The sequence below is a fragment of the Furipterus horrens genome, unplaced genomic scaffold, assembly GCF_987537825.1.
Source record: "Furipterus horrens unplaced genomic scaffold, mFurHor1.1.pri manual_scaffold_17, whole genome shotgun sequence".
Taxonomy (NCBI): Eukaryota; Metazoa; Chordata; class Mammalia; order Chiroptera; family Furipteridae; genus Furipterus; species Furipterus horrens.
In genome coordinates, this window is record NW_028327187.1 from 116,743,094 (window position 1) to 116,814,997 (window position 71,904).

A 71,904-nucleotide genomic window follows, 5' to 3' on the forward strand; every position below is an offset into this window, starting at 1 on the left:
ACGTCCTCCTAGCCACTGTCCGAGTCCAGTTAATTGTCATCTTCTTGCATGGACGATATACTCTGTTTTATCAGCTTTTCCTTGATTACACCGAAGGCTAATAACGTAGTCATATCTCATCGTGATCCATTTTCTCATCCTTAAGGAACTGTTTTTGCAAAATGTCTAGCATGGAGCAGCAAATACATTAAGTTTATCTTCAAAGAGACAACTATAACAAAGACACGTGGTTCTGTACGCAATGTGTCCGGGACCCCAACTTAGGGTTTGCTCTTTATTTGGCAACTTCACATCCAGAAAGGCATCCTTTGGATATTGAACATAAAAAGCTATCGTAATGTCAAATATTAAGATGCACAAATATAAAACACTTCTCAGTCTTAGTCACAGCACTAAATGTTAGCCAAAAATAGAAAAGCCTCTAGCAGGAGAAAATGTGTCAGGAAGAAGATAAGATGCAATATCATACAATTATTCAAAGGTTTGGCATGCATACAACAATATAAATATGAAAACTGGATTAACAGATTTTGACACACACACGGAGCAATAAGATTAGTAAATTTGGAAAGGCCAAGTACAAGAAAATTGTCAACAGCTAGCAGACTACATATTTTTAAGTTACTTAGAAGTAATATGTATTCATTTTATAACACGGCATCATTGAATTCATTTTACTTAATAACACACGTGGCCAAACCGCGTTTGTCTTTGCAACATTCATTTACATTTTTAGGGTGGGCAGGAAGTGGTCTGAACTCTGCTCTCAAAGCTCTCACCTCTAGCTTTCTGTGAAATTCATTCTGATCACTTCCTTTTTAAAGGAGACATGTGAACTGGGCTTGACAAGCCCACACAAGGACGCAAACGCCACCACGAATATGACGTTAAAAACCACCTAACGGGTTTTGGCAAGCTACCTGAAAACCCCCACAAGCCAGGTGGCCTTAGTTGGCTTCACTCGGCGACTCGATCCATCGCAGGACGTTACAAAAGGGTCTGCTTGCAGCGCGGGGTCAAGGCAGGTGCAGCGTATAAATGGCTCCCCTGGGGCCTGCTGATGGAATTGTGGTTGAGCTTGTGGCTGCCACACGAGTGATGGATTCCCACGCCACAATCCGTCCACGTGAGTAATCCCAGAGAAACGAGCGCTGCCTAAGGCCTCTGCGTAGACCACACAGGGGAAGCACGCCGTCCACTCTTTCCTGTAGCAAAAAATAAATAATAATAATAAAATAAAACAAGCCAGAAAACCAACCCCCAGAAAACAGATCAAGGTCAAATATGTCACATCTACCAAACAGGCTCAGTCTTTTTTTTTTTTTTTTTAAATAATTTATTTGTTTATTTATTTTATATTTAGAGAGAGGGGAAAGGAGAGAGAGGGAGAGAAACATCCCTGTGTGGTTGCCTCACACTTGCACCCTGAACTGGGGACCTGACGTGCAACCTAGTCATGTGCCCTGACTGGGAATCGAACCAGCGACACTTGGCTCGCAGGCCGACGCTCAATGCACTGAGCCACAGCAGCCGGGCGAACAGGCTCAGTCGTATGCTAACATGGGTATATTCATGAGTCCTTTGCTTCTGGTTTTCAAAATCGTGGGCTTAAGATGTTTCTTCAAAATATTTTGAGGGGTAACAAGTTTTACATAATTAAGTTGAAGTTGAAGGAATAGTAATGAGGATGAATACTGAAAATCGTATAGGGTGATGTTTGTGTGGCAGTTGATTAAGTCACAAAATGACTGCCGGATCACGCTGTTTGCTTCCCTCGCTCCTTCAGTGCCATGGGCTGTTGTTTTCACGCGTTTACAGAGGAGAGAACGTGAGCCAGAGAGTTACAGGAAACGTGTGTACAATTCTGTGCTCTTCATAAAACCACGGAAGACAACATGTTGTTGATATGTTTCACGAGTCCACAAGTTCGGTTAATAAGAACGACACAGAGCGCAGAAAACGCTGGCCTTAGAGCTTTTCCGTCCCCAGTTCTCTGTCTCCCTCAAAATAAATAACACGTGTTATTTTGGTGTGCTTTGTGCGCAGTTTAAAATATACAGGATTGCATTAAATACATATACTTTCTGTAGTACCTGCTTTTTAAATTGGAAAATGTACAGCTTTCTGTAAGCAGTGAAGATAGGTCACCTCCTTAGCAGCTTTTCTTAGCACCTCCTCGCGCTGATATATGACTCCTTTAACCGGTTTATAATCTCTGTCTCTTAGGAAATTTATTACTATATTCTTACAAAACAGTGCTGACAAGAATTTCTTTTATATTGATTGTGGCGAAAGCTACGGAAAATAGTAATCAAATTGTTTCATTCCAAGTATGCAGATTTAAATTTTATATCCTCCCTCACGGCCCCCCACTAATGCCGTTTTATTCTGCGCTCCCGCGCACAGTATATAAAACCATCAGCGCCCTCACTGTTCCTGACATTGCATATCACCTTCTTTTCAGCACTTTGAGCTGTTCTTCCTTCCCCTCCCGAGGAATTTCAGAAGCCAGCAAAGGGAACGTGGCTGCCGCTGGCGGGCATGTCCGTCCATTAACGCGGGGAGAGCCAGCAGGTCCCCTGCGGGGAGCCGTCCGCGCGCCAGTGAGCGCCCCGGCCTGCGGGCACCTGGGCCCTCCGAGCGTCACGGCTGTCGCCGCCCTTTCCGTTCACGGTCCCCGCTGAGTCTAACCCTGGCCGTGCAATTACTTTGCTGGCTCAAGTGCAGGCGGTACGTCACCGGTGATTTTTGAGGGCTATTTGGGTATAGAAACTTTAAAAGAAAAAATGAGTGCCTTTCCTAGGTGAATTCTTGTGTGTTTTCCTGGCCCTTTTCCAAGTCACTTTTCGGCGAGTAGTAGTCTCATGGGGCCGCTGGCCACTTTGCTGCAACGGGACACGTGTCCCCGCCGCCTGCGCTCAGAAAAACCTTCCGTGTCGCACGGCCCGGCGACAGGCTGACACGAGGCGGGTGTCGCCCGCAGGACTAAGCACGCAGCAAGCCCCTTCGGCTTTCAGCGAGTTTTACTGCCAGGAAGGCGAACCCTTCCCAGTGCGCGCCTGTGTGCAGGAGCGCAGGGGACGCCTCACGACACTGCGCCATCATGAGCCGTGTCGTCGACGTGCTGAGCGATGGGACCCACCGCGGACCGTTCTTAGGAGCCTGCGACGGAGCGTGTCATGGTCGGCTCTTCCACAAAGCGCAGACGGGGCGTCCCTGCGCCCGTGCGTCCCGGCATGTGTTCTCCGGGACGGTGCCAGCCCAGTCCCCGCCATGCGACGTGACGTCACGGGGCGTCATGCAACCTAAGCATGTAACGGAATCTCATGAACACGATATAATGTAACCGTAACCTTCACGTGAAGTGATGGGACGTCACATAACGTAAGGAAACCTCATTCACGTAACCTCAGGGAACCTACCTGATGTAACGTAACCTGGTTAACGTGATATAAAGTAACAACGTAGTGGAACGTAACCTAATGAATATAAATGTCACATAATGTAACCTAATGTCACATGATGTAACCTCATTAACGTAACGTGACCTAACGGATGTAACGGAAGCTAATGAACATATAATGGAAAGCACCGTAATATAACGTCACCTTAATTAACGTAAGGCCAGGTGATGTAACGGAACCCAAGGAACGTAAGGTAACGTAGCGGAAGGTAACGACACACCTAACGTACCCTAATTACTGGTAATGCAAAGTGAGGCGAGGTAACATCACGTAAAGGGACGTCATTGTCGTAGGTGACGTCATACCCCCCCCCCCCGGCTCCCGGGGGCGGAGCGCAGGGACCCCCTGGAGCGGGCCGCGTGCCAGCGCTTCCCAGGCGCGCCCAGGGCCCCCTCGTAGGAAAGGCGACCATCTCAGGGAGCGACGCAGCGATTCCCACAGGCGCCCCCGTCCGGGCCCCCCCGCCCCCCGCGGTGCACAGCCGACGCCAGGGCTCCCTCGGGGGCCGCGCGTCCTGGGGCTGGAGCCAGTGTGACCCGCGCCCGCGCAGCGTGGCGCCCGGCACCGGCGCTGCCCCCGACGGCCCGTGCGCGCCGCCCGCTCAGTGTCCCTGCGCGCGGCTTCCGTGTCAAAGCGGCCGCTGTCGCTGTGGCTCGTGTCCTTCACGGAGAGAAACCGGGGCGGCAGGAAACGCGTCCCCATGAGCTGACCCTTTGTTTCGCTTTGCGCCTGACCTTACAAACATGAAACGCATGTTCATCTCGGTTACCTTTGACAACAAAAAAACACCTTTCAATGTTGGGACGGGAAGCCCTTCCTCCAAAACGAGGCCACCTCCGTGGGAAATCTGGGGAAGCAAGAGACTCTTCTGCCTCTCTTTCCTGCGCAAACAGCAGCGCGCCCAACCTTGGCAAGCCTACAGACTAAATTACCTTCAAACTTTAAAAAATTGCACAATTCTTATTTAAAAAAAGAAAATTCCCCAAACCCAGATCAAACAGATCAAGTTACCACACGCGCGTTCTCGGCCTGAGTTTTGCTCTGCCCCGGGCCCCGGGCGTTGCGTGCGCTGCGCGGGGCACTCTTATGGGCCAGGAGCGCCCTCGGGAGATCGTGTTCCCTGGGGCCCCGCATTTCCACTCCTGCTGTTTCAATCCCCAAAGCCGCCCACCCCGGGGGCGCGTGCAGTAAAGGCCGCGCCCTGTCCCCTCCCGCGCAACAAGCCACGAAGCACCCGTGCGGCGCCCGGCGACACGTCACCCGTCAGCGCTCTGCGGCGCGCACGTGTCCAATTCGGCGCCGAGATGCATATTTCCCCGCAAACTCTCAGTCCTGCGAAGGCTCCCTTGTCCCGCCGGGAATTCTTGGATAGAATAGCCCCCTGGAAGTGGTGCACCTCTGCTTGCTGTGCGTGGGGTCCCCAGGGGGAGACGGGAGCCCCCAAGGTCAGTGAAGACGCGCACGTAAAGGGGCCCGCAGAGAAATGTCCCCCGACCGTCGCTGCCTCTGCAGGAGGTCTGCGGGGCCCATCAGCACATTTTTGAGCGATAGCCCACCCCTCTGAGGAGCTGCAGGGCTGTGTTTAAATGCCTGCGGCTGGATTGTGTAAAACAAAGCAAAGTCAGACCTTAATCCGTGTCAACAGCAACTGGGTGACGTTGTCAACATACTTGGTCGCTGGTCCTGGCAGAGAACTGGGGTAGGGGGTGCGGGAGGGTGCCCACAGTTCGCACGCCGGCCTGCCCAGCGGTCTGCACATCTGCCCGCGCCGCTTCTCTTCGCTGAGGGCACCTGCGCCCTGGCCCGGGCCGCACGTTTGCTGCCACAGACAAGGCGGCTGAAGGCGGCCCATCACCGAGTCCCTCCGGCCTCCTGTCGCCTCCAAACCCACATGAACAGGCAGCTGCAGTTCCAGGCTTGACGCTTCTAGCCACGCGTGGCCATCCATGTCCCTGAGCTCGCTGTTCACAATGAAGGAGGGAAGACAGAGCACGCGTCCTGCTGCCCCTGCGCTGGCCCAAGGACGTTTCATTTCCTCGCTTTCCCTTCTCCCTGGAAATAGAGCAGCTTCCTGGGAGAGGACTCGAGCCAGGTTCTCTAGGACTCAGAATAAACGCCACTTCATCTAGGAGTCTAGAGCTCACACAGTAACAACCCAAGGCAGCTCTGTTTTTAAAACTGTAACACAGTCTTGCTGAGAGTAGATCCTGACGGCCCTGGCTGGTGTGACTCTGGACTGAGCACCAGCCTGGGAACTGAAAGGCTGCCGGTTCGATTCCCAGTCAGGGCACAGGCCTGGGTTTTGGGCCAAGTCCCAAGTTGGGGTCACGTGAGAGGCAACTGATAGGTTGTTTCTCTCCCACATCGATGTTGGCTCTCCCCCTCTTTCTCCCTCCTTTCCACTCTCTCTACAAATAAACTAACAATCTTAAAAATATATATACATACTCATGACATGCTTGACTTCCTGTTTGCAGAATCGGTGTAGTTGGCAAGGGAATTCTAGCAAAGCAAAAAATTCCTCACATACATGGCAAATGTCCATCAGAAACAGGAAAATGAGTCCCGTGCCTACTCTGCATTCTCTAGTTTAACCAGTTCTCTGTGGCTGAAAAGTGTATGAGATTAACAAGCAAATGTTTCTGCTTACACCCCAAATTCCACTATGCTTACCATGTACAGGGCATAAGGATCAAAAGCAGCAGTATGCAATTTGTTCTTAAGAATCCCAGTTTTTTACCATTCAAATTTATTTTCATTTCTAAAGTAGACCTAAAACTCTCGTTGAAGAACGCTAAATCATCTAACGTCTCCCCAGAGGACTGAGTCTCTAGTGTCGGGTGTTATCCATATTATTATTTTTTTTAATGCTGTAACTTGTCAAAGGTTAACTGGACAGTTGTTTTTTTTTTCCCCTTGTTTTGTATTCTATAAATCTCAAAGGTTAGACTCGGGCTCATTTCGTCACAAAAGCATGTTGTGCTAATAAATCTCTAGATAATTCTGTCTGGGTTCTTGTTAGGAGGAAAAATAGCTCAGACAAGTGTCAGCGTTCTACCATGAGTTTCAGCAGGTCACATTCACTCTGAGCTGTGATTTTGCTCGGAGAGGACAACTTGCCCTCTGCTGTTTTAACAGGAGAGATTTAAATGGTATAAAATGCTGCAGAGAGTTATTAAAGGGTTTGGTTAATTGACTTTGATCAAATAATAACTTCTTTCCGTCAAGTGATAAGCGCACAGATGCATGAAATCTACACAGAAGAAAACCAAAGGAAAGGCTCCCAACCTAGGTCAGAGAAATTGCGACTTGGTAAAACATTGTGACCCTTTTTCCTAAATGAAGTGGATTGGAAGAGACGTCATTTGTAAGCTGGACTTGAATGACTCAGGTCTCCGCCCCGGGGTTAACATCTTGTAGCTCAGCCCCATCAGAACCCCATTGTCTTCGCTGTATCTACAGAATTGGCTCCGTGACTGTGTCCTGATATTGAAACTGTCACATAACTTCTGATCTCCGTTCAGACGTTACTCCCATAGCATACGACTTGTTGAGTCCCGAGTGTATGTCACATCAGTTACTCCTTCAAGTCACGGAAAAGACACGTAATTCACATTTTTCTATCATTTGCTTAACACTTGTGTTTACCAAGAGACAATACGTTCCACGAGGGAGGCAATATGAAATTTATTTGGATTTTTGTTTTGTTGGTCGCTTTTTCCCCAGTGCTTAGCCCAACCCTTGGCACAGAGTAGATGCTTAAGAAATACTCCCTGTAAAATGCATATGTGAATTAATGAATAGTAACTGTTTAAAACAGCTGCTACTTTTTCATGTGGAGGAAAGAACGTAAGCAATGTTTTTTTCAGACAGCGGACCGCACATTATTTAAAGTCCCTTTATGTACAGTTGCCTATGCGTCTCCTATTTCAAGGAGCAAAGAGTCATAGCTTCTGAAGTATGCATATTTGTACACTTTTCTTAAAATGAACACCTTCCTGTTGTGATATTTATCATCTGAAATACAAAAGGGAGGGCGCAAGTCTCTTTTGTCTGACACTGTGGATTTTGTACCTGGTGGGGTCATTAATAACTTACAGTAACCCCCTCTCTCAAAGGCGGTCGTAGCTGTGCTGACATGGCCTGTCCATGTTGTCTGTCTTGTAGGATATCCACGCCTGTCAGAATAATAACGGGATGACGTATAGAAACCTTTTTTCCAAGGCACCATACGTCACTGTGACGGAGTAAATATTTGTGTCTCTCCCCACACTCTCAGTCACATGTTGAACCCTAACCCTAATGGGATGGTGCTAGGAGGCGGGTCCATGGGGAGGTGATGAGGTTATGAGGGTGGGGCCCTGGTGAATGGGATTAGTGCCCTTACAAAGAGAGTCCCTCACAGTGGCCAGCTTGTGAGGACACAGCGAGAAGACAGCTGTCTGGGAACCAGGAAGCGGGTTCTGACCAGACACGGATGTGCTGGCACTTTGGTCTGCGACTTCCAGCCTCCAGAATGGTTAGAAACAAATGTCTGTGGTTTGTAAACCACGACTCTATGGCACTCTGTTACAACAGCCTAAGCCGGCTAAGGCAATAACGTATTATTATCATTCCGAATGGCCCTTACATATCTTCTAGGGACTGATGCAAAGTACTGTGAGTAACCTCCTAAAAGATAGATTATGAATGAGGCGCGGAGACAAAATGAAAATATGGACAGAAGATTATTTATTCCTCTCTTGGTCACTAGTCAAACGTTATTCTATCTAGAAAGGTTTTTCTATAATTTCAAAACGAGATGACTTTATAAATGAAAACAAATCCCTAGGCAAGCCCTTACAACCACGTTCCTGAACAATAATTTAAATGTCAAACGCTAATTTAGCCCCAGTCCTTAAAAGAACTGGAATAGTCAGTTCTCGGTGGTCAAGGGCCATTTGTGTCTCTCCAGTGACTGAACTGAGCCAAGTCTTTGAAGCTTTCTTTTAGTTCTTTCGGATATTCACATTCAGAGGTCAGAATGCCAACAGCTACTGTGAGCAGGCTCCCTTCCCTAGCTTTACACCAAGTCTTGGCAGTGCTTTGGAATCGGGACAGCCTGCTTTTTCGTCATCTTCCCGCTTTTCATTCCACGTTACCTCCTGGCGGAAGCGACAGGAGAGGACAGGGTCGACCACACTCTGTAGGGACACGTCCTCATTGTGTTCAGGCCTGTGATGTGGACCAGAATTCGGGAACTAAAACTGAGAAGCAAGGAATCCAGAATGAGAGAAAATCTGACCTTTGCAGGCAGGCTAACGCCAGGTACAGACACTGGGGCTGCTGATGTTTCAGCAGGTGTTCGAGATGGAAACACACTTGACTTTGAAGAATGATTGGCTTTCCGCTCAAAAGGCGTCGGTCTTCCATATTGTCTGTGGATCGTATATCATAGATAGGGTAGATTATAGATGATTTCTTACATATATGATGATATATATGTTACACATAAGTAAAACACATAGTAAATAAAATCATATATATATCTGTAATTTACTTTTTTGTTTTACATGTATTTTTCAATTGCAGCTGACATACAATATTACATGGCGGTTCCAGGTGTACAACATAGTGATTGGACTTTTATTCACCTGAAGAAGTGGTCGCCTGATAAGGCCAGGACCCCGTTGGCACCACATACAGCGATGACGGTATGATTGGCTACGTTCCCGGTGCCGGACTTCCATCCCCGTGGCTGTTCTGTAACTGCCGATGCGCACCTGCGAATCCCCTCCCTCCTCCCCGCACCCCCGTCCTCTCCCAGCCGGCAACCACCGATATGTGCGCTGTAGGAGTATTTGCAGCAGCAGCCCAGGGTCCACAGAGAGACAGAGGAAACATAAGGACGACGCGGTGCCTCTGTACGATGGAATGTCACTCGTCCATAATAAAGAACGAAATCTGGCCCTTTGTGACAACGTGGATGGACGCAGAGGGGATTCTGCTATGGGGAATAAGCTGAGCAGAGGTAAATACCATATGAGTTCACTTACACGTGGAATCTGAAACACAAAATAAATGAACAGACACAACAGAACAACTCTTTAAAACGGAGAACAAATGCATGGTCTACAGTAATCTACTTTTATAGGCATCTTCTGGAGTCTAATCGTATTCACGCAAGAATGCAAACATTGTGCAAATCTGACTTCTTGTATACTTGGATCTGGGTGGCTGTATTTTGGAACCACACACAAAATCACATTCCTGTGAAATCACTGCATACACAGTCCCCTGGAATGTGAACCTTCCCAGCACTATTCGCTTGCCAGAGTCTAACAGAGAGTTTTTCTGTGGCCTAAATACACGTGTTTAGTGTCTGTTTGATAAGTAACGGAAACAATTGGGGGCATTTGATATAGATCTGCAGATTAATAATTGTTTATTATGAATATTTACTTACGCCCATAGCTAATCTTACATGAATCACCTTTCGAGGTGGTAAAATATCCAAGATAAAATACTGTTTGTGAACCTGTGTTGACTTCCATAATAGGACTGCTGATCTGCAAGTGCTTGGGAAACTAATATTTTCAAAAGGAACAGTTAAAGTAATATATCTGTAGGTCTTTGTATGATTGCAGAAATTCAGCATGATTTTTTCCCCCTGAAACCATGGGGTTTGGAAGGAGAAATATACTGTCTGATAAGAACGAATGCTTTCTACTCCAAAGCAGATAAGCTTTCGGATTTCTCACCGTTCCCAGATAAATCATGGCTGATACAGTGGGAGCCATGTTGAAGATAATCCACGTAATCCTTTATAATTTGAAGGATCCGAGACCCCGGGAATGTAACTGAGTCATGAGATGCCAACCAAATGGCTGTGATTATAAACACGGGCGCTTTCCAACCGCCACAGACGCGCGCTGTTAGCAGCTAAGCCTCGGAATGTTCCCTCCCTGGCTACAAGCGCGCAAAGCCCTCCCAGCTCACTGCACTGGGACTGCCCTCTGCTGCATCTCTGGAGTGCGGAGGAATCTCAGGAACCTAAAGCATGTGGCAAATACCGATTCCATGGCAGCGGGTGAAGTATGCAGGCCAGCATCGCTTGAAGAAGTTAAACATTAGCCCCGCTTGACAGAGGGGGCCCCCCACTCAGACCACGGCTGCAGAACAGGAGGAGGATCCCCACATTCCCTCCCTCCCTGGGCCCGCAGGATCCCGGTTTGCCCTGTGGTCCTGTTGAAGGAATTCCAACCACGCTCTGTTGGTGGGACGCGTCCCCAGTTAACGCCACCACCGAAAGCTGCTTAGAGCGGAGATGTCCAGGTCAGCTAATGGAGACCTGCGCAGCCTCAGGCCGCCGTGCTGACTGTGAAATGAACATGCATACAGCAAGTCGCCAGTTTTTCTGATTTCCTCGCATGAGGGCCCATTGCATGGAAGCACTAAGCCTCAATAAAGTAAAAAAAGACGAGTCTGTATCAATAGGTAGTCGAGGAGGGTCTATGTGTATGAAGCGTGTGGACCACAAAGAATGAAGCATAGCTCTGCCGGCCAGGAGGTGCAGAGCCTCGGAGCATCACCCCGTGCACCACATGGCTGTGGGTTCGAGTCCTAGTCAGGCATGTAGCTAGGCCGTGGTTCGCTGCCTGGTCCGGGCGCATGCGGGGTGGACATGGTCGATGTTTCTCTCTCACGTGGATGTTTCTCTCCTTCTCCCTTCCTCTCTCTGTAAAATCAATAAGCGTATCTTCACTGAGGATTAAAACAAACAAACAAACAACCCATGGCCCCGTCCTTGGGAGTCTGCACCCACGCTGGAAGGACGGGCTTCCTGTGACCAGGGGCCTTCACGGAACAAGCAGGAGGCGACACAAAGAGCAGCCACCTGTACGGGGTGGGTCGAGGAGCGGACAGGGTCTGGGCCTCCCTCTCCTTCGGGTCCCACCATTGGCACAGCGGGAGGGGCCCGCTCAGCTCACCACGCGTCCCTGCGCAGCTCGGTGCTGACGGGTTGTCCGCGGCCCCTCCGGGAGCCCCTGGGAACGTGTCTCTGTCCCCAGAACTGAGTCCCATCAAGGCCCAGGGGGGCAGGGGGGCTCCACCCGACTGCTGTGCACTCCCACCTCTGACCCTGTTTCTGCCCTCGGACCTGCCTTTCTCACGCTGGGAGGGACTCGGGGACTCCTCTGTCCCACCGCATGGAACAGTGTGACTTCATCACGATGCCACTTAATCACGCCTGCTCATTCTGCCGAGGCGCGTTCACCGACTATCGGGAGGCGAAGCTCATTTGCGTCGTCGGGCGCTGTGACCACAACGCTCAGCAACGTCGATGCAGCCCCGGGTTCCGCGACCTTGGGTGACATCCGGCGCCCCTCCGAGGTGTCAGGGTGTGGGCCGTTCAGGTGTAACAGCCGCAGCGGGGCTGGCAGACACGTGTGCTCCTGCACGTCCCTCCCTGGTCTGTGCCTCTGGAAGGGACCGCCCACTCTGGAACACACAGCTGCCCTGAGGCAAACACGCGACAACCCCACCTCTGTCATCACCGGGCACTTCCCTGCGGTACAGAGAAAAACATCCTCCTTAAAACAAAGCCCACAATCCGGAGAGACGATCTGAGTCACCCCAGGTGGGGTGGGAGCGGGGTGTCAGCCGGAAATGTGTGCAGAAGGGCTTTGTGGACAAGGTGGCAGGTCAGGGACGGCAGGTTGTCCTGCCCTGACGGCCTGGGGTCCAAAGGGCAGGCTCCTGGCCTGCGCGGGTGGGCCACGAGGGCGCGATGCTCCCGCGGCCACCCTGGGAGGACCTGGCCATGACCTTGGGGGCCCGAGAGGCTGCTGGATAAACTGAGACGGCTGAGCAAGCGTCCGTGCACGGGGACAGCACAGGCGATGGCTGGGGGCAGCAGCTTGGAGCAGCGTGGCTGAGTCCTGGGAGGGACACTCCTCCTCTGTGCCTTGCTCCCCCGCACCCCGAGGAGCCCGCCGCCTCAAAGGCAGGTGTCGCGGTTCTGCCGCAGATCCTGGCAGGCACTGCGGGGGCCTGAGCGGGGGTAAGAGCGTCACCGCGGTGACAGCGTGCCTGGCGGCAGGTCCCCCGTCAATTCCCAGGGGACCGGCCACCGCCAGCTCCTTCCGCCGGCTGGGGTCCCAGGCGCCCCCTCTGCTCCTGCCTGTTTCCTACGGACACTTGGACAATGTGGGCACCCGCCCGAGCTACCCCCGCGCTTCACAAACAGACCCCAGGCCACGGCTTTGAGCCCCGAGCTCGGAGCCCCTGACGCCCGCGCTCCTGGGCGGGCACGTTCTTCTCCCGGTGAAAACGGGGGAAGAGACAACGGCTGCCTGGCATTGGTGCCCAGCCGTTCGCTGTGAAGATGTCACCGGGACACGCTGTGCACGTGCAGGAGAAACCCACCGACCATCTTCCTCGACTCTTTGGCGTTCTGTTACACCCGAATTTTGTAGTATGTTTTTGTCCCACAAATCTGACTTTCATCTTTCTGTCCGAGGAAACTGCTGTTACAACTCCATTCCAAGTGATTTCCAAAAGAGACCCCCTCCCACGCAAGCTGGCCATGTCCCAAAGGGACACTGACGTGAATGGAAGGAGGCCATCGCCTTTCCTAGCTGTCTGGGACCACGGTGACACGCAAGGGATTGTCTCTAAATGTGCGTGTAGAAGAGTGAATGTTCTCTCTCTTTCTCTCTCTCTCTGTCTCTCACACACACACACACACACACACATTTATAAAGATACATAATGAGACAAGATGGCTTTTTAAAATCCTCACCCAAGGTTATGTTTGTTTATTTGACACAGAGAGAGAGAGAGGCAAAAGCATTGATTGGCTGCCTCCTGTACACACCCCAACTGAGGGTCGAACCCACAACCTAAGTACGTGCCCTGACCTGGGATCGAACCCACAACCTTGTAGTGAACAGGATGACACTCCAACCAACTGCGCCACCCAGTCAGGGCAGACCACGCGGCTTTTTTTTTGTTTTTTAAGGCTAAATTTCCATGCAACACGGGTCTCTCTGCTGCCCTAGTTTTCAACATTTGCACAGAAAACCCCACCCCCTCTGGTGGGGGAGGGGAACTAGAATTTGTTTTAAGGAGTCTAGGAAAAGTGGGACTAAGTTGCATGAGCTATACCACCCCCTGCAGAGAGAATGGTCATTTCAAAACCACCGGAGACCCCCGTCCTTGTTCTGCGGGTGCGGTTCTCTGCCGCGGTGGCCGGGAACACGAGAGTCCCCCGGTGCCGCCCAGGGCCGCCTGCCTTCTGTCCCTTTAACATCGCGCCAGCTCTGAGCATGCTCGGGACCTGCTGCTGGGTGGCTACTTGGGGCAGAAGCTGACCTCGCACTAGGTATCTGCTATAAACCACAGCAGGGCTTGGGAATTGCAAATTTGGGGGCGGGATCCTGGCTCCCCGTATGTTAAGCCAAATTCTGTGCGGCCTTGGAAGTAACAAATATGCAGCGAAGTCTAGACCTGCTCTGTTTACTTTCTTCTTTTGCTGCGGCAGACGTTGTTTTCCTTCCCTCTTTCTTCTCTTCCCCGTAAAAAAAAAAAAAGAGACAGACTGGCCTGGCACGTTCATCAAAGCAGTTTCTGAGAAGGCGCTTTGACAGATCACATTAAGAACGCTGACTTGTGAAAACAAAGGGCTGTTTTATAATGCACATAAATTATATGTTTGAAAACATGGAAGGCTCGGACTTCTTTAATGATCTTCTCGCCAGAGCAGAATGGAGTTTTGCCTGGTTTTGGTCTTACCTCTTCAAAAGGTTTTCTCAGGATCCCACGGCTGAAAAAGGCTCAGAGCAGACAGCGCCGTGCATCACGGGTTCCTATTGCATTTTCTGAAGTGAAATTTAAGTCAACGCCGAGTTTTTAAGTGTCAGGCAAAGACGGCACCGGGCGCCGTTGGGGATATAAGGCTGGACTGAATGATGTCAGAAGCTTGGGGGACACCTCTTCAAAGGAGGGGTCCATGGCGTTCACTGGCCCATGTGTCCTGAATGATTGCAGAAGGCGTGATATTACATGATCTCAATGAAGCTCTTGATTGCATGCAGTTGAGAGGTCGTAAAACATCTTCTTTAAAACCAGTTACGATCTATATGTTTCTTCACGATGCACACGGAAAAGACAGGCATGGAGGGAGGTCCAGGGGCACCGCACAGCTGAGCTGGGGTCATATCTAAGGCATGCTGAGGTGGATGGTGTGATCTGGTGTGTGGACTACCCAGGGAGGAGAAAGCAGAGACGAAGCTGGGCAAAAGGAACCCTGACAATGGAAAATTTTCGGACGCCATGAAGGCTGGCTGAGAAAATGCCACGTTCAGATCCAGGCTGAACAGGGACCAGCCTAACAGGGGAGTGCGGTCGGACACGCGTGAGCTTTGTGGGTGACTTACTGGGGGACAGTCCTACAAGGTTACTGAGAAGTAGCTGTGTCTCTGACACCTGGAAAAACGAGTGAGAATAGAAAAGGAGACGGACGCAGAAATGCTGTCTCCTTCTCTTAATAAATGTTCGCGCAGTGAGAGAAGAGTTTAAAAACTACTTCTGTTATTCTTGGCTTCGACAAAGGGTAGGCCAAATAGTTCCTTCCTGATTTAGTAAAAGCTGGAAATGATAAGGCCACCAATGAACTAAAAATGTAAATGTTAGAAAACAAGCAAATACGTATGATAGGCAACAGCATGAAGATACTAAATACCAGGAAAGACTGTACCGATGTGAAATCTTTACATAGGGAACAACACACAGTTCTGTAAGAATTTAAAGAAGACCTACATAGAGACATGTATTCTGTTTATAGATTGAAGGACTAATATTTTTAAGGTACTCATTCTTGCCCACTTGATTTAGAGTCTGAATGAAATCCGTATCAATATTCCGCCAGGTTTTGCTTCTGTGGAATCGAGAAGCTGACGTCGCAAAGTCATATGGAAAGTCCAGGGGCCTGGATTAGCCAAGGCAATCTTGAAGACCAAGGTCAAGGGCTTACGTTACCCGGTAGCAAGACACGCCATGAAGCTACGGGAATCAAGCCAGGAACACAATATTTGTAAAACACATAGAACAAAAATGAAAAATACATAGTACAAGACTAGACAAAAAAATGTGGGAAGCAGACACATAGGGAAGATGAGCCATTTATACAGAGAACTGACTGATGAAAAGGGAACACAGCGATTCATTTGGAAAAGGACTATCCATTAAATAAATCATTTTGGGTCAATTGGGTATCAATATATATTTTTAAAAGAATCTTTTACCTCTACCTCAAATAAATTAATATGAAATAGATCACAGGCTATCTGTAAACTGTAATTAGTACAAGTTGTAAAAAAAGGCAGGAGGATATATTTATGAGCTCACGGTATACAACCGTTTTTAAACAGCCACCAGAATCATTGGGCGTGAAAGAGAGAGCCTGATACTTTTTTTTTCATTAAAATGAAGAACTTCTGTTCATGAGCCTACAGCAGTAGGAGAGTTCAAGGCTGACGCAGCGGACAGGACATCCAGTCCCGAGAACCAGTTTCCAGAATATAGAAAGAAAGAAAGAATTCCTATAAAGCGTCCACAAAAGAAGAGTGAATTACATACTTCCAAGCCCCTGGAACAGACAGTCCCCTACGAGGGTTTCTGAATGGTCCACCTGTTTACAAAAAGTGACTCAACATCATTACTCATCTGGAAAACAGACACGGTAGCCAGCATGGAGAGCACGACCCAGCGACCAGAATCCACGAAATTATTTAAAAACAAAGAAAAAAAAAAAGCAGCCACCTCCTCAAGCTTTTCCACGGCTCTGAAGCCACTGAAACTAACTCCCTGGTGATGGGGTGGGTCAGCTGGCACAGAGGCTCTGAGGCACTGTCCGGCAGGGTCCCCCCAAGCCAGCGGAATACCTACCCCACCAACACGCATGCATTTCATTCCTAGGCAGATGCTGGAGATTCTCCAGCAAAAGTGCAAGGGGCCGGTGTGGCCCAGTCGGCTGGAGCGTTGTCCCGTACACCCAAGGGTCGCGGGTTCCATCCCCGGCCGGGGCGCGGGCCTGGGCTGGGGCGTGCGGGAGGCAACGGGTGGATGTCTCTCTCCCCCTCTCTCCCTCCCTCCCTTCCCCTCTCTCTAAAACCCATAGACGTGTCCTCGGGTGAGGACAAAAATAAATTGCAAAGAGTGGTCCCTGTGGCTTTAGTCACCATAGCCAGACAGGAGAACACCCCAAATATCCACCAACAATACATGGATAAAAAACCATCGAGTGTCGTTTCAGAAAAATCATGACCAGGTCATAATGAAATCAGAATGACCTACTGCAGCGGGGAACCACGGGAAGGAATCTCATCGACGAAACGATGAGTTAAAAAGAAACAAACGAGCGTGAAACACAGAAGTGCGTCCTGCATGACCTCGCTGACCCCGGGCTGGGCAAGGCTAACCTCACCTATGACACAGATGGTGACGTCCAGGCGGGACAAGGCAGCCTTCCGGGATCCTGGAAATGCTTTTGACCAGAGTGCTGATCGCATCGATATATCTGTGTATAAAATATCCTTAAATCTCACACTTAAAGATTCGTACAGTTTATTTCTGTGGCGCTACTAAAAACGCGAATATTTCCTTGTTACCTAGGATGTTCAGCAAAAGTTGATTGTAAAGGCATTTTTAAAGAAAGAAGGCAAAAAGCAATTTCTGCTTCATTTCCCGCCCCCGAGCCCCCGAATCCCATTCACATATACCTTTTCACTTATTATGCATTTCAGCAAAATAGTGAAGAAATTCATTTTCTTCCCTTTACTGAGAGAGAAAAAGGAACCTTGTTGAAAAGAAGAGCCATGATCAGAAACATTAAAATGAAACTCTCTTCTTTAATAGACGTGATCGCCTGGCCACAGCACAGGCTGGATTCTACTGCCCGACCGCTCCTGTTCTCATCTCGCCTCTCACGTACCTGACGCTGGTCGCGGGCAGGAAAACGGCCCTGGGGGATAGGCACGAGTTCAGGGGCTGCATTTGCAAAGAGGGGTAATTCTGACTGGAATGCATTCACACAGCGGGAATAAGCTTGCAGCAGACAGGCTGGCCCTCACGGGGAAATCGGTGTCTCTTCTCCGCTCTTTGGCGACCCATGACGTTTATGAAAAGCTTCAGCGGCCGGTGAAAGGCTCCTGTCCCCAAGTGATTCAAGTTTAACTCATTCAAAGCCTCTAAGTGAGGATGCGCAGACGCGGTCACACCACCGGGGAACTGGCACTGGTGAGTCGTTCTTGGTTCACAATGACTTTGAGGAAGGATGTTCTGCAAAGCTCTTGTCGTAAGAAGCGCGTCTCCTGTTTTCACAAAAGTCACCTGCTGTTCGAAGGAGCCCGTGGTCCCCGAGTGCGCCCCCAGGGCAGGGACGTCGGAGGAGGTCGCCGTAGGTAGGAAGTCAGACATCACGATCCTCATTAACAACATTTCTCCGGTGCTGTCTGGCTCGAGACGGTGGCCCACGGCGTCCCGGGGCAACAGCTGTCATCGCGTCCCGGACGGGCCGGGCGGGAGCGCAAGGGCACTGGCACGGTCCGTTCCTCCCCACGCACCTGCACCCTGGGTCGGCCTGATGCCCCGAGACCCGCTCGCCCCTGCAGGGCTGATGGGAACAGGAAGGACTAAGAGCAAGTCCTGCATTTGTAGGAGAAACGTCCCTTGTTATCCAACCACGATTAAAGGCAGAAAGGAATGTGGTGACCCTGCGTTCTGCATGAATGTTTCCGTGGGACGGCCCTCACCGACAGACAGAATTGGGGATCACCTGTAGGGAGACACCCGGGTGGCAGCAGGGCTTTTCCCTTTTGTGCCCTTGGCGCCTGAGTCCACAGCTGCACCCCGAGGACAGCCGCCCAGCAGCCCCCAGGCCCGGCAGGGAACGCACAGCTCAGGTCCCCCGCGTCTCTGCGCAAGGGGAGAAAGATCGTCCTGGGCTCCCCTCCCGCCGGCAGCCGGGCTAGCCTTTCGCGGGGGTCTCTCACACACGGGAAGCAAAGGCTTCCTGCCGGAGAGAGGGCTGCGCTCGCTCAGGCAGGGGCCTCCCGGGCCGGGACGCAGGTGATTTTATTCCGAAGCTCTAGGCGCAGGGGGATGCGCGCCTCGTCTCCGTCCGGGTCCCCTCCGAGAGCAGAGGTAACCAGCTGGAAGCCCGAAGGCAGGGGCGGAAGGCCAGAGCGCCAACCTGCCGCGCTCCCCCCAAGCGCAGAAGGGCGACTTTCTTCTTTTCGTGGGCGCCTCCCGTGGCGTGGGTAGCTGCTTCACGAAAGCTCACAACGCGGTGGCCCGTAATGTGAGAATGTCAACAGCAGCCAGCGTTTTTGTTCCCGGGAGCTTCCCGCGGCAGCCAGCCACCGGGGACAAGTTTCCACCGGGCGGGGGCTCCGCGGGCACCCTGCGCTCGGCTCCCGGCCCCGCCCGTGGCATCAGGACACCCGAGAAACCCGGACACATCCTTTCCCGTCTCCTTGGCACAGGGGCCTCGGGTGGCCGGGCCCCTTCATCCCGGCTCCCTTTCAGTCCCGCCAACACTGCCGGCGCCCTCAGCAGACATTCCGCTCGATGTGAAGACTTTGCAGATCCCGCCCCGGGCAGACGACAACCACCGGCTGGAGATCAAGTTCAGTCAGGATACACGGCTTGGACACCGGAGGCTCGGCTGAGTGATAACGAGGGCGTCTGAACAAGATCCTGGGTCTCTTTTCTTTCCTTTTTTTCTTCTAACCAAAACAGCATTCGTGCCAGAGGCTACGTGTTTGGGTCCCGTTTAAGGGAAGGATTTCTGAACAGGAAGGTCTCCTCACACAGATTTCCAGAGACACCGGACCACGGATTTGGGATCCTAAGAAGCTCTCCTTGCGGGTGCCGCTCCTCATTTTGGGACTTTTCCAGCAAAATGCCAGCTTCCCACTTTCTCAGAGAATGGGCCCTCTCTTAGGGCAAGAGAAAGAGAGTGGGTAGGAGGTGGTTTTGTTATGAAGCCAGGAAAGAAAAAACGGGGGTGTTTTAAGGATAACTTTAGCTAAGAGTTTCTTTGACAGCTTTCAGGAAAGAAAAGAGGTCTGTTCGCTGAGCCGGAACACAACTGCTCTTACACCGTCAGAAGCCTGGCCGGCGTTCCAGGCCAGGCAGACGGCTCTGCCACACGGAAATGCTCCCTGGTGCGAACAGGGGGCTGTCTGTGTTCAGTGTAGTTAAAGGAAAGGGAAAAAGGCCCACGTGGTTTGGGTAGGCCGTTTTCTGCAAATAAACGCCACGGCTGGCCCAGGGCAGACACTGATCGGAGTGCAGCCTTGTATCGGAACCCTGGGACGTGATCTGTCTGGGAAACCTGTCTCAAGGTTGATGATGAACGTCTCTGTGCGATCCTCCAAGTGGTTCCCAATCGTGAGCAGCCCTGAGCTGGCAGCAAATCCATTACCTGGGGCTATGCCCACGCCTGGCCCGTAACAGGGTGACTGCAAAAGATCCACGTATGCTCTGTGCACGGAAGGGCTGTTCAGTGGGGCACGTAGCCTCTGACTGGAGTATTTCTAATAGCTTCAGTCTGTGATCATTCAAGCCACTGATTTCTCCTTTGCTTTCCCAGACAGCATCCCGAGGGCTGTCTTTGCTTGCATTTGCTCAGCTCAGCTTTTTAGGGTCAGTAGGTTGTGATTTCTGTTTACATCCTGGTGCAGGGGCTCTTCTGCAGAATTCTCCCAGGAAGGGCCACACGGCGAATCGCTGGGCTGTGCAGGGCCTGCAGCCTCTGTTGTCACTGCTGAGCTCTGCCACCGCAGCACAAAAGCGGCACGCGAGCAAATGAGCGAGCGGAGGTGACTGGGTCCCAATAAAACTTTATTTAAAACGAGCCGCGGTGGGCCCCACTTGGCCCCCAGACTGTCCTCGGTTGACCCCTGCTCTAGAAGCCAATGTTGTCCAGGTATCTAGAGTCCAGAGCCCGGAGCACAGCGATCATAGCTTCAAGCTAATGGGGTTGGCAGGCTGCTGCCTCTGGGTCTCACCAGTTCACCGGGTGACATGCAGAATAAACAAACCACAATGACCTTGATGGCAGTATCTGGGGCACTGCATACTCACTGCAAAGGAAAGACAGTCACCAGACACTGCGTATGGAGCAGCATAGTGTGCGCAGCCCAGAGGCGGAGCAACGCCACCTGCCAGGTGGCGCTCTGCGTGAGCCGCCATGTTGCAGAACTGAACGCAGCCGCAGTCCTGTGGGCTGGCTCAGCCGCGATCGGGTCTCTCTTTCTCCCTGGTGCCGATTCAGAGATCCATCCGTATTGCCATGGCAACAATAGTTTCTTCATTTCACTGCGGAGTGGCCACCGCTGTCAGTCCGTTGGCTTCTCTTTCCTCCCGGCGGCAGACACGGTTGCTGCTCACAGTCTGGGTCTGTGGGAAGAAAGCCGCCCGCATGTGTCTTTGTGTGGAGCTGTGCTGTGGATTCCTGGGGAGAGGATGGGGATGCAGTGGCTGCGCCAGTGGCAGCGATGGCTGAATGGCACGTGGCACAGGTAACTTTGTAAGAAAAAGCCAGGTTGTTCTGCAAAGTGGCAGAGACCTCTTCCAGGCCACCAGCCGCATGGGTGAGGTCCAGCTCCTCCGCACTTGCTAGGGTCAGCCTTTCATCCCACTGCTTGGGTCACATGCACGTAACTGTCGGGACAATGTGTGCTGATATCTCATTTTAAGTCGCTGGTTTTAACTTGCATTTTTCAGTGGTGAGAGATAATAAGAATTTCCACTTAACAGTTTCCTGCAGATCAGAGGGCAATTTGCTCCGAAAGGGGAGGGAAGAACATTTTGGGGTGATGGAAACAGGCTTCCTCTCATGGCGGGGGTTGTTACATGGCCATGTACCCATTAGAACGAAGAATAGATGCATTTCATTGGACATGAAATAATCTCAACAACACTCAGACAAATCCATGCAGTTGATCTGAAAACCCTGCAGAACAATATCTGTGCAGGGACAAACACACATGTATGAAAATCCTATGAAAAAGACCAAGATAGTCAACAGCACAGAGATTCAATGTAGTGGCAGTACTGGGAGGAGAAAGATGGGGTGACAGAGGAATTCGCAGATAAATTTAGCTTCTTAGGTGGGTGAAGGGTGCAGAGGGGTTAATTTTATTCCAGTGCTTCAGAGTTTACACATATGTCACCCATCTGTTGTTTAGATGCAAAAAGCCCCTACATAATAATTCTATTTTGGAAAACAAGCTCAGTGTTTGGGTGAAAATCTTATAAGTGACCAAGTGCCCAGTGGTGTGAAAAGTCCTCTGTCTTCGTGGTATGAGACCCACTTTGGTGGCCGTGACATCAGGGTCCAGTCTCAGAGGACAAGATGGACCGGGGCACCCCTGCAGATTCTAGGACACACTCGACAGTTTCCAGTGGCAGGTGACACATATTTCCAGGACTCTCACAGCACGCAGGGAGAGAAGCAGGGCAAGCTGGGAACACTACACACTGCGTGAGTCCAACTCTACGAAATTCTGCTGAAGCTAAAACTGTGGAGAGGGTCCTGAGACCGGTGGTCACCAGGAAGGGGACGCAGAGGGTGTTTAGGGCAGGGAGACCACTCTGCGTGATCTTGTAATGGTGGACACACGTCATCATACATCTGTCTAGACCCCGAAAACGGACACCAACAAGAGGACCCCTAACGTCGACGATGGGCTCTGGGTGAGGATGACGTGTCCCTGTAGTTCATCCACGGTCACCAATGCACCCTCGGGTGGGCCAGGCGTGGGGAGGGCCGGGCATGGACGGGGAAACTCTGTACCTTCCTCTTCATTGTCCTGGAAACCCCAAACTGCATGTGCAATCACGGTTTGATGAAAATCACGAGGAGAACAGAGCTGTGGCCGAGCGGCGTGGGGCCTGAGAAGCTGTTCAGGTGTCTCCTGCAGTTCACCCCCAAGAGGGTGGCGGGCGTGAACGTGGCTAGGAGGAGGTGGACCCGAAAGATATTCTAGAGATAAAATGGGCCGGACGCGTTGATGCTACAACGCCATGGTAAGATCCCTTCCCTATGATGATACACGCAGGCTTCACCTCTGAAGCTTCTAGATGATGTTTGAGCTGTTAGAACCTACTGGTAGCTTGCTAGGCCATTCTATGAATTCCTCATGGTCCCTTTTTGTTTGCTTGCTTTATACTGACATGAGATTTGGAGGGCAAGTTTCACAGCTAAAAGGCAGACTTATATTTGTCCTACAACAGGGTCAGGCAACTGGTGGCCCTCTGGAAAGCCCATACAGTCATTTAGTCCTACCTTTTCCCTTGGTCTCTGAAGAAATGCTAGTGACAAGGGACACTTGGTGCTCAAAAAGAATGAATTCAACCCTGTCCAGGAGCTCTGTTGGTTTAGAGCACCCTCCCAATGCACCAAGGTTGCAGGTTCAATCACCAGTCAGGGGACAGGTAAGAATCAACCAATAAAGGAATAAATAAGTGGAACAGCAAATCTCTCTCTTGCTCTTTCCTCTCTCCATCTGTCTCTCTCTCTCTCTCCAATAAATAAAAATAACAAAAAGAATGAACGCATAGCGACCGGAACACTGGGCTCCACAGGAGAATGATATTAAAATCAGAGCTCTGCATGTTGCAGAACTCCATCTAGTTGTACAAATACATGTTTGATCCGTCACAACCCCTTCTCCATGCACTGCACAATCTTTTCCATTTCAGTGGCATGTTTATATTTCTTTAAATAATCAAGCATAAGATGCCGAAAATATTGCATGATTTTCTTCCATCTTTGATACTAAAATAGTTACACAAAAATTCACGCATTTCAATAATTTTTTAAAAAAATGCACGCTGATAGGACAGCTGTCACCATGCAATTTAACAACATTGTCCCAAATGAAGTTAAAGACAACTCAGCACCACGGGAGCTGGAAAAAGCCCACCCCACACCCACTGCCCCAGAGTTAACCTGTGTTCTGTCGCAATCAGCATGGGTTAGCTGAGGCTGACTTTCAATTCCGTACACGCGTGTGAGAGGTATGTACTCACCCATGTCAAACGGACACCTACAGGTAGTGCTGTAGGTTAACACTTAGATGTATAGCAAGATACACAGGCGTTTATACGGATGTGTCCAAGTCTAATAACCTATGACCACGGGGTCCTTCCAGCCTCCCCGGTGGTCTGCAACGTCCCACCCTGACAAGGACGAAGCTGCCCCCTGCCAAGGCACCACCCGTTCGATGGTTCGGCTCCAGGCTGCGCGGATGGTGGTAGCAACAGTAGTTAAACGAGCATCACGCTGTGAGATCCACGCCCACCGCCCAGGGCGCTGTGCACCGACGCCCTCCCCTGCCGCTCCTGCCTTCTGTCCCGGACGTCCCCCCGCAGGCCAGCCCTTTCCCGGCCTCGCCCCCGTGAGGGTGCTCCTTCTGCTTCTCACACAGTTAGACTGCTTTGGTCACGGCCTGCCCACGACGCTGAGCCCTCCAATTCTGCAAGGGATTTCTTAAAATGCTGCATATACATGAAAGTGCACCCTGTGCTACCAGGTTTGATGGGTCTCGTCCAACGCCTCCCGTCCCGTACCCGCCGTTAGGGACGCTGTCATCCGGAGCTCTCGCCAGCGACAGAGTCCTGGCTTCCCCTGCGGGCCGCCCCGCACACCCGGGAAGCGCGGATCCTCGGCACACCTGCTGTGGTCGTGCCTCTCCCGGAACGCGCGCAAAGGAGGGACTGCAGCAAGCCCCCATGGGAGCCCGACTCCCGTGAAGCTGCGTCCGTGTCCCTGCCGTGCGACAGCTCCTTCCTTTTTCCATCCGCGAAGACCATTCTGTTGTCCCAGCCCCAGGGTGTCTGCCCTTGACCTCTTCGAGGGCAGGCTGCTGCTTCCCGCGTTGGCGGATGAGGAGGAAGCTGCTGTCAACACAGACGTGCAGGTTTCGGGGTGGACACACGTGTCCAGGTCCGTGGGGTCAATATTTAGGAGCATGTGGCTGGATGGTGTGACCACCTATGTTCAGCTTTGCTAGGAAAGGCCAAACTGCCCACAGGGGTTCCATTTCGCGTTCCCACATCTCCGCAGGGAAGTTTCTGTGACCCCATCCCCCCAGCAATTGTATTGCCAGGCTTTTCGTTTTTGTTTTTTAAAAGGCATCCCTGTGTCTAACTACTTCTTCTTCTCCTTCTCCTTCCCCTTCTTCCTCTTCCTCTTCCTCTTCTTTTGCATAATGACCTTGTCGACAGCCCTTTCGGTCCTGTTAGGAATACCTCCTCCGCCTGAACATCACCAGCCGTTCCTAACAGTGATGCTATAAATCCTGGCTCAATAGCCAAGGGCCGGCAAATGAGGAGGATGCTGCGTGAAGAGCGATGTAATTTATTTCCCTGTTATCTCACTGGTGGCTTTCCTAGTCAGCAGGCGAAGTTTGAAGACCTTCAGTGAAACCCTGAGCTAAAAATCATGCCAGTCCGTGTTAGTGAAACGGCCTCATGTGCACGTTTCATACGGTGGATGAGAACCCAGGACCAGAACATGTGATGTGGGGTAGCTACCACCTGCAGGGAAGGGTATTATTCACGTTGCAAATTGGGGGTCCCCTGGAGCATGCCAGTCTTCTGCTAGCCTCAAAGGTCATAAAGTTGAGTCGGAGAGAGAGTTTCGATTATTCACCTAATAAGCAAACAAACCGGGCACTTAAAACTTAGGACCCTGGTACTACTGGGACTTCGTTCTGTGTTGAATTCTTCCCGGCGGCCGCATGTGTGCACTTGAACTACCTTAAAGAAATGAGGTCTTCTCTCATGTGGTTTTTCGGATGAACGTGGTGAGCGGATGTCCTTTGTCACAGTCGGAGCGGAAAGCAGACGTGTCATTCATGAACGGCGTGAACAGGACGCTGTCTCAGGCGAGGACACGGACCCAGCGCCTGCGGGCCGAGGAGCCGGGGGACTGACATGCGGAGCGTACGCTGGGCAGGAAGGCAGCGCTGGGTGGGGATCGGAGGGCCGGCCGTGTGCGTATTTCTGAGGACTCCAGGGCCGGGGAACCTGGATTCCAAACATCACAGTTGTGTCTGGAGGGCCAGGGAGACCTCCCCAGCTGCCACGCGGTGCGTGGGGCCAGGAATCGGTCTGACGTCAAAGGTAAGACCCGCGCCGTGGGTTTGAAGTGCTGAAGACAACGGGTATGTTCATGTCTGCAGAGAAGGCGCCGAAGGAAGTACGTTACTTTTCATCATGTGGCCGGCCATCAAGAAACTTCCAAACGGTCAGCTGTATGGCAAACAGAGCACATTGTTGGTGACACGCAAGGGGATGGGACCCAGAGGCCCGTGTATGTGAGTTCTGGCAAAGGAGGGGTTTCCATAGAAGGTCGTTTTAGAGGAGGACTCAGGAGGTATTTGGGCACCATTTATAGGTGGGAACCCATGGCTTTTCTCTGAATTTGTTTTCCCTGATGAAACACTGTTTTATTACCTCCATGTTTACGTCTCTAATATATGTAAAGCAGAAGGCAAAGACAGAGGTAGACTGAAGTTTTTAAATGTTGAAGTTTCCTACGCTGCGTCTGTGCAAGGGTAAGACTGTCAAACAAACACCCTGTTGTGGCCAAAAAGCTGGCTGCTCTCTGCCTTGCTGGTCTCTACACGGTCACGGATGTTCAAGTGCAGAGCGGGCACCTGATCCCTCTTCACTTGATCTGGAAACATGTCCCCACGGTGTGGAATCAACCTGCTGTCTTAGGCGTGAAGCCACAAAAGAAAAAACATAATGTCGCTTCCCTGAGTCACACAGAGGAACCGTGGCTCCAGGAGGCCGAGACCCACGCCAGACCCTGGAGAGCTGATACCTGTATTTTACAGATCGTCCCTTGCACCCGAGAAACCCCCGTGCCCCTCATGTGGGTCCAAATCTGCATTTTCCTTGTGACGCAAAGAATTACAGTTTCTGAATAAGACATGGCTTTAGGCCGGTGGAAAAAAACACACGTTTTAGGATGAACTGAGTCGTCTCTAAAATATGTTTGGCCCAGACACTCTGGGATATCTTGTGCCAAAGTCAAAATTCCTTTGACTTTAACCTCTAGAGAGTTTTCAGGAAATTTATATCGTATGGCTCTTGCTCATTCCTTCGCTCAACTCAGAAAATATTTGTTTAATAAGCTACTTAATGTCCAGAAATTGTTCACATCTGATTTCTTACAGACAAAGGGCTATGTGTGCCAGGAATATATCGAATCATATACCCCGAATTTTGGGTTCGGTGTATCTTTTCTACCAGCTTGGAAACTTGATGTTGGCCCTGCGTTATTTCTTTACCAATTTTGCGTCTCTTCAAAAACCCTTTCCAGATATCTAGCTGTCTGCTCTCGTCATCTCCTCCTTAAGCGGAAAGCATGAATGTGCTGTGGTGGACTCCAGACACGAACTGGGGATGACTCTGCTTTCTACATCTCCAAATAGAGACGTGGCTAACGCTTGTGTAACACTGACTGTATGCCGGGAACGGCCCGATGCACCTTTCATTTTCTGTGTTTAATTCTCCCAACAATCCCATGGGCAGGTGTATTGTCATTGCCTTGTTTTGCAAACAATAAAAAACAAAACAAAAACTGAGGCACAGAGAGGTTAAGACACTTGCCTGAGGTCACACAGCAAATCCGATGTAAGTACAATCTTGTGCCATAGTTTGGGCTCATAACTCTTGTACCTATGTCCCCGCCTTTAAATCCATGACAGAGTAGTTTCAGGACTAGAACAGGTAAGGAATTTGGTGAGTTACGGTAAATAGGTGGGCATTTTCTTCCTTCCTTGAAACTTAAGCAATGAAATGTGAATGTTTTGACATAACTATGTTTACACCTGTACCCACACCTACATCTATTCTTCCAGTTAAAGCACATCACGCATACTGAAGTCCATGGGCACGGGAACGAGAAAATCTAGTATCCTGTTACTCTAGTTACATAAATTCAGAATGGGTGTGAAAGCTGCCTTTCCTTCCGGAAGGAATCCCACTTCCAAAGCAAACACATAAACAGCGTCTTTTGGTGGCGGAACATCAAAGACTAGACGGGTCCATGCGTTTCAAGCCGTGAAAGTGAAAACGTGCCTTCTTGCCCCATAAACATTCACCGGAAGGTACCAGAGTCCAGAGTCGCTTCCCAGCACACACTTGCCTGCTCTCCCCCCCAGTAAATGGAAACTCAATACGCAACCTGTAAGTAATGAATTGCCTTTGGTTCTCAGGATGTAGAGGGACGTGACCACATGGCCTGAGGCCCATTTAAGATGAAAGAATCCTTTTCTTGTTTGGGGACTATCAAACCCACCCATCACACCCCCGACCAAAGGCTTGAGATTGTCAAGCAAAGTTTTTTTCTGGCTTTGAATCCGAATGCGGCCACTCGTGTTCTTGCGCTTTTTTACCTTGGAGCGGGGGCTGGTTTTGTCTGTTGCCCACGCTGAGCTCCGGCTCACTCCTGAATTTAGAATATCATCGGCGCTCCAGGTGGACCAAACGCTTCACACGGGAGATGCCGAGAGACGGTGGCTGCGTGGCCCCGAGAGAGGCGCCACCGTGCACCGGCCCCACTGGCCCGGCTGCCATCAGGGCTTCAGGTCAGACGCAAAGCTCAGGACCTGGGAGGCTCCCAGCCCCCAGCCAAGGCGAACGTCCATATGGTGGGTCTGCATGCTGGAAGGTCAGCCAGACTTTACTGCCCTCTTAGCGGCGCAGAATAACCGCGGCATTATAGGGTCTCACCTGACGCAGGAACCTAATGAATTAACAACACAAACAAACGAGCAACACAGAACCAGAGGCGCGGAAGCAAGGAGCAGCCTGACAGTGAGCAGACGGGGGGCGGGGGGGAGGGGGAGACAAGGGGGAGGGTGTAGTCATGGAACAGGCATGCATGGCCCATGGACACGGACCACGGGTGGGGACTGACCGTGGGAGAGGGGGGTGGTGGGCAGGGCAGGCGAAGGCAACGGGGCAAACATGGGACCCCTGTGATAGAACAATTTATAAAATAAAATAAAAAACAAAGAAAGCATCGTTTCGTAGACAAATTCCATGCGAAGCAGATTCCTTGCAGCCACTTTTGTTCTTGCAGAACTGTGCTCTGATGCTTGCGTTGAAGTCGCTTCCTCGGGGAGGCTGGACCCACGAGGCTCGCAGGGAGGCGCCGACACGCGGCGGGGGTTCCAGCCGGGAGCTGACAGATTCTGAGTGACTTTTTTATTGGAGGGCTAATTGTTCTGACGTGACCATCCTTCACGCTAACAATGCCCGGAGCTCTGAGGGAGCCCAGCCACACGTGTGTGGTTCGCCCGGCAGGTCGCTGAAACACATTCCGAGCATTCCAGGAAATACCGCCACGGACGCCTTCGCAAGGAGGAACAGGTGACGTCCCGAGGCTGTGAAATGTCATCCTTCCCTTTCTGCCTTCTGTACCTTTCCTCACGAGCGATGGTTTTATTCTGTTTTGCTTCCTGGCCGAGGCCCAGTCTTCTGATGAATCGGGTCGGGGCCACGGCGGCCTTCCCTGGGGCCACCCTGAAGGTGACTGCACGTGGCTGCTCTAGGACAAAGTCCTTTTTGGGGGGACACACAAAAACATGAAGATCCTGTGCCTATGAGGTTCTCGATTGCGTTTTTCAACGTCCGGTATTCAGTCCCAGACCAAAAACGTTTTGTCGCAGTAGGAGCATTAAAACAGAAAACAAACAAACTAACACCCATCAGCCTGTGTTGCCATTCTGAAAAATGATGCACACAGCGGGACGCAGGACACGCTGTCCTGGGCCCAGGCAGGCCGTGTCCCCTCCCCCAGGAAGACACGCAAGGGCGGGCGGCCGCGGCGGAGCCGGGGTGAGGCAGGCAGGTGGCCATGGGAGCCCACTGAGGCCCCTTCTCCGCGGGAGAGACCAAGGCCTGAGCCCAGACTCCGTTGCTCCCTGGAGCAGACACGCCAGCCTCCACGGGCCATCGGGTGGGAAGGAGGCGTCCCCTTGTGGGTCTGCTGTCCTGGAAGCCACAGTCGAGGGACACAGGACACCTGGGGCAGCCTTTCGTCTGTGGCCACTGTCCGTGGGGCCTCAGGAAAACAACGGCCTGGGACCCGGCATCGCTGCCGAGGGCTCCCTCACCCCACGGCCGTGGCTCCCGCGGCAGGAGGTCCGAGGGCGAGCGGAGCTGGGACAGCCGGCCGGACGCTCACGCTCATCAACGCGGAAAGCTGCCGTGTGCCCGTGACACGGGGAGCTGCATGGCAACACGTGCATCTACCTGCCTACATGCCTGGGTCTCTGTCAGTAGCGTCATAGCTCTGCGTAGACATTCTGACCCCGTACGAGTGCACGCGCGTCTATATACGCAGTTATATATTGAGGAAACGTTTCTAACGTGAGCAGTGTTTTCTCTGAAAGAATTAACTAAGAGGCTTTGGATTCTGTGCACACCCGGAAGGCTCCGTGGTGGGGAAATCGCCCGTCTCTACGCACGCAGCACAGCGTGCTTTAAAACAACTCACCGGCACCCTGTCCTTCCCGCCGCTCTCCCCTAGTGCGGCGCTCCGAAGGGCCAGGGAACTTGGGACCGGACGCCGGACGGGTCCCAACGTGCCGCTCCCCACGTGTGGTCTGCTAAAGGAAGAAACAGCAGCGAAGTGAACTTGCGTGCTGCCTGGCCCGACCGCGTGGAGACGTGCCCGTAGGTCCCCCCTGCCCGCGGCGGCTGCAAAGTGCGTGGGGAATGTCACGGTTTGCCCTGCGCAGCGGAAGCGCGCTTCTCTGTGCGTCTAGCCCAGCGCCCGTGAACGGCTGTGCGCAAGTTTGCTTTTTCTTTCACTCATCCTCACCCGAGGACGTACTGACTCATTTCACGGAGAGACGGGAGGGAGACAGACAGGGAGACGTCCCTGTGCGAGAAACATGCCCATGGGTCGCCTTTCACACGTGCCCCCCGGGGGCTGAGCCGGCAGCCTTTGGTGTCTGGGCTGATGCTTCAAGCGATGGGGCCCCGGGGCCAGGTGCTGTGAGCGAGTGGTTTTTATTATGATTACGTTGGACCCCGAGGCACCGGCACTGCTCCCTGCGCTTCCTCTGGGGCGCGAGGCCAGCCTGCTGAGGTCAAGGGCAGAAGGGACAGACTCGGAACGACCTTGAGGGCGAACAGACAACCTTGCTCCCAGAGGGTCTCTGTGGGACGCTGGACGTTTGGTCTCGGCCGCCAGCAGCGCCTGGAGACTCGGCCCCTCTCACTGCCATCAGGACCACAGTAACAACAGGTAATGGGGGCGAGCCCTCCCCCGGCGCGGCCGCTCCCCACGGTTCTCGTACGTGTCGCCCCTGGATTCAGCTTCCGTGACGCCCACGCCCATGCATCACGCCGCTCTGCCGGCACGCTACCGTCACGTGCTTCTGCAGGGAACTGTGTTCCCGGTGAACGTCGGGCTCACGGTACACGTTGGCACCTGTTACGGTAACGGTGGGAAACCCGTGAGCTGTCAAGAAAACAGTATTTACGGGCTGTGCACGGGGTCCCTGGCCACAACAATCCCATAGTTACCTGTACGCTCAGGTTGCAGAGAAGAGAAGAGGCCGTTTCGTGACTATTTCGTGTTTTTTTCAAACGTGACGTCATGTGTCTGCTATTTTTCTTTCTATGAGGCACGAATGTCTGTGTCAACAAAACAAGTGAGGCTCTTCCAGCAGCATCGTGTCAGAGAGCAGCAGCCCGAGTCGCCGCACCAAGGGACTCACGGGTGCCCCCAAATGTGCATCTGACACTCCAGGCTCCTCCACCATCAAGTCCCAAATCCTGAATCTGGACCCTCCGTGATCTGCCTTTACCTGAGTCTCAACACCCCTGGAGGAGGCTGGGTACCACTGGGACTGGCCAAGGGCTGGCGATAGAAAACGAGTGGGAGAAGTGATGCTATCGCGTGTTTGAATGGCTACTCTGTGCATGGTGAGGGGGAGGGCTGGGGGGAGGACAGTAATATTAGGGGAAATCCGAGATCAAACATCAGAACGATCCCTTGACATAGGAGGGCCACCAAGGTGAGGGCATCCAAGGGCAGCTGCGCATGACGGGGTGGGAGGAGAGCTGGCAGCTATGGCGTGTCCTGGGAATGTAGAGAACACAGGCATGAACATGAGTACAAACCTTCACGGAGGCTTCTAACAGGAATCACTAACGGGGCACAAGGTCATCAGCACGGGACAGGCTCCGTCAGAACGACACATGTACAGCCCACAGCTCTGAGTGCCCCTGCCATGTTCCGAGGGATGAAACAGACGCAGTGTTCCCGCATGGGCCCCACACTCCCCCAGCCCGGAGCGGAGTTCCAACGAGTACCTCAGGACTTCCTTAGAAAGTGTGCAAGACAGACACGTCCCGTTTCCAAACTGGATTAACATGGGGGCCAACGTGCCAATTTGTGACCATGTGTTCATATCTAAAAATAACAGGGGGCGAACTTTCCACGCCATCCACGAAGCTCAGTTGGCCTCGGACCGAAATCAGCCGTCCACGCTCCACGTCCTCAATGATTCCTAAACAGCTGGCAAACATACATCAGTCCTCGGAAGCATTTATGAATGACTCTCGCTTCATGGACTCACATAGCTTAATCTGCGTTTTCTTTTTATGACCATTTCCGCGGTCAGGGGAGAATGACACACGTTACATGTGTGTTCAGTACCGACATTCACGACTGGAAGAAATAACAGTTCCCACAACAGTTCCAAACATAAAGTGACTGATACGTAGAGACAATCGCTCTTCTGTGTTTAACCAAGAGCTAGGCAATGTTTGGTATTTGCAAATGAGGGGAAGTAAGGAGCCATGAACTGGTAACACTAAGTAAACTGTGATAAGCTACACAATAAAATACTGAGCACCTGGACAAAAAAAAAAAAAGTATAAGATCTTTATTTATTGACACGGATAGGGGGCAGTGTTCGTTTTTGCATAAAGAAACTAATAAAAGTACTTATTGACAGTGGGTGGCTTCCAATATTATTTCTCATTTGAATCAACGGTAGAATGTCTACAGGAACTAACTAATATAGACGCATTATCATTTATAGTCTATATGTGCTTTTTTAAAACCCATTTTACTCAGAAAACAAAGTTGGCATTGAGACCCATAGGAAAACTCTTCAGAACCACATTCATCATTGCCCTTTCATGTAATAAATTTTATCGAAATACTTCTGCATATGTACCTTGGATTTAGAAATTTATCCGTTCTTGTAGTTTTCAAATTTCCATAAATAAAATAATTTCTCCTATAATTTGCTTTATTTTCCTTGTTTATTTCCTTAATTTTATTATATATTTTGGATTTGTGCTATCACCAATTTTTAAATTATCTATTGACTTATTCATTTTACTCATTTTGCCAAAAAGTCTACACTTGGATTTATTTATTTCATCATTTGTCTGTTTTCTATGCCTAACTTCACTTTTCTTCTTCTTTTATCATATATATATTTATTTACCATATATATATATTTCTTTTTAAAAATATACATTTTATTTCATAGAATATTTGAAGGCTCACAAAATTCGGCAGAAAGCATTGGTTTTATTTTCAACTGCTTTTTTCCCCTATTTACTAAACTAATTACTGGAGGTTATTAAATTGCTTCTGAGTATATTTAAGCTACCCACCATAAAAAATGTTCTATAAATTCTGCATTTTATGCTTTTATTTTCTCTTCTACTCCACAGTTATCACACAGATTGTAATTGATTTTGTGCTATCTCACCTTTAATTTTCAGCATGCTTTTCTTAACGTTCTATTTTGTTACTGATTTCTCATTTTATTGTTTGTAATGTGACAGGGTGGTAGCTACTACTTCTACTTTCTGAAACCTTTTAAGATTTTGTGTGTGTGAGTGTGTGCGTGTGTATTTAAGTGAGAGACTTTTGTTTTAAATAGGTGGATACATTTATCTCACTTACACTTACTGCTGTGACAGATATATTGCCTATGTTTTCTTTTATCTTTTAGTTTTTATTATTTAAAAAATTTTACCATATTTTTAATGGATTTTTGATAATGATTACGAAAAGGAAGGAGGCTTCGGATGTATTTTCAGTAAAAAACAAAAGAAAAAACAGCTGATATTACAACCTCCAACTAATCAAACAGACCTAGAGACTATCAACCAATCAGTAGGACTGTAAGAAAACTGTACAAACTATCTGAAAAGGAGGCTACTTTGTATTTCTCTTTTGTTTTTAATAGCCCTTTTTTGTTGTTATTAATGCAGACTTCACTAATAAGGAACCTCTTATGTGTAAAAAGAAAAGCAGTCATATTGCCTTTTGCTTTTGGAAATAAATTACAGAGATTTCAAGAAGAAATCATGTATAGATGTATTTCCACCTTCTTAAGAATAAAATTCATGTTTCAGAGAAAACTTTATTGACTTATTTTTTTATGTTGCTTATAGCTACCTCCAGAAGGGGGACATTGATTTTTCAAGGGACCGTTCTGACTTCCTACCCCAAGGCAATTTGCAATGTCCTTTGTCAGAAATTCTGCACAGAAACTCATTGTCTTGGACAGAACGTCAAATGGTTTCTTCTCTCCTGGAGGCTCATCAGCTGTTCCTGCTTTATGAGGGTTGGAATGTTTCACTACGGAATGGTTCTGCTTAAATCCCTCCTTTCGACTAAGATTCCCTGAACATAAAATTCATTCAGTGTGACCCTCTCCTTCATGAAAACCATCGTATTTTTTCCCTTTTTTTTTTTTTTTTTTGCTGTATCAGGTAAAAAAAGGGAAAGAAAATAACCTGTAAGGCGCATACCTTTTTAAAACAGAGAATCACACTTAAACGCGCACATATGTTTGGTCTTTCCTTCTCACAGAAGACATTTACCAGGGAGGTCAGCTCACTCGCTCAGGAAAGGTTTCCATTTCGGGTCCCCTTCTGCTCCACTGATTCACAGCATTGAACATGACCTTTGATGGGTGCCTGTGTGTCATGTTTTCTATTGGAGGCGTGACTGGAAGCCACCTCTGGGTGAGGGCCTGTGATGGGGCGTCCCCGTCAGTTCTCCCGACCCCTGGAACACAGCTGCCCTGGAACTGCAAAGGCGGCGGAACGCAGGAGGGTGGTCCCACATTCTGAAATTTACGAAAAATGATGTGGGAGGAAAAGCCCCGTTGCTCGCAGCACACAGTGATGCAAAGGTGGACAATGTGGGCGCATCAGAGTGGGAAAAATGGATCCTTTTCGCGAGAAATCACAGCGTCACGAAGGGGGACGGATACCCAAAGTGTCCCCCATCTCACTGTGTAAATACAATTTTATTGAAACTGTGGCCCGCAGTGTGTTCACCTGCGGTACATCACGCCCCCTTGGGACCACGGCAGCGTGGAGTCGTGGAAACACAGGCTGTGGGAGTCCAACGTCGCGTGTGCTGACTCAAGGGAGGCCTGCGGTCCCCCGCGGGGCAGGCAGAGCATGGGGATCCCGGGACCCGAATGCTAGCGGGGGCAGCAGCGTCTCGCATTTGAGTTTTGCTGGCTGTGCCCAAGCAGGCGGGCTGCGGTCTAGGCTGTTGCGTTAGTGGTGCTCGCCACGGCGGTCTTTTCCCGTCCCTCGTGTCGGTGAGCCAGGGCAGCAGGGCAAAGCTCCATGGACGACGGGGAGAGGGAGCACCCCCAGGCCTCCAAGGACGACGGGGACATGGGGGCACCCCCAGGCCTCCAAGGACGACGGGGAGATGGGGGCACCCCCAGGCCTGCTGAAACCACCCGGAACGGGCCGCGAAGTGCACACCTCAGCAGGCTCCGGCCTGTTCTTTCAACCTCACACCGTTCCTTGGCGTAGAGTCCGTTGCCATCTTCCGGGCCACGTCCTGGCCACCAGCCCCCGGCTCCGGTCCCGGCCCACCGCGCGGGACAGGACTCAGCAGGGAAGGGAAGCTGGGGTGGGCCACCCGCTCCTTGGGAAACAGCCTCACGGAAAACCACCATCGGCCCCCACCAGGCTTGGCCACCGCTGCCCGTGCAGACGTCGCTCGTCCCCGTGGGTCTCGGCAGCAACGCCCAGGGGGTGGCCCGGTCTCGCGCCCGTCTGCCGCCTGCGCAAAGCCACCTCTGGCCTCCTGGGCTCGGCGCGCCGTTCTGCCCCAGCTCCCTCACCTCCAGGCCCCCAGCTCTGCTATCCGGCGCGGCATCCGGTCCCGCCTCGACCCCATGGGCCGCGTTCGCACGCACAGTGTGCATCTTTGTGGCGCATGAAAGGGGCTCTTGTCTGGCCCTTCCCATCCACATGTCAAAGAACGCGGCGAAGAGGGCCGGCAGCGAACACATAGGGCGCATTCAGAATATCTGGCCGGGGAATGCGGCGTGCTGGGGTCCCCCCTCACCCCCCCCCCCCCCGGGGGACGTCAGCCTGACAGGCCGGCTGTGGCTGGGAGGGGGGCTGTCAGCCTTGGCACGGGCCCGGCCCAGCGGGCAGCCAGCATGACCACCGGGCTGGCGATGCCAGCCCCAGCCCATTGGAAGGACTCCAGCTGGACATGGGTCACCCCGTTAAATCTCCTTTTGGGGGACGGAGCTGCGACAAAGGGGGGGCTCTGTGAGCCAGAGCAGGCGCAGCAAACAGAAACGAGGGTTCAAACCCTGCTGCTCGTCACGGCGCAGGGGCTGGCAGCTCCTGGGGTGCCCGGGAAGGGGCACGCGTGGGAGGAAGACGTGCGTCTGGGCGGCCGCCCTGCACGGGCCATGTGGCTGCAGGGATGAATGGGCGGGCTGTCTGTGGGCCGGGCCCACGGACGGGAATGAAGACGCACAATGGCCGCGGCGGGGGAGGCCAAGTCTCTGGAGGCCAGAGTTCCGGCAAAATAGGGACACGGGGGGACTGAGGAGCAGCTGCTACCGTGACGTCCGTGGCCAAGACCCGTGGCTGCGTCTGCCCCTCGGGGGCACATTTACCGCTGTGAATAGCAAGTCCCTCGGAAGAGGACGTGTCCAATGAGCCGAGGTTCTGCGGATGGGAGCCCTCTGCCATCGATGAGCAATACCCCCAGCATCCCTGCTGGTGATTAAATGACAGAACAGCACACACACACGCGTTTGAAAGAAAAGAAAAACTCCCTGAAACTCGGGTAACCCTTCCATGCCACCAGCAACCAAGCTGTGCTGGTTGCTCACGAGAGCGATTTAAAGCAGCTTCTGTCCGCTCCATGTTTCCCGTGAAGAGAGCGTTCCAACCGAAGGGATTCGAGGCCGGAAAGTGCAGCGTCGGCCCGGCTGGGGGAGCCCGGCCTCTCCCGGGCCACAGCCCGAGGCAGAGCGGGTCCCAGTGAAGAGGGCCCCGGGGGGGCCACATTCAGGCTGTGCCCAGGGCTCCCTCCTGGGCTGCGCCCGCCAGGCAGCACTGCTGGGGGGTGGCGGGTCCCCAGTGCTGGGAGGCTTTCTCCGCGGCGGAGGCGCCCGGCAGCACGTGCGCGGTTCTGCGTTTCTTCTTTCATCGGAAAAAAAGAAGAATCACTTTTTATTTGGAGGTAAGATGTCTTTTTCGGTCAAGAAAACGTCTGTTTTCCTTTTGCCCGTCTGTGGCAATTCGCTTAGAGCTCCTTACAAGGAGCGTGTGTGCAGCCTTCCTTAGAGAAATCCGGAACATGTCGCGTTGAATAGGAAATGAATATCTAAGGAGGAGGGGCCGCGCGCCCTCAGCCTGCTGGCAGGGCTCCTGGTGTCTCGCCAGGGCTCTGCACGTGAGACGCGGGTCACCGCCGGGAGCCTGGGTCTTCCACAGGGAAGACCCACCGCCTGCCCTTGGAGAAGCATCCCGAGCACTGGAGACGCGGCCCCCAGCATAACGCTGCGTGGGAGGTTTTGGCGGCTATAGGCTTCCAGCCCGTTGCAGACTGCGCCCCCAAGACGCGAGCAGAAGGACCTAAGAGAGTGGTCCCCACACCCTGACCGTGGACCACAGGGTGACGACTCAGATCGCCTAGCGGGGCCTGCAGCCGCCGCAGCGATGCCCCACGCACGAAATCAGAACAGCAGGCGGCGCGGCTTCCTGGATCTCCCACCCCCCGCCATGTTCGCAGAGGAGAAGACGACCCCGACGAGGGGAACCCTGTTAGACCGCGTCGGGAGCACAGACGCACTCAGGGGGCTGTATCCTGCATGCGACACCATGGCAGCGTCCTCACGGAGCTGGCCTCAGCGGTCCTTCACCCCACCGCGGGGACATGCGAGCAGAGCACGGAACCGCAGGCAGCCGCTGTTTCTCTGCCGCCTCCCAGGCTACCCCCGCCCCCGAAAAAAGCCCTTCTTTCTTGCGACACAAGCAAGTGCTCGTATGCACAGAAGAAAGCTGCACCTGCTGCACGATCCACCACTCGGTAACTAGAGTCCGATGAAGAAACAAAACAAAACACCCAAAGGGTACAGAGAACAAAACGATCCAAATGCCCTGGCTGCTGCGGCTCAGCGGACTGAGCGGCGGCCTGTGAACCAAGGGTCGCCGGTTCGATTCCCAGTCAGGGCACGTGACTAGGTTGCACGTCAGGTCCCCAGTTGGGGGTGCGTGTGAGAGGCAACCACACAGGGATGTTTCTCTCCCTCTCTTCCTCCTTTCCCCTCTCTCTAAAAATAAATAAACAAACAAATAAAAATAAAAGGATCCAAATGCTGCAAAGGCTTAGCGTTCCACCTCTGGTGGGATCTGAGGGCTCCCCAGGGAAGCTCTCTCCAAATACCTCCCTGCCCCCTCAGGCTGCAGCTCCGGGCGCCCACGTGGCATGTGACAGGTGTCTGACAGGTCATTCTGCCAACCCCGAAACACAGTGGCTTCTGGAGGGAGCCGTGAGCAGCGAGGAACCCCGTCTGCGCAGAAGGGGAAGGGATGCTGCGGAAATGGCCGATCCGTGGCGGCTCGGAGGAGACAGGTGTCATTCAGGGACGTTGTGCGCCAAGGCCTGGCCGGGCTGCGGCTGGGGGCTGCCAGGAGCTGCCTCGGGGCCCCGGCCCCTCAGGACCTGCCGGCCAGAAGGAGACGCGGGAAGAAGCAGCGCCGAGGGATCAGAGAGGCCAGCCCCTGCCCTGGGCCAGCTGTCCCGGCAGGCCACGCTCCTTTGGGACGCAATCCTGACTTCTTTTGCTTGACACACAGAACATTTTTATTTTTCCTTCCAAGACCCGCCCTACGTGTTCGATGCAACAACTTTGAAAGGCTGTTCCGCCAGCTGGGACGTAGGTGAACGCTTCTGTGACGCCGACTTGGGAAGTACTGGCCCCGAGGGCTCACCTGCTTCCAGCGGCGCAGGGGAGGTCTGCACACCCGGCTTTGAAACGTGCTCGTGGAGGCGGTGGCCTACACAGCTCCACGCGGGAGAGCGACTCTTCCCCCGGAGCTGCCCTTTCCTGTTACGCAGCGCTCAAGGCCTCTCTCCGCACCCGTGAAGGTTTCGGGCCGACCGCGGGGTGCGAGCGCTGCTTGCGCGCTGTGCTCGCCGGGCCGCGGGCCTGTGTCGGGCGTGCGTCCCCTCGGGCACTGCTGTCAGGGACGGAAGTGACTGCACGCGGCGGCACCGGGCCCAGGGCCGTGGACACTCCGTTCGCACCACGCAGCGGGTTTCCGTGGATTCGATCACGGTACCCGATTCATCTGCAGCCAAGAGTCCTCAAGGGCCAGTGTCTACGGCTTCACTTTATAGAAACATCCTGAGGTTTTTCTCCAGCTCCGTGGGCTGTAGGAGGGACTGTGACCGGCAACGAAGGAAACGATGACTCTTGTCCCCTGGCCTTTGAGGCCTGGCCGCAGAGCTAAGCCGTACAGGGGACTCGGGAGCACTGTCACGGCCAGAAGGCCACGCTCCTCGTCCATGACCCACAGAGGGGAGAACACGCAGCGTGCTGGTCTGACGTGGGCTGTTCTCCCCAAAGCGGACCTTGGAATAAAGGGTGGAGGGCTGGTGCGGGAGGCCATCCTGAGGGGCGTGGCGGGGCAGAAAGGGAAGGGAGGAAGGAGCCGAGCGAGGCTGTGGCGTGCGGGTCGTGGGCACCTGGGGGACGTGCGCCTCCCACTAGGGACGAGGACTTTCAGCCCCCACCTCCCCTCTTTCTTCAGCTGAGCGTTCCTGGCAGCTCAGGGGCACAGGGGTTCTGCCTGCCCCCCCAGAGCTGCCATGGCAGACATGCTTCCAGGGGCACAGGGGCCCCCGTGCAGATGTGCAGACGGCCTGAGGCTGGGAGCACACGGGGAAGCTGCCCACCGAGGCGCGGGGGGGTGGGGGGGCTGGGAGAACACTCAGGGGGCCTCGGCCTCGGCTATCCTCACGCGCGCAGCTGTGGCTCGGCGGGCTGTCGACCGGAAGAAGGACGACTTCTTTTTCACATACAGGCTTCGTGTCTCAGAGCTGAAGCAGGTGCCCTGGAGGCGGGACCCACGGGTACAGAGAGCTCCCGTGTCGCCCCACCCCACACCCGCACGGCGTCCTCCCGGGTCCTCACAATAACAAACTTTCGTGGCCACGACATCGTCACCCCAAGTGCACAGGCCACACTGGGGGTCGCTCCCGGTGCTGCACAGCCTGTGGCATGTGACCGATAGGTAATGGCACCCACGCACCACCGACGTATCTCACAGATGCTCTGATACCCTCGGCGCTCGTGCTGGGCGTAATCGCGTCCTGCTCGACATCAGCTCCTATACTTTGCTCTATCCCCTGGCTCACTCACAGTCCCCTCAACGGTCCAATGAGCCATCACATCAAACGAACCCTCTGCTCCCTGCAAAAATACTAGCTATTCGCACACGGAACCATCTACTCTATAGTTTTGAAAAAAGCGTGGGTGAGTCTTCTGAAAGCTCAGGGAGCTCTTCGAAATGCGCTGTGACGTTGAAGGGAACCGCGGCTGCGCGTGGGCGGCGGCCGGAGCTACAGGTCCTGCGCGCCCGTGACAGGCCCGGGGGGAGGCCGAACCCGTGTCCGCCACGTGTGCCCAGCGAACGCCACACCATTCAGGTGACAGCAGCCATTCCCGGCCCTGTGCTCCCTCCCGGGCTCCCAGGATGCATCCACTTCGGGGACTTAAAGTAATTAATTTCCCCCCAAGCACGGGTTTGTAACAGGATTCGCTGGAGCTGCGGCTAATTGGCTGTATGGAGCGAATTCAATGAAAATGCACGGAGGGACCTCATGGAAGGGAAACGGGAAACAGCAGAACCGGAACGCAGAGGGTTTTCATAAATCACAGCCTTTGGTCTCCGAGAGGAGCGTGGACAAGGAAGGGAGGATCTGTTCCGTGAGGCCTGCCAGACGTTAACTAAAACATGGTGTGGAAGGCCACGGACGGAAAGGAAGGATGCTTTTCCTTGGTGAGCTGATGGGACGCAGCTCCCGAGCTGGGGGCTTCTCATTAACGGGACTCACGGCAGCGGCCAGACAACGGGCACCAAGTTCGAGCACCATCCCCAGACGGGCCGTCGAGCGCCCGTCTCCCTTCTGCCCCGTGGCTGAGCAGGGTCTGAACGCCCGGCCAGTGGTCCCGTCTCTGAGGCCAGGCAGTGACCTCCGGGGAGAGTTAACCCATTCAACCACGACTCATCGCTCAAACCAGCATCCTGTTAAATTGTTCATTCCATCACTCAGCCCAGGAAACCAGTAAAGAAAGTGATGCCTGGGCAAGTCACGGTGCTTGCCCTGATAACGCACGCAGGTGAATTATCTTCAACAAGCCTTTCCATTCTAAGTAGGGTGCTTACACGGGTATTTCTCAGACATGCTTTTTTCATTATTACTTGCCCTAGAAACCTTTTTAGGTATTATCTTCTCTAATTACTATTCCCAATACATTTGAATACCTTTGAAATTCTATAGATCTGTTTATAAATTCTACACATCCCTGTGTTTCATACATAAAAAGAGTGTGGCACTTTCTCCTCCAAGAACCAATCTCCACCCCATTGGGGGTGACGGGACTCCTGTTGGACATGCAACATGAGAAAGAATGAGTCAGTAGCCAAGGAGAAGGTATATACTGTATAAAACATGTTTCTAAACATCTGTAGTGCTGCGTCCCATGCCAAGAACATCATTCCTAAACCACTCAGGGTCTGCTTCTGGCCAGATCTGGTACCACACAACGGGCATAGGACTACTTACTTCTTCAAATACCATCCATCTCCTAGCAGAACAAGCATTTTTTACGGCGAGGGGCACCTCGAGTTCATTGCTGTAACGTTCACCAAAGACAGAAACGTGCATTTGCCGCTCAAGTTCGCTTCGCTGAATGTGTGAATGGACGAGGGGATGCGTGAATGGATGCGTGATGATTATTATACATTAGCGCACAGAATAGCCTTTTACAGAGATCCACCGATTCCTAGGACTTGAAGCAATGGGAATGCCAATTAGTCCCAAGGAATGGTATAAATACAACTATATATCCAAGTATCTGGTAGCAAGCAATTGCCAAAGCCGATTGTGCCCTGGCCGGTGTGGCTCAGCTGGTTGGAGCATCGTCCCGTAACTCAAAGGCTGGTGTTCGCTCCCTGGTCTGGGCACATAAGAAGCCCCGTCTGAGCACGTACGGGAGGCACCGTAAATGCTTCTCTCTCGCACCGATGGTTCCCTTCCGTTCTCCCTTCCCCTCTCTCTAAAAGCAATGAAAAATGCCCTCAGGTGAGCATAAAAGAAACAAACAGGTAGACTGTGAGCCCCAGCTGAGCGAGGTAAGAAATCGAAGGCATGCTGAGGTCAGCGGGGTGTGTCTGGTGCAGATGGCTCCCGTTTTACCTGTGTCCACAGGGAGCGCCCACCAAGCGCCAACTCCGCCTTCATCCCTGATGGGCTTATGGGGGACAATCTGCCTTTGAGAGAAGGAGTAGATGATTCGTCTGCTTTCCGAAGATGGCAACACTTCAACACATTTGCCTTCCCCTTGTAGAAAAGAAAAAACTATTAACATAATCTGCACACGATTATCGAAAAATGAAAGACTCAAGCGACTGTTGCTGATACGGGAACTTTGCACCTGATTCTATAGCTAAATGCCAAAAAGAAATCTGTCAGAGAAAGTAGCTAGAATATATATAATCCGTGGCACTTTCAAAATCAATGTGTTGAAATTAAGCAAAATAGGCTGGGCACAGAGGCTTGAAATCAGCTCAGTGGGGGTTGACTTGCATACTCCCTGCATCTCCATCAGGAACCGAAGGTTTCTTTTTTCTTAATAAATTATTATTTTATTGCCATGGCATAGAAAGCTCTCCTTTTGTTTCCATTTGTAAAATAGATGGACTTCTCTACTGTGAGATACATTGTTTCTTAGCGTAGTTTTGGGTTCACAGCAAAATGGAGCAGGAAGGACAGAGAGTTCCCATGTGCTCCTGCCGGGGCCCATGCACAGCGCCCCCACTATCGCCATCATCACTGAAGTTCGTTTTTCACAGCGGGTGGCCCTCCGCTGGTCCGTTCTTATCACAAGTGCACAGTTCACAGCACGCTCCCTCCTTGCTGCTGTGCCTGTAGTCTATGATTCCGGACTAATGTTTAATGAGGAATAAGCACCATTGTCATATCACACAGAACGGTGTTCACGGCCCTAAAAGCCACTGTGCTCCATCCGTTCCTCCCTCTCCCCCCGTAGCCTCCGGCAGCTACGGATCTGGTTACCATTTGGCCTTTTCCCGAATGTCCTGCAGTTAGAGCCATCCAGCATGTATGGTTTTCGGATTGGCCTCTGTCATGAAATCATATGTATTTAAAGTTCCTCCATGTCCCTTCAGGGCTCGGTCATTCACATTTTTCGGCGCTGAGTAGTATTCCACTGTCTGGAGGCACCACAGTTGATCCATCTCTTACTGAAGGACATCCTGGTTGTTTCTGAATTCCGGCAATGATGAAGACAGGCTATGAACACCCATGGTAGGTTTCTGTGTGCATAAAAAGCAGACGCACGAATCATGACGTTGAGGGATATGATTGGGGTTTTTTGTTTTTTTTTTTTTATGTTTTGAAGACACTTACCAAACTCATAATACCATTCTCAAAAACATGTAACACACACACACACACACACACACATGCATGTACACACACACAAAACAAAGCAAGAAAGATGCACATGCTTGTCCTAGCTGCACAAACTAGCATGCTCCATACACCCCAGTTCACATCTCCAGCGGGGCTCACCAGATCATCACTAACTACATTTTTCATTCTTTGGAAAATAAATGAAAGTGTGTTCAATGAACAGAAGCCCCCTTTCCTAGCCGTTTGGGCGGTTACGATGCTTGGATGCAAAGTAGATCATTGTGCAAAAATTCGATGGACGACTTTTTTTGAAATCCCTGGTGGTTGTGGTGGAAAGGTCAACTAGGAGCCAGATTAAACTATTATGCAAAGTGTCCACAGTAAAATGAGCTGCCCTGGAGGTCAGGTCATGTGCTTACGCACGATGCTCCTGCAGCAGAACACAGGCATGCTGTTCTTCAAAGCCAGAAATGACGGAGTCAGCTTTAGCGTCCTCGGCGCAGGAGGCCAGAAGAAACTTGTCTTCCCTCCTTGGTAGGAATGAAAAACACCTTCTCTTACTGAGAACAGCGATAGGTGGGATAATGTAAAAGCACGGACAGAAGTCCTTCTACCTGTTGATCTGAAACTAACATTTATATTTGAATGCTCACGAGTCTTCCTGGGCATCCTTGAAAGGTTGTAAAATCCAATTGTTCATGTATTGGGTTGGCCAAAACGTTTGTTTGGTTTTTTCGTGAGCTGGGTCTAGTAGCGCTCAGTGTCTTTACCTCCGTTCAAAACCGTTTTGTGAGACTGCATTGTGTGACAGCCATCCTAGCGGCGTGCGTTTCAAAAAAGATCAGAAATGCTGCATGTCTGTGTAGCCATTTTAATGCTGAAGGTGGAAGAAAATATGCCACATTTTTGGCACATTATGCTTTGTTATCTAAGAAAGGTGGAACACACACACACACACACAAGATGTATGCAGTGTCTGTGAAGTTTCGCGCTGGCGATGTCCCGCGGGACGATGCCCCACGGTCGGGCAGACCAGGTGACGTGGATAGCGATCTCATGGAGACATTCACTGAGGACAATCAATGTTCTACCACATGGCAGAGAGCAGACTTACTCAAAATTTCCGAATCAATAAAGCTGTTGGGGAAAATGAAAAACGTGTCTTTTATTTTACAGAAAAAACTAAACGGACATTTTGGCCAACCCAATACATTTTTCTACACGTATGTAAAATAAGGAACTTCATATCTTTACAAGCATCTCATGGAACATCATTAGTAATAAAAGAGCAAACAGTGTACTATGGTTTCTATTTAATCCTCAAACGCTCTGAAATTAAATATGTATAACTTAAAATAGAACTTATAATCATGTCTTAAAAGCACTGCAAATTGAGAAGTTAATGAGGAAAACTAATATAAAATTAGACGGGATGAATCATGCCACATGCTGTCCTTTTAAGTAAATTGAAACCTCTTTTTCTTTTTGTTATTCAGTACCGTCCTCTCTCATCACAAACGAGCCTTTTGATTTGACTATTTGGGAAATCATGTTAATGAGTTGGATGGTATTTGCTGGTATTGAAACTCCTCCAGAAAACAAGACAACGAGGAAACGTAATAGAAAGGAAGTATTTCCAGAGCAACGCTGGACGAGAACAGAACGGCTATTCTGTTACCATTCCCACATCTTCGGTCCGACGAGTTTAGCGCTCGAGATGTTTACAGCGCGGAACCACCTTTCCAACCCCTCACATCACAGAACCAATGACACTTTTAAATCTTGTCTTCTAAAATAAAATGCGCTTTCCCAAGAGAAAACAATGAACAGGAAAGTAAAAATACATAGCCCCCTCATCTGGAACAATTTTTACTGCAGAATTATCTTCTCGTCCTCCAAGTGTTCGGGTGTCTTTCCCTTATTTGGGGGGAAGTTTAAAATCTGTTTTAACCTATGAAACGTAATGTGTTTTGAAAATGCAATCAATGAGCACATTTTGAGGGAACTTTGGGTTTTGAATGCGTAGGACCCGAGGCAGCTCCTCCTCCCAGGTGACTGGAGGACACAGCCTTCTGCGTCTTGGGTCTGAGTCCGTGCGCTGCAGCGCGAGCCCGACGGGGTAGGCGTGGCCCCCATCCCCGGACACACCGCGCGCAAGGTGGGGCGGGCGGGGGTGTGTACAGCAAACCTCACGGGGCACGAGGCTGCACGGATATTCACTGCTTTCTCCACGTTCAGTTTAGATGGCGCAGGGTGCTGCTGATTTCCCTTCTAACAAGGGCGGGATCTCATGAGTGTCCCGAGTCATGATTATTTCTGCCAATGACCCACAAGGAATGCAAACAGGTGACTGTCAGGTGACTGAGAGACGCAGGCTGTATCTTTTGACCTGGAAGCAACATCATTTTATTTAGCTCTGCTCTTTCAAACACGGCAGTACCGTCTGAACATCTCATTGCAGAAGCTGTGCCAGCGGCCCCGCTCCTGCGTGCTCGTATCCTATCAACTGGGAGAATTAATAAAGTGCTTGAAGAAGTCCAGTATTTGCCAGCATTTCTTGGCATCGCTGAACTAATTTTTAAGCAAGCATATGTTGTTTTATGTCTGATTTCATGGTATAATAACGAACAATGTTTGTGTCACCGAATAAGTAAACGAATATGCGGCGCTCATCATCCACGTTCAATTTTGAGGATAAAATGAATATATATCTTTTATGCCTGAAACCATTCTCTTTTGGCACGGGGCTCTCGGCCATAAGAAGAGGGTTTTTCATACGTGAATTTAGTGTGTTAATATTATGATTTCGCCCTAGCACATCCCCCAGCTCCAACGTTCCTCATGCCGTTCCCGCTCTGTTCAGATCCGAGCAGGATTCATCCGTGAGTCTTCTCTGTACCAGCACGAAACCCAGCTCGGTCCCTCACCGTCTGCTCCTCCCGCCTCCCCGGAACCTCACCACCTCGCAGCACGTGAAGCCCTGCTTCTCCCAGACGTCTGCTTTTCTCCGGTTTCCTGCTCTCTCTGCCTGTGGCCGCCCTTTGTCCATCTGCCCGGCTGCACCCACCCTCTCTCTCGCCCCCACCTGCCCTTAATGCTGACGTGCATTCTTCAGGGTGTACCCTCAGTCCCCGTCTTCCTCCCTCCCCGGCACTGGCTGCACCCCCGCACTCCACGGCGACAACGTCCTCTCCAGGCCAGTGACGTCCACTCTTAGGTCTCAGCTTTTCCTTCCCGACTTGGCCCCCACCGCCTCCTGGGCGTTCCGCTGAGGATGTGCCCAGAGGACAGACATGGGCTGATCGGAGAGAGAGTTCACACCCACCTGCTCAGACACATGATTCTTTCGGGTGCATATGCAGATTGCCAGCACCTGCTGGGAAGCACCCTCAACCCAAAATGAGATAAAGCTTCGGTCACTGTGACGTCTATGCTTTGCCTTCTAACCCGCCAGGGGCAAGGCTGTGTCTGACCCTATTCTTCCCTCGTTCTGGGCTCATTCCTCCGCACGGATTACCCGAGAGCCGACCAGGGGTGCCCCCGCCCCGCTGCCCTGCCCACAGGTAGCAAGAGTCCTAGACAGAGGACAGAGGAGCGGCATGGGGTGTGGGTGCAGCCAGCAAGTGCAGTCCCATGCCCGAGGCCGGGAGCTTCAGGAAGGCCTGTGTGCGGCGCCAGGACTCCAGGGTGGTCTCCGTGTGCCCGTGATGCCAGCCAGCGGAGGGGACACGGGACAGCGGGGCGGAGCGCTGGCCCACACAGGCAGTTGGAGGAGACTTCGGGTCGTGAACGATGCCCAGGACCCCGGGACGCGCTGGGCAGAGGGGCGGCTGGGAACGCGAGGTCGGCAGGGCTAGGGTTAGGAGAGCCCTTCTCCAACGGCGTTCAGAGTGAGATCCTGTCCTTTGGTCACGGGGCCGCCCCTGAGCGCATCGAGGGGAAGGATTTCCTAATGGCTTCTGTGTGCGGCTCCTTCCAGCTGTTTCCTGGAGCACGATGAGAGACGTGTGTGCCCGAGTTACGGATCCAGGGGTTATCAGGCATCGCTGCGTATGTCTTCTTGGCAACTACGGGGTTTTTAACAAGGAAACTCCCGTTACTGGGAAACTGGGAAGCCTGGGCAGCCTCCTCGGGGCCTCCCACTGTCGGCCCCAAACCACTCCATCGTCACCCCGATCATGCCCTGTCTACGCAATTCCATCTGAATGCCCCCCCCCCCGCCACATCGCTGAGGTGCATGTCCCAATACACAGGCCTCTGCATTCCATCCCACACGCTACCCACGCCACACTCACGACATGCGCTGCAATCGAAGCTCGAGTCCACACGCAAAGGTTCTTATCCCTTGGCCCCAGCCAACTTGTCCATCTTCCAAAAGGCAATCAAGGGCCTGCACAGCTTCGATCCATCTGTCCCTCGCTTCCGCCCGCGGGACTGCGGCGCGATGACAAGTTTATAACCCCCTTTGTGTGTGCATCTCCTGGCCCCACGGAAACTCTGGAAGGTCTGCTTCAGTGCAGTGTTTTGTGATTAATCTATGAATTTATCTGGGGGGGGGCTGTCCATTTTAATAAGTCCTCATGGCTAAGATTTTAAACAGATAATAGAGTTCCGTCGATCATTTAGAAGTGCAAACATTTTTAGAGTCTTTGACCTCTGAGATACACTGGCTCAAACGGCCCATTTTACAGGCAAAACGGAGGCAGAAAGCTCTTTGCTCAAACACACGAAGCTATCGGTGACAAAGAAAGACAGGCACACCCGCTCCTCAGGTGGCACAAAATGGAAGCGACAATTATTTCAATGCATCTGGCTAACGTGTCTTTGGTTAAAAGCCATCCCGAAATTTCTCAAACAAAATGTCATCGATGGAAGTGTTTACAAAAGTATTGGTCCACAAATTTACCGAAGGTCGTTTGTTCTACAAAACAAATGTGTTATTTATACTCATAAAATTTTGTAGACCATACCTTACTAGCTAGAACGTATCTTTTTATTCTTATTAAAAAAAAAAAATTAGGACTGTGTACGTGCATTTACAAAGTTCTGGTCTCAGCTGGCATGTTAAGACATATTCCTGTAAGTTACCTGGTTTTAGGGTCTCGAGTAGCTGACAAAGGTCCGCTAGGTCTGCCCAACATTGACCAGGAAAGGAGTCCCCAGACGGAAGAATCTGCCTTCAAAAACAGCGATTTCCACCAACGTGGAAAGAAAGATATGGTTGTGGGAATAAAGTACAACTTCATTTTTAAATATTCCCGTCCCTGGGGAGATATCACTGTGGCCTGAAAAGTCACATGTCCTTGCCGCGGCCACCCTTGGTCGCTGACCTGAGGTTGTCCGGCGGCCACGCGTGGGGAGCTGCTCTGTGTCGCCCCACACCCCCTCCCAGGCAGCATCCCCAGATGCCAAAACGCTTTAGGACTTCTTACGAAACGTCCCAGCCCCCGTGCCGACACGGGTGCGGAACGCAAAGCCCCCCGCTCGGAGGAAGAAACCCCCGGTTTTAGTTTAGAAAGGCCGTCTGCTTCAAGCTTCCGTCTCGGGCGTCCATGAACCCAGCCAGTGAGGCCGACCATCTTACGGGGAAGAGGGCGGCCTGCAAAGTTGAACTTCACAGACCCCGTTGTCCCTGGAGAGTTTGCAAACAGCCCACGCGTTCCTGATCTGATCTCGCCCCTGGGCCGCCTTCGGAGGCACTGACGTGGATCTCTGGACAGAGCGCGGAGGGCTTCCCGTCGGGCGTCTGTAACCGATTAGTCCCGAGTCTGGCATTTCCACGTGACCGTCTTCTTATCGCAGAGGCGAGGGCACTTACCTCGTTAACAGGAAAAATAAAATTTGACCCCGACTGTGAAGGTGACTGCTTTGTTTGAAAGAGAAGCCCTGACTGGTACGGACACGACATGGAGAGATAAGTTCTAACAGGAGATCCAGTCACCAAACCAGGCCTGCGACCGGTTGGGCGGGTCCCTGATGACAGCGTGACAAGGCGGAGGGCCGGTGACAGCCCCCGGGGCGCGCTCGGCCGTCTCAGCTACCCCAGAAGGCATCGCTGCTGACCGCGGCTCTGCAGATCCGGAAAACAGTAATAACTACGCGGGAGAAATGGAGGAAAGTATGTGAATGTGTCACATGACTTTAAGTAAGCGGGAAACAAAAATGGGCGGGGGGGGCACCTGGAGGGGCTCCTTCGGGCTCCTGGTGGGTTCATGCAGCCACGTTTAGGTTCCTCGTGTCTTGGGGACGTCTAAGTGGAGGTTTGAGGGGACAGGTCAGGAGAGAAGAGAGGACACCGTGGGGGGGCAGGGCACCCACCCGAGAGAGCGGCTGAAGCTGGGGTGTGCTGGGTGCTGCTTGCACAGAGGACGTGGCGCAAGAGCTCTGGGCCCGAGCGTGGCGTTCGGGGCTGGGAGGGAGGCTGGGATTAGCCCGCGGTTGCACACGCACAGTGTGTACGCAGTCTTTCACTTTCGGGGTGTTACAAAAACAGCGCGTGCTGATTAGCTTTGGAAAGACGGGCCTTGCGGTGTCCCGTTGACCACGTCCCCACGGTTGCAGTGTCATCCTCCACGGCACCAGGTCCTGTCCAGGTCACCTCACTGGTCCCTGCAGCCCGCGCGGTTTCAGCCTCTGCCTTTAATCACGAAAGTGTGCACACACATATCGCCCATCCTCCGTCTGCGTTCCCGCTCCTACAGCCACGGGCGGGAACACCCACCCTCCCGAGCACGGGGGACACTTCCGCACCCTGTGCCGCATCCACGCCCGCAAATCCTCTTCCCGTTCCTCCTCTGGACAGCTTCCTTCTGCCTCAGACTCGGCCGAAGGCATCTTCCAGCGGAGATCCTCTGATTCCCACCCAGGCCAAAGCCAGCCCCACGCCGTTAGCCCTAACTTCCTATTTCCAGAACGGTCTTGCTCTGAGTTTCTGCGCGCATGCGTTTCCATTGCCTGTGACGGAGATGATTCCGTGGGAGGAGCAATAATTCTGCGCTTTTACCTCCTTTATGGCACCGGGGTGCTCTTAGGCTCAGAACAGATGACCCCGGTCTGCACACTGGATTTCGCAGCAAGAACTGAAAACACCAGGATTCTAAGCCCTGCCCTGGGGTTTGGGAACACCCAGCCCAAGGTGTGCTGCGCAAGGCGGGGACACCGAAGGCGTCCGCGTCTGCACGGGTGGAGGGAGACTTGGGAATCACCTTCAGGGGCCCCCGCATCTGTCCGCGCACAAACGGCTCACGGGGGAGGGGCGTGTCTGTTCTCTGCCTACAGGCAGCTGGGCGCGCTCTCCCCCCCCCTCTCTCTCTGTCTCTCTCTCTCTGAGTCCGTTTTCCACGGTTACGTCCTGGCAGTCTGCATGTTCAAGAACCCCTCTGTGATTCTGACGTGGCGGCTGGTGGTGTCTCTGTTCCTGCGCCTTAGGTTTCCTCGTGTTATGGTCATTTCCTGGCTCTGTCCTCTGAGTAACCCCCCGGCCCTCCTTCTGTTCCAGCCCAGGATTTGTTTTCCAGCACGGAGAGAGAGGTGATGTGAGAGAAATAATGTGGGCTCTATCCGCTTTGAGACGTGAAAGCAGCATATTCGTCCTGGCGTGTACGACGAAGCAAATAGTGCTGAAAATTTTAAATCTAAGACCTTTTTTTTTCTCTTACCCGGAGATGGCATGCGCAGCCTTGATGAAAAAAAAATCCCATAAAGATAGTAAGATAAAGACTTAAACATGAACAATTCCAATTTCAATGAATATTCATGACATGGAAATAGTGGGCTGATTTAATATTTAATACCGATATAAATTATGTTTAAAAAATGTAGAACGTTTCATTGCATTTCTGGCTATCTCTTTTGTTCTACCGGGCCAACTTAAACTTGTAAAAGGGCAACCAAGAAATACTCTCTTAGCCAAAGATTCAAACGTGCATGCTTATGTTTTCCAGGCTGACCTGGCCATGAAGCAGGTATCCAAGACGTCCCTAAACTCCGCACAGTTCGGAGCACGATCATCGGGGCCACCCTTCTGGTCTTTGGCTGTGCTGGGATGTTGGTGTTTTTTCTCCGGTTTCCAAGGCGCCTGCAGGGAGCTGGACGGCGTGGCGTGACTGTGTTCCCAGGGCTGAAGCCCAGTGTGACGGACAGCCGTGGGCAGACCGGCTGCCGCGCGCCCAGGAACCTGGCTGGGGACCGAGAAATGACGGACGGGCCCTCTCCCCAAGGAGGTTCCCGGACCCAGGCGGTAACTACAGGGCCAGGAGACGTGCCGCCAACACGCTCAGACCGCTGTGCTCTGGCTGAACCGCGGAGCCCGAGGGGCATGGCCCGGGGGACGCCGAGCAGAGGAACCTGTCCCGGGGACACGGCGCTGGCCTCCCCGGCCGCACGCTCACCCAGGCGTCTCCTGGAGACAACGACGACCCCTGAGCTGGGCTTGCTCTTGGATACCACCCGCTCTTTTATTTTCAACATGAAAAGAAAATGGTAAACATGGTAAGAAAAAATTAAAAGAGGAAGCAGGTCAAACCCTTTAGAATGAGACAAATACATCAAGCTGAGATTCCCAAACATAAGACTGAAAGCTGATTAAAACCTGTCAAAAGCCAAGAGTTCCTCTGAGCATGTGAGACTGTGGCAGCTTCACACGGGTCCTGGGCCTTCAGTGGGGCTGACTTTCCTGCGGATTATTAAAAACAGTGCAAAAAGCCCTGGTTGGTGTGGCTCAGTGGACTGAGCACCAGCCTGCCAACCCATGGGTCGCGGGTTCGATTCCCAGCCAGGGCACAGGCCTGGGTTGCGGGCCAGGTCCCCCGCTGGGGGTGCGCAGAGGCAACCCCACATCGGTGTTTCCCTCCCTCCCTTCCCCTCTCTCTAAAAGTAAATAAATAAATAAAGTCTTTGGGAAAAAAATAGTGGTACATTGTTTTTTAAATGCCGGTGAGTTTCCGGTGACTCGCTGCAGCTCCAGTGCCCTTGAGCCATGGTGTCCCACCGTGTGCAGCGTCCCCAAGTCCTCCCACATAACGTACTGGAGCATACATCGCCGTGCAGGCGACTTTCGTATGGATATGACTCTCCTGTCCCCGTACGGGAGGTGATCTAAACCAGAGAGCCCGCCGCGCTCGGTCCTCCCTTCCCTGTTTGCTCCCCAGCGCTCAGGGAGCTGCCCCGCGGTCTTACAAAGAGTCCAAACGTCCTCCCGCGGCCGCAGGACCACGCCTGCCCGGGCCACCCCTTCGCTGCCCGCCCCCCGGGCACGGCTCCTCCTCCCCAGCCCCCGCCCCTGCCCCTGCACGGAGCTGGCCGCAGTTCTCCCCCTGCGCCCGTCCGCCACAGCCGCGCCACCAGGCCCGTGCCTGCTTGACCTCTGGCCCCAGTGCCACCTGAGTCCTTCTCGGAAATGTACCCTTGAGACGCATTTGTAATCATAGAACAGACGTAGCAGGCCTGGTGACACACCGTACAAGGGACCCACCCTGAGAACACAGCACAGCTGAAATCAGGCACACGATGACTGTGTGTAAAGTGGAATTGCCTGACCGTGGTTTAAAAATATTTCATTCGGTTAAACAAACAAAAAAAAAGCTCATGAATTCACTGAGTCCCTTTTGAACCCTCGTTTCTCCCACCCGACGGGCCATCCCCTTCAATCAATACAGCTGAACATGCATCCTGCGCACGCAGGGCTGACCTGCAGATGCACAAGCGCGCAGGAGTGAGGCCCGAGCTGAAGCTTTCCGAGTTCAGTCCCTGACTCCTCTGGAGACCTGATTCCCTTCAGGAGCCAGGGACGCTCGTGCTCCGTGACAGGGTGTCTGGGCAGTGCTGGGGCCTGCAGAAGTCCCCACGCGTGCAGCTGTGCTCCCTGCTCGCATCTCCTTGCTCCAGGTCAGCGCTGGCAGAGTTTCAGAGCACCCGGCGTTCTCACCACCTGACGCTCAGACACGCGTGTGATCATAACGTCACAGAAGCATTGTGGCGCATTCTCCGCAGGCTGAGTCTTTCCTGCTTGGTTTTCTACGTCCCCTCCATCTTTCACCCTGGAGAGTTTCGGTAAAAATTATTTCGCAGCACCTACTTACACACTCCCAAGTTAGTGACAGATTTAATGGCAATGCATACGTTCCCGTGATCGTACAGAAGGAGCTCTAGCGTCGGCTCAGCCAGCCTTCCTTGCAGTGACCTTCGCCGCCTTGGATTCCTGCGCCAGCGCTGGCCGAGGACGGATGGAGGAATGTAGAGACCGCGAGGCTTGGCAACTTCCTCCGTAAGAGTCAAGTTATAAATCTCGCTTTGCAACTCCCAGAGCAGCGTTTGCTTCCTCTGCACTTTGTTCCGCTTGGCACTTCATTCTCTTAAGACATGACAGGAACACGCTTCCACCCAAAAGGCACTGCCAAAAAAACAAAAGGCTGTTTCCACGGGCGTCTCGGGGCAGGATATTTTCTTTCTCTTATTGCAAGTGAAAAATCATACATTTGCATGCTTTTACACATTGACGTAGAAGGGGAAAGACATGTAATTATTCATTTGATGGATGACCACTTTTCTACTTTAACTTGCTACAAAGTATCAACTGTATCTTTTTAAAAAGATTTTATTTATTTGTTTTTAGACAGAGGGGAGAAGGAGGAGACAGAGAGGGAGAGAAGCATCGATGTGCAGTTGTCTCTCACACACCCGGCCGGGGACCTGGCCCGCAACCCAGGTCTGTGCCCTGACTGGGCATCGAACCGGCGACCCTTCGGTTCCCAGTCTGGCGCTCAATCCACTGAGCCACACCAGCGAGGGCCCAACTGTACCTTCGTAACACAAAATGATTCTATGAAAAGACCACCATGCATTAAACATATTAAAATAAGAAACACTCTCAGTAGATCATAGGGAGGATTACCAATTATACTCAGATATTTTAAGAGTAAAATCAGTAACTATTTACATCTCATACTGCATTGTATACACATTTCCTCTTAAACATGTAAAGATATTTTGCCTTATATTCCCATAAGAAAATAGATGTAGAGGAACAATAACAACCAACAAAGAAAAATGAGTACAATGTAAACACTGTATTTCCTCCTCCTAAGACGCCCTGACGGTCAGCGTGAGAGCCTTTCTTTTCTGCTCTGGGAAGTGCAGCCCTCTGTGACCACAGACGGAGACACAGCCTGTCCCTTAAAACCTGCGCTGACGCGGCAGACGGGGCAGAAGGACACCCGCACTGCACAGGCCGCAGGTGGCATGGCACGCAGTTTTCTGAGTCTTGGCCTGCGTTTCACGATCGTGGGTGACTTTCACCGAAGCTATTGTTTGTCAGGAGGCGGGGCAGGTGAAGAGGAGGTGCAGGCGGTGTGCTGGGGACTCGAGGACCTGCGGTGACTCTGAGGTGTCCGTGCAGGCTCCGCCCTGGTAACAAATGTCCCACTGGGGCGAGTGATATTGATAATGTGATAATGGGGGGACTGCATTCTGGGGGTGCAGGGCTGGTAAGGGAGGTCTCTGTATCTTCCTCCCCATCTTGTAAAGCTGCCACTGCCCTAAATAATAGTCTTTAAAAAAGTCACCAGGAATGAGGGCTCTGAGTGCATGTGGCCGACAGCCAGGGTCCCTTAGAACCGAACACCGCCCCCGGGTCTGCTGACACTGGCTCCTTCCCACGCCTCAGTCACGGCTCTCGAAATCCCCACGACGCACCATGGACCAAAATATCTCACGAGAGGCACCGTCCAACATTTCCCCTTGTTACAGCACATCCAAGTCTTTTCAAAGGCAGGGGACAATCCCAAAACATCCCTCCAGATTCACTGTTTTTTTTTTTTTGTCCCTACATTCCAAACATTAATCCAATCACCTGCCTTCAAAAGGAAATTGAACAGATCTAATACTGTATGCATGTTCCATATACTTTGAGAGATGACATGTCAGCTGGGATTCTAATGGGCCATTCCAGCCTGATAAATGCTCAGTGAAATATCATCTGGTGTTTTACCCAATTAATAGGATGGACGTTCTCTCTACACATTAGTTTTTGGTTTTTCACTAGCATGGTAACTACGCCATCCATTTAAGAAGCATGAAATCAGAGAAAATCAGAGCAATGTGAAGATATCCTTTTAGATCTAATAAATACATCAGCCAGATATCTTAAAGAGTTTTACTCCGGTCGGGTGGAGGGAGAGAAAAATACCAAACGCTTTGGAAAGGACCCAGAAAGAAAATGTTCAACTTCAAGACCCATAAAGAAAAGGTTCAACATCACGGCTCACTTGCCATATTTTGTCACTGAACAGGATATGTCATGTAGACACTAAATATGTTTGTATGTCCTCTTAGAGATGTGTGTCCACAGTGACTATAACAAGAAAATGAGGTTGGAAAGGCTGGAAGGGCCAGGCCACCTGCTGAGGCCGCACGACGGGGGGCAGTAGCTGGAGCGCACCCTCGCCAAAGCCTTTCAGTGCCTGCTGGCTTTTGTGACCTGTGTCACAATGTTTGATTCATTCTGGAGACACCCATGTCAATCACCTCCCTCCGGAAACTTGACCAAAAGGAAATTGCTTGAACAAATCTAACGCTACGAACCTGGGAGTACACATGGCAGGAAGGGTGCCAAGTGCCCGCACGAGGGGTCACTAGAGAGAAGGTCTGCCCATGTTCCTCGCAAGAGAACATTAACTCCCTGCTCACAATTCCGCGACACCTCAGGTCCTAAGGAAAGTGATGCTGATAACGTGCTAAGGGGAAAAGCAGACTAACACACTGTCCGAAGACGGTAATTTCTAATACCTGAAGTAACTCTCAGGCAACGCATAGGATCAATTAAAACGCGATTTGAATAGGTGAGAATTCTGTGTTTAAAGTTAAATATCCCATCGCTTTTGATGCTGAACCTATGGTGTGTCTTATGTGTCATTTGAACCTAGCAAAAATCTTCAAAGAACCCAATTTAGATTACGGGACGGAACAGAGAGCATTAAGCCTACGGTCTTATACTGGAAGCAAAGAACGTCATTAGTACGCCTTTTGCCACGTAACACGGTCTGGGCAAAGTGCGAACTATCTTCTGAAAGACACAGCGTTTGCCTTTGGGATTGCTGGGGTCAGCTCTCTGAAGGTACGTTTCCTTACCTTACACGGGGTGGCTTGGCCGATGCTCTCTTACGTGGCCTTCAGCGATAATATTCCGTGAATTTACACCTCCTGGAAATAAAACACAAAAAGAGAAGCAAATTCACTGGCATGGCACCATGCATCCCAAGATTGAAGAGAGCAGTCCTGGAGGGATCACCGAGATTCTCAAAGGTCCTGAACTTGGACCATTTCAGCGAAGGATGAATTGCCCACTTCTACACAGATCTGCAGCAGGTACCGGCCAGGTTGGTGAGCCCGTGACATACACAGCAGGTTACCCAGGTGATCCTAGGACGACGTTCCCCATAGTGATGCAGTCACGCCATCGCGTCCTTCCAAGGGCACTGCCTGCTTAGGGGCGCCGGTGACCACCAGGCAGAGAAGACATGGGGCTTGCTATGGCTCATGCTCACAGCTCAGTGTGCGTGGACAAGTCCTGGGCACGTGTGCGCCACAGGTGCACGGCTGGTCCCCCCTCAGCACGCTGGTCGCATGCGTCAGAGGATCACAGTGCCGTGGTTCCTCTGTCCCTGCACCTGGCCCAGCCGCCCTCCCCCGAGTCTGGGGCACAACACTCACTTGACCCAGGTCTGCCCATCTCCAGCCTTTATCTGTCCACAGATGCTCGCTGTCTAACTGAAACATCAAGCCACGTCCGTACGTCCTGCCGTGGTTACTGTCAGAGGGACGAAAGTCGCCCATGTTATGTCTCCCTTGAGGGAACTGGCTGTAACGACCCACGGCAAGAACAGGAGAGAGTGTATTCTTCTCTTTCTGGGCACAGGGAGAGTTCCCAGTCTGGGGCAAGAAATAAAAAATTCAAGTGGAACATTCTAGTTGTTCCTTGATTGACCAGCACAAACATGAGACGGCCAGACAGGGCGGTGCGGAGTGGGGGAAGAGATCCTGTCTGCTTTCTGAAGCCCCTCCGTTCTGGTCGGGATGTGTATACACGGACGCTTCACGAGAGGGCTGATCCCTGGCGTGAGTTGCAAGCTAACTGAATATGTAAGTACGTCCCGAGGTGTTCACACCGAGCCACAGAGACACCATGTGACACACTTCCCTGATCTACACGCAGCAGTTTTATAGCCTTTCCATCTGTCATGACCACCGTGTTCACAGATGCTTAACAGACACGTACTACGACTCTATGGAGCTGCAGCACGCTCCACGCTGAAACCGCAGCTTCTGCAGGGATCCCTCCCGCCCCGGGCCACATCCACCCTGTCTAAGGGGCCGCGTCCTTTCCTGTCCCGCATCAGAGCGAAGGCGTCTTCCCTCCCCTCGCTAGTGTACAGACCGTGCACTTGAAAATGCTGCCTGTACCTCCCTGCTCACACCAGGAGGTTCTGAAGAGTGGCGCCCCCAAATCTAAACACCCCCGTCACACTTCCGGACCAACACGAAAGAATGAACTTGACAGATTTTGCCACAGAAGCCAAGGAGAAAACTAATTTCGGGATTTGGGGTTTGTGGAGTGGCCTAGATGCAAGTTTCTTTGGAAGCGATGGAATTTCATCTTGTCTGAAACCTCAAATAACAGGAAATAACTAAGACCAAGACATGAATTTATAATGACTAACTTACATACTTTTACAGAAGGAGTTTGAGGAGCTCCATAGGACTTTTAAATGTCTCCAATTATGTTTGAAAACCAAAGGTATTATATTCTAGAAGCAGCAAACTGAGACAAATAAGCCTAGGAGAGAAGGGATCTTTCATCCCAAACTTTCCCCTCCATGTGCCTTCTGGGGAAGACATTGCATGTACAACCTTCCAGCAACGATCGTTCCTTCTGGAAAAATAAAAGGACGACTAGGCTCAGCCTTTTCAATTTGGTTCCATCATGTATTACGTTTTCTTTATCATATGCACCTTCGGGGGGCCGCTATGAAAGCCTCTACCCTCACTTTTTCTTTTAGCAAATATACCCTGAGTATGTGGTCAGGCCTGCTTCTGAGCTGAGGACGGTAACAGAGATGCGTACGCGGAGCCTTTTTTTAATGAAAAACGACTGTAAGGATTTAATCTACGTTCATGTTTTCAGATGAGAAATTACTTCGGTGTTTTACGACTTTCCAATCGGACTAGTCTTCCAAGGGTGCATTTTCCCAGGTTTCACTCAGTTAATTGCCTGGGTCTCGGACGGCTCTTGATCTTTCTGAAACACCAGCAGCGTCTCACAATGGGTGCTGGACTCTGACTCTCTTGGAGCCATCACAAAATGTAAAAATTTGAGTCTGAATGCTCATTTCCATGAAGCTTATGTCTTTTACTCTCCGGTGCATCGGTGCCTGAAAACTAAGGCAAGAAACTCGATTGAATGGCAATTATTTCAACCTTAGCATCCAGGTTTATTTGTTAGCCCCCGGAGGGGTGATTTTGATGGACTGTGCAGGTCCTCGACCCTAAGTTTCTCCACACAGAGTAGGGCCACGTCCTTGCAACAGGTTGGGAAGCTTCCAGACAGTGGTGCCACCTGGCGTAGGAAAACTGAACTCGCTTTCCAAGGTCACGGCATCTAAGGCTCCGTGAGCCGAAGGGTCAGCGCCCTTGCCTGGCTTACATCTCGCACCCTCCCAGGGCAGCCAAGGGCTCGCCCTTAGCTCTAGGGACCCAACAGAGGTGGAACTGAGCTTTGAGAGCCTGATCCGGACAGTGGAGGGAAGGTTACTGAGACAGAAGTACCGTCGGATCGTTACAACCTGGACGACACACGCAGCTTCACTTAAAAGGCAAACAGTTTTCCACGTTACTGCTATTTGCTTTCTAAAGCTGCTCCTCCTTATGTGGAACATGTAGGAGGAGTTTTGGGTTTCGCAAACGCAAGGGGGCCAGAGGCAAGCGGGTGGATGGAGTTTGGGAGCCCCTCTTTGTCGTGCCTTGCCGTGTGTTCGTGACACCCTTCAGTGTGGTGAGGCAGAGCTCCGTATTGGTTCTGCCGTCCACGGCAGCCACACAGGGCACAGGACGAGGAGAACACACAGGCCGTCTGCACTCTGGCTTCAGAAAATATAAATTAAGAAAACTTGTGTTTCCCATAGTGCCGATTCCCCCCCAAAATAACGCTCAAAGGGACGTTAAAAATGGACTTCAGTCATTAAGTTAAATATAAAAGTGGCTCACGGGCTTGGGTCAAGGTCCTCCCCTCTCTCTGTATCCGCAGGTTCCTCAGACACAGGTGAAATATACATTTAATGGATGAACGGCACATATTTAACACGTTCCCGACACGTATTTGATGGTGAGTGATCCTGCAATACAGGCTTAGTGTTTCCTTTTTAATAAAATTCCACTGAAGGTTCTGAACAAGTGTGGAAACAGAGGTCATTCATTCTGTCACGAAAGGCTGTTTAATACTCAATACGTGTTAAGCTTTAAGGATACAAACAAAGTTAAAAACAAACAAACAAACAAAAACAATGAGTGTCCCGGTCAGGTGGCACGACTGGTTGGAATGTCGTCCTGTACAGCCAAAGGTTGTGGGTTTGAGCCCCGGTCAGGGCAGGTGCCTGGACTGCGGGTTTGATCCCAGGTCGGGGCCTGTACAGCAGGCAGCCCATCAACGGTTCTGTCTCACATGGGTCTCGTTCTCCCTGTCTCTCTCCCTTTCTCTGTCTCCCTCAAATCAATCAGCATATCCTTGGGCGATTTTTCTGGAAAGGATGGCCTCTTCCTCGGGACGAGTCTGCTCCCAGGCACCGGATGGTTGTCTGGATTCAGGGGAAGCCCGGGCGCCAGCTGGGCTCTCCCCGCAGCCAGAACCGCGGCTCCCGGAGCCAGGGCCCCGGGCCCCGCAGGGAACGCTCGGGGGACGGGGGCCGGCCTCCGCTCAGCTCCCAGGCTCCCAGGAGGGGCAGACCCGCCTCCCGCGGGCTCTCTGGGTGGCCCGACTCCGAACATCTCAGATGATAGGAGTTCCTTTCATTCTTCCTTTCCCCCAAGTTGCTGATGTTTAAAAAGGCACGGAAAAAGAAAGAAAACTGTATTCCCTTCCCATTTTCTCATTTTACTGTTGCTGGTCTCTGCACGTCTTCAGTGGCACATGAACCATCACAAAGGAGCTTCTTTTTTTGGAGAATTTCCTCCACTCCGTCCTGGGCGCAATCCTTGGGCTACCCTCACACCACCCTGAAAACCGGAGGGGAACTGATTGTCAGCAGGTTAGACGTCCTGACCTCTCTGCTCACAGAGTCCAAGGAAGAGAAACGGGCTGCCTCCTGCAGCTGCAGACGCAGGGGAACGCGGGCTGGAGGACAGGCCGGTCCTCAGTCCTTTCCGGTGTCGGAACGCTGCTCACGTGGGGAGACGGGCCAGGGCTGGCCAGCTGTGTTTGTAAACCGTGCACTGGCTTCTCCAGCCCCCTCCCCACTGCAGTTTCTCTGCAGAAGCTGGGTGCTTTCCACGGCTGGGCGTCATTCACCCCATATATACGACGTGTGTGCCCACGTTGTCCCGGTCTCCGCCTTTGCAGACAGTCATCTCTGAGTGCAGAGGCCTGACCAAAGTCAGGCTGGTCCACACGGCAAGTCCACAGCTGGAGGTGAACCCTTTCATCAGGAGGCACACACGTGGCATTCAGCCTTTTCTCATGGTGTCGGCATTTGGTGATGGATGCCTACACCTCCCCCTCCTTGACGAATTCACCGAGGGCTGCAGAAGAGACACGTCCTCACGTGATCATTTTATTCATTCATTTACTTTCCCGGAGTGACTTAGAACTCTCGGCTACTATGCCATGGCTTACAGAGAAAAAGCCAGATACAGGTTAGCTCTTCACTGGCCACATCTCCTCTTCACAGTGTGACCCAGCCTGCTTTTTAAAACATCGTTATAAACTCACGGATCTAAATAAACTCATGGGTTTCGAGCGATGACCCATCTTACCCTTGCGGAAGCTCAAACTGGCCTCGCTCTGGCCAGAGCAAGTCCCACTGTGCTGGTTGCTGAGTCCCATGATGGAACCCTGGCGGGCTTGATATCTTTCTTGCTCTCATTTGTCAGATTTTCTTGTCAATTCTGGGCACCCTCGCTCCTCACCAAGAATCAGTCATTTCTCCAAGAATCTCTGGCTTCTTGAAATAGAAAGTGGTTATCGGAACCAAAGTCTTGATGTTAAAAATGCCGTTGCCACTGGGTTGGTCATTGTTTCTGGATTTTCAGTAGAGTTGAAATATATATATGAAACTTGAGAGATCACAGTAATATATCCAATGCAAATTTAGGGGTGCAATGTTTTTACTTAATCTCTTTCAAATTGTGTCTTTGTTCTACATGAAGAATCTACATTCTCGAGGACATGGGATGGAAGAATTAAAATATCTTGTCATTATTCATGCACGCTGTCCCCCTTTACGGACACAAGAAGATCAATATAATGGTACCGAGACCAACGATCGTTGCTGAAAACACTTTCTGCATAAGCCACGGCCATTCTCTCTCATTTCCAATCATTTCACTGTATTGACAACGTCCGATTCTATAGCAATTGCACCAATGTTCTCCATTTCAAGGCATTTTGTCTTAGTTTTAGAGGTGAGACTGTGATGAATGGTCAACACTCTTCTTACGGTGACATCTCTGGTCATTTCTGCTGTCTGAAGCCTGATGACCAGCAGGCTCCTCAGGGAGACACCTGGGACCGACGGTCCTTGAGTGCTTCAGTGCTGATAACGGTGTGTGCTACGACAAACGGGATTTTTAATTCTGTTACGGATTCACTACGGTTTAACAACCGGAAAGCTTTTTACATGGGTATGCCTCTTTTGTAACGGGCTACTTACTTAACAGGCTTATGTTTCCTATTAGTTGATTATTATTCATTCTTTTGGCTTTTCCATCTTCCAACAATGTTCCTTTTGCTTTCCAAAATTTTAAATAGCTGTATTGGCGAGTCCTAACTCACTGATGTTAATCATCAAAACGACAGCACGCACCTTCCTTCTTCCTGACGCCAGGAGAACGTCTCTTCCACCCTCAAGACGTACTTAGGCATTTGGTTGAAGTTTTCATTCTTATTTTCCTTACAACGTTTATCCAAAATAATGGTTGGAGCTCATCACATTCTTTTTTGGCACCTACTGAAGCAGTGAAGTTTTTTTTTTTTTTTTCCATTTTACTTACCAATGTCACGAATTACGTTATTGCATTTCCTAATATTGAACCATTCTGGTATTCCTAAAATGGGTATTATTTCCTCACGGGGTATTCTTCATCGACCACTGGTTCCCATGTTCACTTAAAGACTCTGCATTAATATTTCTATAATTCAGGTGAGACATAGCTATGCATGTCACTGCTCTTTCTAACGTCTATCAGACTTTCATTACCAGAGTTAATCTACCTTTATAATATTTAATACAAGTACTCCTTCTTTTTATGTGGGCTCGGTCAGCTTTAGTACCATAGGAGTTAATCGTTCCTTTCAAGTTCAATAGCATGGAAGTGTCACTTTCCTTGTGTTACGAGGGGAAGTTACCTCTCAAATAACCTTCATCTGTGACCCATCGGGCAGGGAGAGTGTAGAGGAAGAAGATTTGCCCTTTTTCATTTGAGATCATGACTGTTAGTCTGTTTAAAGCTTCTTAAAATTGGACCGTGACAATGCTGCTCCCGATGGCGAGTTATCAATATTCCGTTGGTGTTCCTGCATAAGACACCGTTCAGTGCTTGCCTGCCCATTTTATTTAACTCTCTCTCTCTCTCCGTCTCATCTCTTCCCTGTTCTCTCCTCTCTCCGGCCCTCACTTAGACTGGTGTCCACAGGGTTCTCTCTGTAGGCCGGGCAGGGTGCCCACACCGTAGGACACGACACCCTGCGAGGAATTCACTACGCAGTCTGTTTCTGGACTCTGAGGCCCGTCTGAGACAGCAAACGCATGTTTCGTCCCCAGCTGCAGCCTGTGCACCAGCCACTGGCTTCTCACGCGTCGCGCCGAGAGACGCAGTGGGGCAAACGTGAAACGATCGCTAGCGCTAACGGGGCCCGCTCTCCGGGGAACACGCCGGTGGGAAGGAAGCGGCCTCCTGAGCGGCTGGGGTGCAGGAGGCAGGCAGACAGAGCGACGCCGAGCTCCCCGCAGACCGAGGCGGCCGCAGCGGGCGCTTCTGCTGCGCTGCTGGGGGCTGCTGGGGGCCCGATGCCGCTTTTACCATCCCCAGGAGCCCGGATGCGCAGTGGGGGGCCCATGGCTTCCCGGCCGCGATAGAGCATCCCCCTCCACCCATCATTGGCCACCTGGGTCCCACCTGGAGCCCCTGGTCTTGAGGGTGCCCAGGCCTACACGTAACAGCTCTGCCATGGACGGGTCCATTTGCTCCCCCTCTTTGCTCTGCACCCAAATAACTACATCTGGGCAGTCAGTCTGGGTTCCGTGAAATGCTTCCCTGGGTCAGACGTGAGCAAGCCGCGCTGGTTCCCTGTGGCCCCACACTGGCGAGGTCAGGTCGCCTACGTCTGGGAACGGCGCACCCTGGACGGATGGGTGGAGGGTTTTCCTTGCGACCCAATGAAAAGCCCAGCTCTGCCGGGGTTCTGTGGATCCCAAAAAGGAAGGCAGGGCTGCCCAGCTCCGGCTGTGGATACTAGTAAAAGGAGACGCAGATCTCTAATCCTGAAAATCACTCCGTTTGCTGCTGGCACCACACACGTTCCCACTTTGCTTTGTTCGACCTCAGTTCTGAGACATGTGCATTTCTAAGGCGTGCCCTTAGGGTGATTAAACACATTCCGACCATTCACTGCTTTGGGCTTTTTTGGGTATTTGTATCATCTTTGCCATTTTTTTTTATTTGTCTCATTCTGTCTCACCTTAACTTTCCCTCTCTCCTATATAAATTGCTTCCCTGTTCAATACAAATGTCTCGCTCTGTGTGCTGTAGGCGTGTGTTGGCAGGTCACGTATGAACAGGTTTTAATTCGATACAAGTGTCTGTAGAGAGACCCCATGGACATGAACGGCTTTTGCCCACGCGCCCCCCTGCTTCCCTGCGTGGCCGAGCATGATGTGGCGTGCCCCCTCCCGGGAACCATGAGTACACACTGTCTTTTCAGTGGCCAGTGACTCCTGATCCGGCGGCCTGACGGGACGTGAAGAGCGATAAGAATACTGTAGGTGAGGGTGTCCCAACACCCGATCCCTGACCCTGGGGAAGCACAGCAGGGCTCCCCCACGACATGGGACAAGCTGACGGAACCCGGCCGCATGGGCCGGTGTTGAAGTGACACCCCCGGTTGTCTGTCCCCTGTGGTTGGAAGGAACACGGCCCGCAGTTTGCACTTCAAAGGACGCAGGGGCGGCACGCGGGGTGTGGAAGCAGACGCTGGCCGACTGTGACGGTGGGACGGGGTGGCGGCGTGTGGGGCCCACGGAAGGACGGGCGCGCGGTGCTAGCACGCCGCTGCCCACGTCTAAGCTCTTGGGAGCCGCGGCCAGGCGGGGGCAGGGAGGACGGCGCCCCGGGAGCTTCTCACGGGCTCAGCAGCGGGGCTCGTTCACACACGGGCTCCCCGGCTGCCGGTGCCCCAGACCCCCTGCACACACATCCCCGGTGAGGACACAGCACAGGACGGACCATGCGGAGCGGACATGGAGGAGAAGGAGGGGGCTCCGGGCCCTGCGCCCCCCACGCCTCCGCTGGGCCGCCCCCAGCTCTCTGGGGGGCCCCACGTGCAAGGGCAGCAACCTCTCGCCCCAAGGAACTCCCCTCCCCGGACACAGTCACCCCCCATCAGCCGCACACGTGGCCTCGGCCAGAACAAGGGGACGGAAGTCCAGGCCGGACGTGACCGCTCCCTTTGTGGGCTGCCACTCGCTCCCCATGACGGCCCGAATGCAACTCTTCTTTCCCTGCAGACGAAAAGGAACTACGTGTTTTTCTAAGCCCGCCGACACGTACATATGGGTTCATGCACGTATTTTTAAAACCATGTTTCAGCAAAGTCCTTCAGAAGAGCTTTCTTTACATTTAAATCACAAAGGAACTTACATTTTCTTTCTAGAATACTGTTTTTGTCACATTTTTGCCATTTTTAGGTCTTGGCATATCGAATGAGTTTTGTTATGATTAAGGATATAAATCAGCCCGTTAACATTTAATGAGAGTGGGTTTTGAAAAAACATGGTGTGCAATGACAACCAAGCATATGATTTCAACCTAAAACTATTATCACGGCTGCTTGGTGTCAGTCAATTTCAAGGAAATCACCATTTTGATAAAGAAAGATATCTGGATGCTAGAATGTACCGCCTGAAAACCTAGAGAGAACAGAACAGTAAAAGGTCAGTGTCACCAGGGGAAGGGACAGTGGAGCGACGCACAGGGGACCCAGGAGGGAGTCCTGGGCCGGAAAACTCTCCTCTCTGAGTCTGTAATGGTGGACGCCGGACGTCGGGTATGTGCTGAACCCTGCAGGACTGAACGACACAGCGAGGGAACCGTGGCGTCAACTAGGGACTCCGGCTAACAGAGGCGCTCGCGAACGGGCCATAATAACGCAAGACGCTAACCCTGACGGGCGGGCGGGAGAAAAGCGCGCGTCCCAGAACTCACCTCTCCTGCCCCATTTCCCTGTGGCCCGACGACTGCTCTAGAAAACACAGTTCACGAATCGCTTACAAATTGTTTCCGTAGAATTCAGACAATGAAACGTTTGTTCCCGATGGTAGAAAATGTTAAGTGATGTCCTAACCATTAAGTGGCTGAGCTCTTTCAAAGGAAGGACGCAGCGTGTCCAAGTATGGCAAAGAGGATTCTGAGTTTAACAGTCGGGAACTTCAAAAACACCTATTTTTTCCAAAAGGGGGATGTGAAAATGTCTGTTAAGTGCTGGCAGGTGATTAGGAAGGGCCTCCTGTGCTGGCCGTCTGCCTACGCTGCTCCCGGAACTTCAGCTCTCCTGTGTGACGATGAAGGCACCGTCCTCATCACCCACTCCCGCTTGGCAAGGAGCACATGCATGGCCAATAACAGACACCGAATAAGTTCATGAGAGGCCTTTGTGCCACGGCAGGGGCAAAATGAGGCTGCTGTGGCCTCTGACTGCGGGTCGCACAACGCCCCAGAGGCACAAGGCGCAGTTTTAGTGTCCCGGCGAATCCCTGCGTCTGTCTGACGGGAGTGCTCACCGTCGTCCGCAAGGAGATGCAGCTGCCCCCTGGCCCGGGCCTGAGAACGTACCAGGCCTGGCGGAGCTGTCTCTAAGGCTGGGGGCCAGCCCTGGGCACCCTAACGTCTCCCTGTGCTGCTGATGAATACTTCCCCAGCTCCCACGGGCTCCCATGGGCTCAGAAAGGCTCCTTCAAGCCCATTAACTCTGAATGTGGTCCCCGCCAACAAGGCGGCCCATTGTCAACCACAGCCGAATTCCGCGAAATGCTGGTTTTGAATGTTTTTAGTAAAAATTCTTCCCGAGCTGTGAAAAGTTGGCAAGAGGCTGATTAATGGGACTGGGGCTGAAACAATGCCCTGTGTGGCTCAGTAGTCGGGGAGGCCTGGAACGTGAACGGGAGCTGCAGACTCAGATGCTCGCTCAGGCCGGGGACGCCGGCGCGGCCGGACAAAGTAGCGCTGTCATCCGGGACGCAAACCCGTGGGCGGGCTGCAAAGCTGCGTCAGTGACCCAACTTCCCGAGCCCCGGGAGCGAACAGGAGCACCTGCCTCGTGGGGAGGGGGTGTCTGGAGGGTGAACTCTAACACAGGTGACATGCTTAGTACGGTGGTGTCTGACCCTGAAACAAGCCGACTCCAGGGAGCAGCGCTGAACACTGTCCTGTAAGGACATTAAATAAACCCAGGAGTCGTGGTTACCTCCCTTTCGCATCTACTGTTTAACTCCTTATATGTTAAAAACCATTGACAAGCATGGATATGTCCACAGCCATCCACTCCACCCGATAAAGACGCGGTGCGGGCCCTCTAGCCAGAGGCCCGCACGCAGGAACGTCCTAGCTCTTCCGCAGGTAACTGCAGGCAGTTTCCGTGTGGTCCCTGAAACATGCTGCGACCCTAGTACAAAACTAGGGTGCAGCCGGATGGGTGCCCGGCGCGCCTTCCCTGTGACCGGGTCTCCACCTGAAAAGAGAAACGGCAGCGCGGCGACTGATACGAGACAGTTTATAAAACGATGATTATTTTCACAGAAGGGCAAATGCTCGCTTTCTGCCTCTGCAGCTAAACTCACGATGTACAGCTTTCGACCTCACGGCTCGCTGTGAAGACTTATGAGCTGGGGGGGCTGGCCATTTTGTTGTATGAATTTTAAAGAAGCTGGTTATTCTTGGCTTCGATATTTATTTACTCCGGCAAGTAACGAGAGAAATGATGATCGGAGGAGACAAGCGACCTTCGCAGAAGTGGTGACTTGTCTGTCTTCTGCATGTTTCTGCAATATGTTTCCACTTACATAATGGTTCAAATTATCTGCTAAGTGCTGAGGTCACACGCAGTTCACATTTTGGAAATACCTGTACAAAAACAGTGCTGCGAGTGACTTTCTTTGCCCCTCGGGGGGATCGGGGCTGCTGGGATGGGGGGCTGACGGGTGATCTGATTGAACCACTTTATCAAATGAACTCGAGCATTAGCTTCAACTGACTGACCCCAAGCTATGCCTGTGCGTCTTAATTGCGAGGAGAGATGGCTACCTGATAAAAGATGGCTTAGAGATTAATTCTGAAGATACCAAAGGGGTCAGAGCACAATCAACCACGTTCTCCCTGTGCTCTGCAGACAAGGGGCACGTTTCATGGCTGGAGTCAGGGTGCCTGCAACCAGATCCACTCCCCTCTCTTGCCTGTTCGCTGGTGGCACGTGGACTGCCTTGTGCAGAACGCAGCTCTGTGAACAGAAGTGCCACCATCACTCGGTGGGCAAACGGTCGGCCACACTGTTTCACCATTTCTGCAGTCCCCATACTCATATCTTATTGGCATTGTGATTAAGCAGCACCGTCGCCTGAAAATCTATCCCAAATATATTTCAAAGCAATTAAATTCTGTTTCTTCATGGGCTTCCTCCCAGTCCCCACGCTGTCGAGAGGCCCAGAGCTCTCCCTGATTCACATGCCACTGCCTTTGGTAACGGGCAAAGGTGAATTAATGTCCAACGGCCACATAAGAGATCATTACTCCAAGAGCGTAGAATGTCACTAAGAATACCAGTCCAGTGCCTGCTTTATACCTCTGTTTCTTTAGATGCCAATTGTCTGAGAAGAACCAGGGTAGAAACCCTGCTCAGATAAAATCCTCGTTTAATTATCGCAGGACCCATTCACAGGATGAAAGGGTGCAGATGGTGTCTCCTGGGATACACAGCACTGGCAGTACAGCCAACGCTTCTGTATTACATTCTCCAAAGCTGCTAAGAGGGTTGATCAGAAAGGTTCTCACCACAAAATAGAAATGGCAATCAGGTGACGTGATGCACGTGTTAGCTAACGCTACAAAGGTCATCCTGTCACAAGTCACTAGAGTGCAAGAAGCCACTACGGTGGCTGTCCTCTCACAAGTCACTACGACGGTTATCCTACCGCAACAAGTCACTATAATGGCCGTCCTCTCACAAGTCACTACGATGGCCGTCCTGTTGCAACAAGCCACTACGATGGCCGTCCTCTCACAAGTCACTACGATGGTTATCCTACCGCAACAAGTCACTATAATGGCTGTCCTATCACAAATCACTACGATGGCCGTCCTGTTGCAACAAGTCACTACAATGGCCATCCTATCACAAGTCACTACGATGGCCGTCCTCTCACAAGTCACTACGATGGTTATCCTGTTGCAACGAGTCACTACGATGGCCGTCCTATTGCAACAGGGGAGGGCGTCGAATCGACAGGCCGTATCCCTTAAAGTAACATGATGTTGGCTGTCCATGACGCGTCCAGGAAGCCGGAGGGAAGTATGTGCCGCTCTCCCCTCCCCCGCACGGAACCCAGGCGTCCCTCTGCGCGCACTGGCCCTGTCCGTCACCCCCTCCCCTTGGGCCCCTGTGGGGGCTCACTCACCCCCTGCACCTGAGCGTCCCGGCTCCCAACGGTCTGGCACTCGGGACACCGCGGATGTGGCAGGTATTCCCGGCAGCCCGCGCGGCCTGCCGTTCCATTTCTACGGAGTGCGTCCTGTCTCTGTCCCCACCTGCGTTCTACTTCAGACCGGGGACCGTGGGTCATCCGTCCTGGACAGGAACATGCCCGGGAAGACGCCCAGCTCCTCGCCCCATGAAACTGCCGTTTTGATTTTGTGGCGATGGGGCGTTGGCAGGTTGGTGAGAAGATGCTGCCTTTCGGCTCTCCCGGCTCCCTCATAGGTGACCCCGGAGGCTCCGTGGGCTGGGGTCTCAGAGGAGTTTGCACGTCCTGGTATAGCAGCCACAGCCACTGCTTCGAGGGACAGCAGTCATGTTCCCTCAGTCCTTCCCTCTGCGTGTCCATTTTTGAGGATTCCGTGGCTGTTGTTAGGCACTGCCAGGACATGTGTGGCACATGTGTGATGGCCTCACGTGAACACTGTGTGGCTTCTATCAGAAGCTGGTGTGTGAAGGAGCAATGGCCAGTCCCTGCTTCAGCTGGCCCTCTGGGTATTTCCACGTTTCTGCCTGGTGGCCAGGGGTCTTCCTCTCTTCCTAGGACACTCATCTCAGAAAAACACACAAGGAATTTTCTGGAACACGAGGCAAGCATTAAAACTGTATTCTCAAGATGCCTAGACACCAACACAGGACTCCTGCTTTGAGAACGGGTCAAACATTATCTCGAGGGACAGTTATCCTTTAGGTTCTGGTTTTCCCCTAAGTAGCCGTAAGATTAAATTGAGAACAAAGAATTCTATAAGCACCTAAGGAGACACTTTCACTTGACTTCAAGCGTTGGAGGGAAGGCGATGTTGGTCTCCGGTGATGGCAGCAGGGGCTGAACGTCACCCCTGCCCTTTCTGTGTTTCCAGATAACGATCTGTCTGTAACTCGGCTGACAGGATCAGTCCTGTATCCGGGCAGAACCGCTGTGTGATTATCCAGACTCGCTTAGGGAAGCAGGAGGCAGCTTTCATACACGTCAATGACTGCGTTACTTAAGAACAGTTGACGTATCGTATTTCCTTATGAACGGACAAGAATTCTCTAAGGTGTCAGACAGAGATAGGTATCGGGCTCCTTAAAGACGTGCGACGTTAAAAGTCCACCTTCCTGCGGTCAGCGGGCATTTCTGCAGCACAGCAGTCACGGGTTTTCATAGAGTAGAAACCCTCCCACGTTCTGCAGGAATCAACGATTCGAATAACTGAAAACGTCCCAGCTGATGGCGACGCTCACGCATGAAAAAGCGGCCTTTCCAAAATGCATCCGAGCACACGCCCCACCTTTGAGGACAACGCAAGTTCAGGTTCATGCACTGAACTCCCAAGGACCGCAGCACCTTGCTGCCGGGCCTCTCCCCATTTCCCCACCCCCCTGCCGTACGGACCGCGCACGAGCAATTCCTACTCAAAGCCGTGACGCTTCTAGACCCACGCCTCCTGATACGGATTTAGCCAGTGACCTTGCTGAGGGAATTATCACAATTATGTTTTGTGTGGGTGGAAATATCCGATTCTGAGTAAGAAAAGAACGAGGCATCAGGAAGGCATGCCCGGGGAGGGCAATTCAATCATTACTCTGGTTCCCCACCCCCCACCCCCTCCACACCATCACCCGGTCTCCGTTGGCTCCCCTCAGCCCTGGACCCTGCAGAAGGGGACATGCCTGTAGCGTCAGACATCCGGGTCACTGGAACAAGGGTGGCGCGGGCACGGATGTCACCAGCACAGGGCGGCAGGTGGCTACCTGCCCCGGGCAGGGCGTCTGGAGGTTGGGAAGGGTCTCCGGAGAGCGCCAGAGCGTGCAACGAAACGGCCTTGTCTCTGCGTCTGAGAAAAAGTCTCAGGCCCACGGGGGACGCTGACTGCGCAGCCTGGGAGTGTGAGTCACTCAGGAATGCAGGGGCCCCTCGGGCTGGAGGCCAGGAGGTTCCCCAAGGTGTCCTCAGCAAGGCCCGCGGGGGGTGGGGGAGAGGGGGAGTATGGGGAGCAGGGGGGCAGCCTTTCTCCTTTCTGACGGCCCCTGCCCCCGCCTCTCCCAGGGGCGACGGCGCTCTCAGCATCTCATCAACAACACAACCCTGGAAAACATCTTGCAGGGGAAACCATCTTTTCCTGAGAACCACAGAGCCCTAGCAGCTCGTGAGTGGAAACTGCAAA

The 71,904-nt window shown here is 52.1% G+C and overlaps 1 long non-coding RNA gene across 2 annotated transcripts; it reads right to left on the reverse strand.

Annotated features, from left to right (window-relative positions):
* Window positions 1-241: 241 nt before the first annotated feature.
* On the reverse strand, window positions 242-56,726 carry LOC149991902 (uncharacterized). Of its 2 annotated transcripts, XR_016508597.1 has the most exons (3): window positions 56,659-56,726; window positions 42,295-42,438; window positions 242-1,205 (listed from the first exon to the last, which is right to left on the reverse strand). It is a non-coding gene; the product is annotated as an uncharacterized LOC149991902 (long non-coding RNA). The 2 variants fall into 2 exon arrangements; XR_016508598.1 differs by lacking the exon at window positions 42,295-42,438.
* Window positions 56,727-71,904: the final 15,178 nt, after the last annotated feature.